The sequence below is a fragment of the Diceros bicornis genome, chromosome 2 (genome assembly GCF_020826845.1).
Source record: "Diceros bicornis minor isolate mBicDic1 chromosome 2, mDicBic1.mat.cur, whole genome shotgun sequence".
Taxonomy (NCBI): Eukaryota; Metazoa; Chordata; class Mammalia; order Perissodactyla; family Rhinocerotidae; genus Diceros; species Diceros bicornis.
Window position 1 is genome coordinate 81,701,080 of NC_080741.1, and position 60,948 is coordinate 81,762,027.

The window sequence follows — 60,948 nt, forward strand, 5'->3', positions numbered from 1 at the left end:
CAACCCATCACCACACACATGTACCGAATTATCCCTTTCACCCTCCTCCCTCCCCCCTTCCCCTCTGGTAACCACCAATCCAGTCTCTGTCCCTATGTGTTTGTTTATTGTTGTTATTATCTACTACTTAATGAAGGAAATCATACGGTATTTGACCTTCTCCCTCTGACTTATTTCACTTTGCATAATACCCTCAGTGTCCATCCATGTTGTCACAAATGGCTGGATTTCATCGTTTCTCATGGCTGAGTAGTATTCCATTGTGTATATGTACCACAGCTTCTTTATCCATTCGTCCCTTGATGGGCACTTAGGTTGCTTCCAAGTCTTGGCTATTATGAATAACGCTGCAATGAACACAGGGGTGCATGTACCTTTGCAAATTGGTGTTTTCAAGTTCTTTGGATAAATACCCAACAGTGGAATAGCTGGAAAAAGAAGAACAAACAAAGCCCAAAATCAGTAGAAGAAGGGAAATACTATTATTTGTCTTTAAAGCAGTCTCTTTTTTACTTAAAAAATATTTAGAAGGGAAATTTTATGTCACTATTGGGAAATGGAAAACGGTATTAGTTGCCATAAACAGAAAGCAATTGTACAAATAAGATACACGGGAAAATGAAATCACAGGGGTCCAGTCTAGCTTGAGGTCATTACCGACCAAGGCCGTGAGCCGGAGGCCTGGCCCCTTTGCTAAACGGGGAGCCGTGTTAAAGCCGCCCTGGCACCACAGAGGCTTGCTGCTTGCCATAATCAGAAGGATTCAAAAAAACTGAAAAAGGAATAACTCTTGTGATGTGATTCGATGTTATTTAAATCCAAGTCCTTTTTCCACTAAAAGTACCTCCCTTCAGGAAACGTGTAGAGTGCATAATATAATTCAGAGACCCCCTAGAGACCCCTAAATCAGAGCAGCAGCACAGGGTCTGATGGATGATTACGTTTCTTTTATGTAGTTGCTTCCTTTGAGATTTGTATACATGGATAATAACATTTTAGGAGCTACTATAATATTCTTCAATCTTCCATCTTATGAAAGAAAATTGTATACATTGTTACCTGTACATTTTTCCCATGGTACACAAAAAAAGGTTTGTCATCCTTTAGTTTAAAGTGTATCCCTAAAACAGTCTTTTTTTCCTGAATTGACCCTTGTGCAAAAAAAAGGACTAGAGATCGAGTCCAGCGCTGTTACTTTTCTAGTAGGATGTTCATGTCCTCATACTCTTGGTTGGGGAAGCCTAGTCTTTACTGCTGAATATCCCCTGGCAGCTAAGTATGTTGGGTCCATACCGGGAGCTTATTTACTAAATGTGTGTTGATGACCAGGGGTTTATGATTCCGTGCGAATCGGTGATTTTTAGCTTCACCGGGGGAAAGAACTATCATTTATTAAGTGCCTGTCTTCAGCAACGCAGTGCCAAGTGCTTTGTATACACTTACCAAATATCCATTTGATGCAAAGCACTGCACAAACTGGTTTGTCCTAAGTGTCTCATTTAAATCCCCATAATTGTGTGTGTTTTTTGTGTGATGACAATAATCACTCAGCATTATCATCAGCACAGATCCCTGCTGCCACTTTACCCAACACTTCATTATGAAATTATGCAAACTTACAGAAAAGTGGAAAGAGGTTTTTACAGTGCACGTCCATGTGCCCACCATCTAGATTGTTCTCTTAACATACGGCTGCACTGGCTTTTCTCGTCTCTTTCTGCCCAGCACTCTCTCTGTCCATTAATGCATGTTGTTTATGATGCGTTTATGGCGGCTTTTTACGTTTACAGATGAGGACACTGCAGCCCAGGGAGAGCCTGTGAGAGCACAGTGGCTGAGCACAAAGGCTTTTGAGCCAAGCTGCCTGGGTTTCAGTCTACACTCCACCACTTACTATCTGTGTGACCTGAGACAAGTCTCTTCCCTCTGTGTGCCTCAGTTTCTTTATCTGTAAAAGGGGTTGATAATAGTATCTGCCTCATAATGTCATTAAGATTGCACGAGTTGACACAGCACATAGTGAAGTGATCAGTAAGTGTTAGCTGTTATTAAGTGACAAGGTCAGGGTCACTTAGTGGTGGATGCAGGATTTGAATTTGATCCCAGAGGTGGGTGGCAAATCAGGTCCCTTTCACAGTGGGTTGTCTCTGTCTCTGTCTTTCTCTCTCAAGACAATTCTTCTGCCTTCTGCGTGTGTTTGACACAGGGTTCAGGACATCACATCAGTAAAACCGGGACCAGGAGCTTGTGAGCTTCAGCTGTGGGTGTGGTGTCAGCATCACTTCTAACTCCCGCCTGACATGGGGTCAGGGCTGCAGATGACACCTGAGCAATATTGATGTGGAGTCATTAGCAGCCTCTTACACAGAGGACAGCAGGACTGGGGTTTTATGATGTCATAATCACAGCAGTAGAAATGCTTGTCTTGGTGCCTCTGGCTATGGCTACTACTTCACTTGTATAACTGAGGCCCGGTGAGGTGATATGAACTGTCGTCTATCACACGGGTAGTAAATGGTGTTATGAGAGGTTCGGGGATTCGATCGGAGACGTAAAAGACACTTTCCACTCCAAACAAATGGACCGAAGGTATATTTTATTATATAGAGGATAGTAAAGGTGACAGTCTGCAAACAGATCCAAATAGGTCAAATATTAAGAGGGAAAAACATCAGCCCGACTGGAAAGGGAAAACACCCACATCGGCTGAAGAGAAATGACACAAATCAACCGGAAAGAGAAACACCAGGTTGACCGGAAAGAGAACACATCAAATCAATTATTTCATATCAAATCAATTACTTCACATCAAATCAATTACTCACAACATCCACGCCCCACTGCCGGGAGAGCCCTGTCAATCGACGCGGCTGGGCAAGGATCACACGTCCTGGGCAAGGTGTCCCTTCCACAGGTGGAACTCTCACTAGGGCTCAGTTTCCAGCAGTTTTTATACCATCAGTAATTTTCAGAGTAAGCAATTACAGAGTTTGCAGAGCAAGCATTTAGTGTTTCCATGCACAAAATGGTTATCAGTGGCGTACGTGCACTGAGCCCCCCTGGCTAACGTCCCAGCCCAGTAGTTGTGTACGTGCATTGTTCTCTTTGGTTATCGTCCCAGCCCGGCACAGATGGCCAGTCCATGCCGTGCTACGACGCTCCAAGAGCCTTGAAATGTTACAACTTGCAACTCTCTCTGTGGGGGAAGGGCCAGTTCCCACCACACAGAAAGCAGCTTGGTATTTCTGTTTGTGCTGGTGGCTATAGGTCAATGGAGCGGCCAAACATGGCTGTACTCATGTCAAGACAAATGGTCAAACCAAGATTCAAACCCAAGTCTTTCTGACCCTCAATCCAGTGCTCTTTTCACTTCTGCTTGTTTTCCATGGTTGAAAAATGCCACATCACTGGTGGTCTTTGTCCGACAGCTGGAGAGGGTCTCCCTTGCAGGAGACAGGCTGGTAGAGCCAGCACCAAATGTGGGCTTTGCTTGTTGGTCACGAGGGCGCGAGGAAGAGAGGAAGGGCGCTTTCCTTGCTCACGGCTGGTGGGTTGTTGCTCTGTGGGCAGTCCACCAAGAAGACTGGCAGGCTTTCCTGGAACTTGCTCACGAGGTGCTCAGATGTGCTTCCCTCCCCCAGGCCACAGTGGGGACCCTGCCCTCCCGTGGCCAGCCGTGCCTGTGGAGCAACCCAGAGTTCTGGGTTTGGAGCAGGTCGTCTGCTTGGGATGGCACTGCTGACTAGGGGAGCTTCAGATGACTCAGCCCACCTACACGGCAGCTCGGGAGTGCCTGTGCCTTCCAGAGAGAGCTGTGGAAGGTCCGAGGGCCAGCGTTTCAGGACTCCCTCTCCCAGCCCGGGGTCCTTACAGAGCTGTATGTTGCTGGAATGCAGCTCGAATTATGTGCTTGAGAGTTTGTGGGTTGGCCACATTATACGGCACGCGGATGAGGATAAGGAGTGCCCAAGTCCAGGTAATGGAATATTTTGGCTAACTGATCATGCCCATTTGAGAAATGAGTAATTCTGAGGCGGGAACTGTGCTGAGTGAAGCATGGAAGGAGAGAGGTGGACCAGATGCCGTTGCTGGCCTCGAGGGGGCTGACAGTCAGGAGTGGGAAGAGGACTTAGAGCCAAGTCCCTGAAACGCAAGATAGAAAATACTCAGGACCCAAAAGGGAGGAGTCCAGAGGAGGGTGGGAAGGCTTCATGGACACAGTGGCATTGGAGTGGACATTGAAGGAAAAGCAGGATTTCGACATACGGAGGTAGGAGAAGGGTGTGAGAACGTGCCGAGAAACATGGGCCTGTGGTTTTCAGCACGTAAAACTGCAATGAAAATGATCTGATCTTGGTTGAGGAGGTGCCTTGTGTCTTTATTCTGGAAAACAGTTCACATCATCTGCAGACGTGGAGAGCACAGGGAGGAGATCAGGGTGAAAGGCTGAAGGACTCAACTCAACGCCGTCACTTTCTGATTTCCAGCCCTCGCAGTAGAACGTTGCACCAGCTCAGCTACTTCGCTCGCTCACTCTGCCAGCATTTGTTCAGCATCTACTCAACCAGCTACTCTTCCAGGTACTAGAAGGGTGAAGGTTCCTGCCCTTGAGGTGTTTTCAGTCTGGCTGGAGAGACAGACTAATGAGGTCATTAGAACCTGATGTGATAGGGCCGGCCCTGTGGCTTAGCAGTGCAGTGCGAGCGCTCTGCTACTGGGGGCCCGGGTTCGGATCCCGGGCGGGCACTGACGCACCGCTTCTCCGGCCATGCTGAGGCCTTGTCCCACATACAGCAACTAGAAGGATGTGCAGCTATGACATACAAGTATCTACTGGGGCTTTTGGGGGAAAAATAAATAAATAAAATTATTTTTTTAAAAAAAATAAGAAGAACCTGGTGTGATAAAGGCTGTGTCAGAGGTCCCTCCAGACAGCTCTGGGGGAGCCTTCACTGTCTGGGAGGCACTTGAGGGGGTATTGCCAGAGGAACAGGAGTTCATGATGGAGACAGTCCAGGAGGAGCACGAGCCTGTGCACAAGGCCGAGGGTAAGCAAAGACCGTGAGGTGTTCAGCTCTGTGGACACGTCTGTGAGATGCATTTGGGAAGGCAGCTTAGGCCAGCCCAGATGCTGTGTATATGGGCTTGATGAGTTAGCATGGTAGCCCTGGGCGGGGGGGGGGGGGGGGGGGGGGGACACACGACCAGGGTGGGGGTGGGGCGGGACGTTGGCGCAGGCACTGGTTAGCGGGGTGGGGAGGGGAGGGGATGGAGAGATGGGAAGCAGGGGGATTAGTCAGGAGGCCATTGCAGTGGTTCCCTCCAGAGAAAATGAAGACCAGGCAGGGCTGTGGCAGCGGGAAGGGGGGAGTGGAGTTCTGTCGCCATAACGTACACAGCAACCCAGCTCTCCAGGGCCGATTAACTCCAGGGCTACCTTGGGTCTTCCTTTGCTTTTCTCATCTCTTTCTTTTATTTATCTGTTACAGTCTGTCTGGTCCCAAATAAAAGATTTGAGTTGGTTTCCCATTAAAGACACCAAGTCCTTAAGATAAAAGTTAAAGGGCACAAGCCAAGCAGTCAGGTTGAGGAGGAGATCCTACGGCAGTGCAGACCAAGGGCAGCCACTGCAGTGCAAGTTCTGAAATCCAGCACGAAGTCTAGCGTCAGGCCCTCCCTCCCCCTCCTCAGCCCCCAGAACCCCAGCAGCCTGAGAATGCAGTCGCGATTTCGCCGAAGTGCTTCTCCGAGAGAGGGAAACCTGGCTTATCTTTCGCAGCCGCAGGCAGTGCTGCAGCAGCAGATGTAGCGTCATTGTAAAACCAAGGTGGTCTGCAGCCCAGCCCCAAATCCTTGGGGGGCCACATGGCAGAGTTGCAGCTAAGCCTCCTGCTGACGAATTCCACTGGTGCTGAGAGCTGCGTGGCTGGATTTTGGCACATCCCAGCCGTGGTATTCATTGGTATCTTTATATCTGCCTGTAAGCCGGGAGCCTTCCTCTTATTATTATGTTATTGACAAATGAACTCATGCAGAGCTTTCATTCACTGTAAGGACCTAAAAATACCATAAAAATTATTATAATCTCAAAACCATCACATTCCTAATGCATGCGGCTGTGCATCTTGTCGAAATTGACTGATGACTATATTCAGTTTTTAGTTTTCTGACTTAAAATAAGACCATCTGCAGCTGTTTCTTTTACCAATAATTTTTAGTTAAATGCAATAAAATTTACCGGGTAGGACCCTAATAAGAAAATCGTGTTAGGAACACACTTACTGTAACATTTACTAGCGTGATATTGAGGCCCCCAACTATTTTTTTCCTTGCAGAGCTGTAATATCGATGAAATCCTCATTAAGTGTTAATCAAAATGTAGTGTTAGCTTCATAAAATGGGGATTTCCCCCGTGGAAGGTGTGAGAACACTTCTCACTAACAGGAGAGTCTCGGTGCCCATGCTCTGTGGTGAGATGGCAGCAGCAGGTCTCCTGGACCAGCTGAGCTGGGGAGAGCACATCTTTGTTCCTGCCTGCATTTGGATGGCTGATGCACTGGGGCCTCACTCTTCTCTCCCTGTGGGTTGGGGATGAGCATATCACACACAGGATGCAGCTGCAGAGAAAAGTCGTCCCTGTGTTTTGTGCCTTCCTTCAGTAAATGTGTATGACATCCCTGCTGTGCACTGGGTGCTGCTCTGAGCCTCGCATGAGGTGGTGAGCAGACAGATAAAGAGTCCCCGCTCTGGCAGAGTTGGTATTCTACTGGAGGGAAAAACAACTAAGCAAACTAATAAGGAAAAGAGATAATCACAGATAGTGAGATCATTCTTTTGTGATGAGATTATCGTTTTGTGAAAAAAAAGAAAGAGAAATGTGATAGAAAGTGGCTGGTGGAAGGCACATTTTAGACCGGTTGTTCAGGGAAGGCTTCTCTGGGGAGGTGACATTTGAGTGAAACCTGAATGATGATCAGACGTCATCAGGGGGAAGGGCTTTCCAGGCAGAGGGAACAGCAGGGACCAAGGCCCTGTGGCTGGAGGCCCTTGTGGAGTTGGTGGAGAGGCCAGGAGGCCGGCATGGCTGGAGGACAGAACGCAGCGAGAGAGCGATGGGGTGGGATGGGCAGAGGCCCTCATGAAAGATTTGGCTTTTACTTTCATGAGACCCCTCGGGTGGGACGTGTTAGGGTCCAAAATGTTGGAATTATCTGAAATCTTCAGACCATTTCACAGGACTTGTATGTGTAGGGTCAGGTCAGCAAATCGTTTGAAAATGCGGCAGAGAGTGTTTGCTGTTCCACGTGGCTCTGGGAGTGTAAAGAGAGGTGAAGTTAGGTCTGGGCTCTGCCCCTGGCTGGGTGATTTTTGAGCGTCTGGGACTCAGGTCTCTCTCCCACGGTGACTGCTCTGAACTGGCCTGGAACCACCAGTTCCGAGTTCCCCATGTGAGTGCTCTTTACAGAAGATGGTGGTGGTCCAGGGAACCGGAAGGAGACTGGCCCAGCCACACCAGAGGGAGGGTGGGAGGTGGTAAGGCTGGGGAGTTTCTTGAAAAGGAATGTGCTGCATTTGGACTTATACTCTCCATGTGAATTAGTCTGTGAGTCATAGGGAGCTACTGAAGGTTTTAGAGCAAGAGAGTGACATAATCAGCTAGTGCTATAGCACAATTATTGTCAGCTGTGTGGGGTAGCATGGAGAAAGAGAAGCCACCACAGTAAGATGTCTAAATGTCAGGAAATCAAGGCCTGACAGTTGGACCTAACTTCTTCAGCCTCTGCGGTGTGATGGCCCCCCAGCCACAGCTACTGCACGGTTGCTCAGAGCAGAATAAACCAGAACTCTGGCTAGTCTGGAACTCCCCAGCCGAGAGTTTCTCAGGGTGGTTGATGGCATGTAGAGGGCACAGATGACAGACCAGAGAAGCAGCGTGGCATGAGAGGAAGAGAGAATGAGCTCAGGTCCCGGCTCTGCCCCTTACTGTGTCATCTGATCTGAGCCTCAGTTTCCCCACCTGTGCAAGTGGTGCGATAGTCCCTTCATCACTGAGCTTTCATGAGGAGTCAGAGACAGTGTGTGTACAGGGCTCTGTCAGGGGTTAGTAAATAGCACTGTCGGCTTGTACTTGGCTGCTGGGAGCTGAGGCAAACATCCGCTGCCGTGCACCGTAGCTGCATTGTGTGTTCGCTGTATGCTGGGCGCTGTCTTAGACCTTTATGTATATTAACTTGGTTAATCTGAAAAACCACCCTGCCGCATAGACACTGTTTTTTCTGTTTACCCTTAGCAGACGAGGAAACTAAGGTACCAAGAAGTTAAGTAAAGGGCCCAAGGTCACACACATAGTCAGCAGCAGAGCCAGAATTTTAAGCTGGGCAGTTTCCAGCACCCGTGCTCTCAGCTGTGCTGTGAGGTTCTTTCTCACTTGATGTGCATCACTTCATTTAATTTGCTGAATGTCCCTTTGGGAGTACTAATCCAGTTTTACTTTTTTAATAGAAGAGGAAACTGACGTTCAGAGTGGTGACATGACTTGTAAGCCAGTAAACGATGGAGCTCGGACCGGAAGGAAGGTATCTCTAGGTATGAGTTCTTCCCTTTTTCTCGTTCATCCTCCTTTGAGAACTTCCTAACTGAAATGGACTCTCCAGGTGTTAAAGGTGAGGACACAAAATGGTGTAGGAATCTTCAGAATGGAAATGTCCTTATTAATGGCATTTGGAATGGACAGCTTGTGATGACTGTCTACTTGCTCAGGTCCACATGACCAGCGGATGATGTAAAAACTATATATAGAGAGAACAACACACACTATTGCGGTAACAATCAAAGAGGTGATATTATGCAGGAGGTTAACGCTTCCATAGATCGCCAGGCTAGGTTCAGGAAGGGCCCTTGGGTAATTGATCATCCGTGCTCCTGATACTCCGGGTCAACAGGACAAAGAACTCATAATAATTTCTGAGTGATGAATTAAGGCTTTTCATCTGGCTCCTTGAGAATGCCCCAAGACTGTCCAGTCTCCAAGAGGTGAAGGCAGCCCCTGAGCCGTGTGTCGGGGATGCTGAGCGTGCAGCTGAAAATTGCGGTGTTTCCCCGTCTTGGAGAGGCCTGTGTCTCTGGCTGTTTTCCTGCAAGACGCATGTCTCGGTTGAGATTGTTTTTCGGGGTGATGTGGCTGGTCTGTATGTAAACAGACCCATTATCTATGTGCAGGGGGTTGATCTGGAGCCATGGATAGAGCCCATGGGAAGTTTCCCCAGGTCAAGGCATGACCCAGGAATTTGAAATTTCAGGCTTGCTTGCATGATGTTAGTTAAGAAAACAAGACACACACACAAAATTCTGCCTTACAGAATCTGCTCAGAGACCTTAAGTTCTCCTGTACTCTGTTGTGACGAGACTGTCTCACACCGAGAGATGTGACAGCAGGGATGTCCTGTGAGGTTCTGAGCTCTCCATCATGGTCAGCAATTAAGCACAAGTGGAAAGGATACCAGAATCTCTCATAAGGCTGTTGTGACTTGCACAGGCCAGGAAATCTGAGCTCTTGGGGCTATTTCTGGCTGGGCACAAAGAGTCCCAAGGAAGTAGGTGGGCTGCTGTAGATGTTGTCTCAGCAGCCTGTGAAAGGTGTCCAGGCCCCAAGGCTGGAGAGGCCTCAGAAGACCATAGGAAGACTCAGCGTCAGCTCTGAGACCAGTTCCGGAAGGCGCCTCCTGATACAGGGGAACATGTTTTTCCTGCCCAATCCCACTGCATCTGACCCTCAGAAGTGCTGAAATGCTGGAAGGCTCACCTGCTGAAAAGGCAGCGCCTGGAAAGGTAGTAGCCCCTGGCCTCTGACCTGCCGTGGGAGAGGGTTGAAGTCCTCCTTCTGGAGTCAGGTGCCTGGCCATACTGAAGCAAACAGGAAGATTGGTCATTCGGTGCTCCTTGGGGCTCCAGCACACACTTAATCTCAGTGGTTTCCAGACTTTCTGTTGCAGCAGGATCCTTTTTCAAATGAGCTCTTACTCAGAACCCCAACATAGAAGGCAGGGGTTTGTTATTATGATTCTCTTTTATAATTTCAGAATTTTAATACATCATAGGAAGTCAGTTAACGAGATTGTCATGAGGAATAGAAATCTTGGAAATTGGGAGTTGTGGATTTTAGTGCTCTTGTCCAAAGTGCTATGTTATGGGGATTGAGGGCATGTTTTTTAGAGCAGATGACTGGGTTCAAATCCCAGCCCTGCTGGTTATTAGCTCTGTGTCCTTGGGTAAATTACTTAACCTCTCTGTGCCTTAGCTGCCTCATCTGTGAAAGCAGGGAAGATGGCACTACCTAGCTCAAGAGGTTGTTATGAGGTTTGAACGAGTTAACACTTGCAAAGGATGTAGCTGGAGCCTGGTGCAGTTTAAGTGCTCAATACACGTTAACTATTATTGTTAATACTGTAGCAGTGTCTGTGTCCGTGCAATTCAAAACAGACATTTGTGAATCCTCTCCCACAGGAGCCTAGGGTTTCTGAGGAATGCGGTTTGAAAACCCCCACCTCATCTGATATAATCTGGCAGGCTTCTTTTAACAAGTGCTGTCTGTCAGGTGTACGTATTTATAAGTCTTTTTCACCAGTGAGTTAATCAGTGGTTTACAGAACACTGTGCCAGACACAGTAGTGGAGGTGGAGAAATGGTGGTTTCTGCCCATCTTTCAAAAACAGGCCTTTTGTTCTGTTGAGGGGGAGAAGGTGTGACAGGTTAAGAAGCAGTTTAGGGGTAGGTGACTGTTGGATCATAAACTCCTGGATTATAATAACCTTCTCACCGTCTATTTTATAAGAATGGAAATGACATTAAGGATGTGAATGGGGAAGGGAAGCAACACTCAGCAGGTTTGGGTGTCTGCCAGTATTTTATATGTGTGTGTGCCTTCCACTACTTTATAAATCTTATCTCATTGATTATCAGCCCCATTTTACAGGTGAGAAAACGGGGGCTCCAAGGGACCCTGTTGCAGAGGCGGTGCATAGACAGGGTCTGAGAGCCTGGAGCACAGAGCCAGGACCCTCAGGGCAGGCGCAGGGAGGTGGGTCTCAGCTGCATTGAGCAGCGCTTGCTCCCGGCAGGAGCTGCCCCGCCTGGGGAGGTGTGACTCATCCCCACTGCGGGTGTGTGTAGAGAGGCCCGGTGAACTCTGCCAGAGAGGCCGTCTGGAGGTTCCTTCTGTGAGTCAGAAAGGTTGACCAGAAAACTCAGGAAGTCGTGAAACCTGATGTGACACCCACATGCTGGTGCACTGCACTTTACAGTTTACAGAGTTTTTCATGCCTTTTAGCTCCATTGATTCTCCTAACAACCACCGTTTGGAGGAGTCAAGATACTGATTAAAAGCAAAATTTAGGCAAAGACAGACCTGAAGGAGGATAGGAGGTAGGTAGGCAGAGTTATTTTCCGTGTGGGGCCTTGGGTAAGCCATTTTCCTGGAATGTTTCTCAGTTTACTCGACTGTAAAATGGGGATAATAGATAGTGACAGGTATCTAATGGTTAAGAGTAACTCATGCCAAGTGCCTGGTGCAGGGCTGGGTGTGAATGAAGTAGGTTTTTAGTGAATGTGATTGTGGCTGTTATTGTGATCGTACCTAGTATGAAGAAGGGAACTGAGGAAGGGCAGGAGGAGAAGCGCCCTGTAGGACAGAGGGTTTGGACGAGACCAGGGAGGGTGTCATGGAGAGCAGTGAAGGAACTGGGGTGAAGTGTCGTCCAGGATCACCTAGCCGGCGAGTGGCAGAGTTGGACTGAGAACTCGGGGGTGTCTGCTGCGAAGCCGCATGCTGGGTGTTCCGTGAGGAATGGAGGTGAGCGAAGCTGGGTCCCTGGGACTGACCCGGGACAGGGTGGGCTGGTCCTGGGCCCCACCTGGAGCTGCTCTGGGTGACATAGAAGAAAGGAGGGTGACATCATGCAGCTAGGGATTGTTCTGGGCCTGCGCTCCCCTCCTGGAAGCTCCTTGTAGATGCTACATCTGGTTTCCAGGGAGGTCCCTGGTCCAAACCCAAGTTTCCTGGCCGGCATGAGGGCCAGAGGTCAAGGCTGGGTTCAGAGGCGTGGAGTGAGGCAGTGGCTTAGCGGGGACCAGGGTTTAGGCAGCTGCTCAGCCTCTGGGATGAGGAGCTTCCCACCCCATCCTCTCCCTCAAACCCAGTCTCCGACTCCAGGAGGCCCTGAGGTCTCCATCCAAGGCCAGCAGCAGCACTATAGTGAAGAGACGTTTGTGCGTCGCAGGATCTGCCCGACTTTTGGTCTCTCCTTGACCCTCCCCTGTGCCCAGTGTTGGGGAGGGAGGTTTAAGGTACCACCGAGCCTGTCCGAACTCCCTCATTTTACAGAGGAGGAAACTGCAGCCCAAAGAGAGGCCTTGGTTCCTCCATTCTTCCTTCCACTAGATAAGCTGCCGCCCTCGTCACTGCCTATGGTGATCATGGAGAGGAGGCAGTGAGGGCAAAGGAGGAAGGGCATGACACCCTTCCTCCCATGGGGGAATTTCAGACACTGTATTAAATGCTTGGAAAAATATTGTGGAACAGAAGGGCTTCTTTGTGTTCCTCAGACCCCAGCAGGTTGGCACCACCTCGCTGACCTCCCCACCTCAGGGTTGACCACTTTCTCCTGGTTCATCTGTGTAGAACCTGCCCACCTGTGTTGTTTACGTAACCGTCTCTCTTCCCTCACTGTGAGCCCCTCCAGGGCGTCACCTCCTACAACTCGTCCCTGTGTCCCTGGCACTTGGCATAGGGCTGGGTACCCAGATGATGCTCCAAGTTTGCTAAAGTTTGTTAAATAAGTGGATGCATTCTGAGGCTGAAGCTCACTGTGTTCTCTCAGAGGGGCACACTGCACCCAAACAGGACTTTCTGTGGATTCTCCCCAGGCCTCATCAGTGCTCTGGGTGTTTCTCCTGAAAACAGGAGAAACAAGGCAGGTTGACAGTTGGCCTGGGGACTCAGACATGAAATGCCTGATCGCACAGTTAGTTACTTAAATTCAACTGTGCTGAGTGCTCCAGAGAAGTGTAGGCAGTTCTAAGAGCTTCTAGCAGGTGCCCTGACCTATCTGTGGCTGGAGAAGACTTCTGAGCAAATGACACTTGGGCTTGGCCCTGAAATATGATGAAGAATTAATTACCTTGATAGAGAGAGGGAGTTGATAGAGGGAGAGGGTCAGGAAGGACCCTGTGAGAAAGGTACAGTCCTCTTCCCATTTTACAGATGAGGAAACTGAGGCTCAGAGCGGGAATGTGGCTTGCCTAAGGCCACCCAGGTGTCAAGAGGGGAAGCAGGGGTTTGCATGCAGGTCTGCCTGACTGTAGAGCCCACCCCTTTCTCCTGCTGGCTCTGCCCTGGACAAGGCAGGAAGCCCAAGCTGGCCGTGATGACGTCACAGCGTGCTGGGCCCAAGCCCTCACCTCTCACTGGGAAGGCTGGACCCCACACACTCACTGTTCTACTCCCTCACTGCACCCAGGGGCTCACCCACTCCCAGCTCCGTCCGTTTCTCATTTGCCCTGCATCTCATGTCTCTTGGCATCACCTGTGTGACCCAGGCCTCTGTTTCCTCAGTACAATGAGGGGATCAGGCTCCTGACAGTCTGAGATTTTACTACATACAAGTCGGACCTTGGAAAACGTTTCTGAGCATCCCGTCTAGAAAGACATACTCAAGTCAATTTAAGGAGCGTTTAACAGATGTCTACCACGTGCCAGCCCCTGTAGGACGGGAGCTGGGGATCACAGGCATGGCTCAGAGTTAAGTCCTCGGAGGGAAGGCCGATCCGTAAATGGCTAGTGGATGTGATTGTAAGTACAACAGGAAAATGAACAGTATTCTGGCAGCGCAGGAGGAGCAGCCAAGTGTGTTGAAGAAGAGGTTTCCTTGAGGAGTTTGCAGGGTTCAAGTTGGACATTTGTGCTGGGCTCAAAGGGCGAGTCAGACTTGGCCAGGTGAAGAAGTGTGGGAAGGGCATTCCAAATGGAAGGGACGGCGTGCGCAAAGACACGGTTGTGAAGGGCCTGGGGTCTACAGAGACTGAGGACAGGTGCAGGGAGGCTGATGGCTGGACCGGATGTGGCAGGGAGTGACTGAAAGTGAGATTTACAGCCTCCAGCCTGAGATTCTGAAGTGCAGAGGGCAGAGCAGAGGCTGAGAGCGCATGTCAGCAGTGGGGAACCGCCTGAGGCTCTCCCTGCCTTGCAGCCTTCCTCGGACCATTGAAGACTGTCCCCTGCGCTTTCCAGCCTCACTCCCCATCCCCACAGTGGGAGAAAGGGAAGGTGTGGAGGTAACAATCTCTTTGGAGCTGGGGTCTTGCCTGCCTCCCACTTACCCCTGGAGAGGTGAGTCTTCAGCTCACGGGGGCTTCGTTCTCAAGTGGCTTCTACTGGAGAAGGCCCTGGTGACAGGCATAAATTAGTTTCCTTTGAATAGACCAATTAGAGATAATCGCTGGAGGAAGAAAATGTGTTTAGATGGCTTTGGCCCAAGGACTAGCCTTCTTTGTGGCTTTTCGGAATCCTGGTCTCCCAGTCAGCATCTGTCCTGTCCCGTCTCTCTCTTTGGCCTGAGGAGCAGCTGGGTTTTATATAAATCAAGTCCAGCCCTGTGTGGACTCTCCTCCTCCCACAGAGATGGAGGCAGGCTGGGAACCACTTGTGGGCTCTTTGTGAATCACTGTGTCTAAAGTGATTGATTATGGTCATTCACAGAGGTGTCCACTGTGTTCCACAGTTTGGTTTTGGGCTTAGAGCCCTGAGTCTCCCTTTGAGAACAAGAACTGGCCTAGAACATGTGGGCTCTTTGGCTCTCTACCTCTTCCTGTGTGACCTTTCTGCTGTGTTCTGCTTTCTGGGCCTCAGTTTCCCCATTTGCAAAAATCAGGGAAGTGATTTCTGAGGGCTGTTCAGAGTCTGAGATGACATCTTGGTTTTCTGTTGCTGCCATAACAGTTTACCACACATTTATTGCCTTAAAACAACATCCGTTTTTTATTTCACCATTCTGTAAGTCAGAAGTCCAGTGGGCTGGGCTGGTGCTCTGCTTAGGGTCTCAAGGCCAAAGCTAAGGTGATGGGCTGGCCTGGGCTCTTCCTGGAGGCTGCGGGAGAGAACCCACTTCCAGGCACATTCAGGTTGTTGGCCAACTTCAGCTCCATGTAGGACTGAGGTCCCTGCTTCCCTGCTGGCTGTCCGCCGGGGACTGGTCTGTGCCCCTGGGGCTGCCTGCACTCTTTCTCGTGCTTTCGTGTGGCCTTCTCCAGCAACAGTGGGTTGAGTCTCTCCCACACTTTGAATCTCTGACTCCAGCCACAGAAAGTTTTCTGTTTTAAGGACCTGTGTGATCAGATGGGCCCACCCAGATAATCCAGAATAATCTCCTTATTATAAAGTCTGTAATCTTCAATATATCTGCAAAGTCTCTTTTGCCATGTAATGCAAGATATCCATGGGTCCCAGGATTAGGGTGTGGGCATTTCTGAGGGCCATTATTCTGCCTATGACAGTGCACCCTCTGACCCCCAGAGATTCATGTTTGTCCCAAATGCAGAAATTTACTCCACCCCGAGGTCCCCCAAGATCTTATCCCGTGACAGCACCAGCTCCCCGAGTCTCATCTGAATCTCCTCAGCCCACGAGTCCCAGATCTCCTCATCTCAGTCCTCTAGGCGGGTGTGAGCGAGGCTCTGGGTATCACCCATCCTGGGGCATCACTCCTCTCCCTCTGTGAACCTGGAAAACTAGAGGAACACGTTACCTGTTCCCAAAATACAGTGATGGTGTCACTGCCAAATAGGGGTCCTCTGCTCGCTGCAAAGACAAGCCAATAGTCCAGAGGCAAGGTGGTAGGAGAGAAGGGGTCTTTTATTATTATTACAGCTTGCTAGCAAGGGGGAAGATGGCGGACTAGTGTCCGTAAAGAACCATCATAAAACTACAAACTTTTGAAACAGTTATATAGGGCAAATGGGCTGAAAGGGGGGATTTCGGAATGTTGTTGTGGTTGTAGTCCTTGAGACGCCGGATCATCCCTTTTTCTTGTCCCCGGCAACGGATACCAGCATAGGGGCTCCTTTCTGAAGGTCATTACATTCCTGGGAAAACTTGAACAAAAAGTTACTGTCTTATCACAGTAAGGAGGTTTATGTGTAAGCTGAGGCTGGGAAAGTAGCAGAGCATGCATGTTGCTCACAAGCAGGTGTGGACGTATCCAGGCTACGTGTAAACTAAAGCATTGCAGACTCAACAAAGGGGTGCCTTGTGGATCAGGGTTATTTATAGCTCCAACATGATTCCCTTCTACAAGATGGCTTCCCTTATGCTAACCTGTGACTACATATCTATCATAGCTACTGAAGCAGAACTAACAATTCCCCCCTGTCAAATGCACCCCCGGCATAATCATATGCTGGCATAGGGAACAGGGCCATCGTGTCCAGTCTGGCTACTTCCTGCTGAAGTGGCGCGGTGTGAGGGGACCATGGCATGGAAGAGATTTACTCTCTTTTTAAAACGAGCCGGAGGGTGCTGGAGGGGGACCTGCCGTGCTATTGATTTGGAAGCCTTGGTGGTTAAGGTGGATATACATTTTATTTCACTTTTAACGGCCATGTATATTAGTAAACCTGTTAATGTTAATGTTAGGCCGCCTTTTATGATTCCCACAAGAATGGACTGAATTCCTGCCGGTACCCAGGAAAAAAAGTTAGAAAACCAGTCACCTGACAGGAGAGGGGTTTGCTGATTTAATGTCGTCTGCATCGAAGCGACTTGTTCTCTTATTTTATTAATACTGGTTTCTACTTGGGAGGATGTATTGATATAAGTGCAGCAGGTGGTGTTAGCCGCCAGACATACACCTCCTTGTTCTGCAAAGGTGTAATCCAGAGCTATTCTGTTATCCAAGACTACTTGGCCTAAAGAGGCAAGAGAGGTCTGTAAATTAGTAAGCGAGTTAGCAGTTTCACTAGCTATCATTTCAAGAGTACGAGATAAGTTTTGAAGGACATGTTGGTGGGCTGCAACTCCCCACCAAGGTAACAGGCTGTACCCAAAGAAATGAGCATCCCCATCGGGAATTCCACCAGGCAAATCTTGGCTGACTCTAGGGAGCAGTTTTAGGGGAGTTATCCAATGTTTTGTTTCTTCGTTGGAATATAAATTGAAGAGTATTATTAAGGTGCCCAATAAACATTGCCCTGAGTCTATAGGACGCCGCAGGCAGTTGTGTGCCCAAGGTATTCCATTATGACTATAAATGGATATATATCCTTCAGGGGGACAATACATGTGGTCAGTATCTATGTTGATAGCCAGTGTCGTCTTTTCCACCCAGTTGTGGCCCGGAAAATTTGAGTCTGTAGGTTCTCCAGGGGTGATTTGGACTATAGAAGAGGAAAGTTTCGTATCTACAAGCTGGGCACCTATGCCAGATTTAATCATGATGTCTGGGTTGCCCTTCTGAAACTTTATACAGAAATAAAACCCAGCATCCAGGGAGGTGACATTGTCAATACAGATTGAAAAGTCCAAATTATTTTTTTTAGTGGTGTCTGCGACATTTATGACCTGAGGGAAAGGGCGCCCATTAAAATGGAAAAATAGCTCACGGCCCATTTCAGTGTCTCTAAACGAGTTAACAGGGCCCACCGGGGAAGTAGAGGTTAAGGCACAATATAGAGTAACATTGTTGCCACGTATCACGGGGAGCATCCTCTTTTGTTGAATTATCTGGGGAGCCTTAGTGTCTGATACCCGAGTTCATGGGTGAGCGCTTTTATTTGAAAATAACAGCAAGGAATTTTTTTAATTCTTGTGGACCAAATCCATATGCAGGGATTTCAATCGGGGAAGTTGTACATATGGGCAATGTATTGTTTTCTGGAGAGGGCATAACATACTTGTGTTGTTTTTTTTTTTAAGGGTATAGGGAGGCAGGGAAGAGCCCCCTGCCTTCCAGTGGAGAATTGGGCTATTCTAACCCGGTATATCACCCTTTTGGTTATAGCCCTCTTGGGTCCAGCCTGGAGGAACCTGGGAATAATTATCTATGGGGTGGACCAATGGATCCCCATTTTCAAAGACAGAAGAGGGCTTGGCATGACAAATCCAGCAGTTAGTGGCATTGGTAGAGGATGCAATAGCCTGAGCGATACGGAACAAAGCATTGTTTTTCCAGGCTACACGGATAGCAAGGAGAGAAAGCAAATGTAAAAAGCTAAGGTTTTTTCTTGAATACATATTTTAACTCCTTAAGGGGCTCCACTTGCCAAGTATCCCTTTGGTTACAAGGTGTACTTTCCTATAAGGGTGGAGCCGCCTTTATCCGAGAGTGATGTACCCATGGCTTTATTCCAGCGAGCTTGACAGGTGAGTGTGTGGTCAGCAGTATGTCAAAGGGGCCCGTCCATCTAGCAGCCAGTTGATTCTCAGGTCCTTGTTCCCTCCAGGTCATCAGCAGTACGTGGTCACCGGGACGGAAAGGATGGAGGGGCACATCAGACGGGTAAGCTGACCTGTTAGAGGCAAACTCATGGACAGAAGTTAGTATGGCACTTAAAGATTTGACATAAGCTGCAAGTGCAACATCCTTTAGAGCCTGAGGTGATCCGCCTGAGAAAGAAGAAACCTGAAAAGGACGGCCATATAGAATTTCAAAAGTGCTCAATTGAAGCCTACTTCTGGGGGCTACTCTAATCCGCAGCAGGGCAATAGGCAGCGCTTTGTCCCAGGTGAGATGAGTTTATTGACAGATTTTGGCAATGTTGTTTTTTAGATTATGATTCATCTTTTCTGTTTTTCCCGTGGATTGGGGTCTCCAAGCTGAATGTAGTGTCCATTTGAGTGTCCCAAGTGTCCCACCTTGGGGACCTGCTGAGTGACCTGAGAAACGAAAGCAAGTCCATTGTCACTCTGTAAGCTATTAGGCAGGCCGAATCTGGGAATGATCTCCGTAAATAGAGCTCTGACGACCTCGGTGGCCTTCGCCGACTGGATGGGTAAAGCCTCTACCCACGCAGAAAAGGCATCCACAAATACCAGTAAATAGCGGTAATTTCCAGCGGCGCCGGGCATTTGAGTGAAGTCCGTCTGCCAGTCTTCCGTCGGCCATTCTCCTTTGTGTTGGACTCCCAATTGTGGAGGCCCCAGAGCAGTTTGGGGATTATTTTTTGCACAAATCATGCAATTCCTAGTTACTTGTTGCACAGTCTTTTTTAAATTAGGTCCCACAATACATTTCTGAACCCATTGTAAAGTATTTCTCTCCCATAATGGGTGCTCTCATGTCCTCGTTCTAGGAGTGGGTAGAGGAGAGTCTCAGGCATGAGAATTATCCCTTGGTCGTTAATTTTCCAGCCTGTCTGTGGGTCTGAGGTAAAATCCCAGTCTTTTGCCCGTTCTAAGTCCCTTTCTGAGTAAGTTGGCTGAAATTCAGACAAGTTTGAGAGAGTAAAGAGCCAATTATGACAGAGCCTTTTGTTCTCGCTGCTTTCTTGGCTGTTTGATCGGCCAGCCAGTTTCCTCCGGCAATAGAGGCCTCGCCCTTTTGGTGACCAGTGCAGTGTGTTATGGCCACTTGTGAGGGCTCATTAATTGTCTCTAATAACTGTAATATTTTTAAGGCATGTTTTTTTGTTTTTTTTTTTTTTGTCAGCAGCTAGGAGTCCCCTTTCTTTCCAAATTGCCCCGTGGGCATGGACCACTGAGAATGCATACCGTGAATCTGTGTAAATATTTACCTTTTTTCCCCGGGATAGGTGTAAGGCTTGGGTCATGGCTATGATTTCTGTCCTTTGAGTTGAGGTTCCTGGAGGTAGGGCTCTGGCCTCTAAGGTCTCATGCAGCTTCACAACTGCGTATCTGGCGTCTCTTACCTCCGTCCATGAAGCTGCTGCCGTCTGTGAACAGTTCCAGTTCAGGGTCCTCAAACAGTTGGTCCCTTAGGTCTGGCCAGCAGGAATAAACCATTTCTGTAACTTGTGAACAGTTATGATTTGTTGTCTGTGAAGTTTCGTTGGGGAGCAAGGTGGCTGGATTCAGAGTTGATGAGACTTGTAACCTAACATTTGGGTTATCTAGCAGGATGGCCTGATATGTGCCCATTCTGCCTGAGGTGAGCTAGTATCCTCCCTTCTGTTTCAGTAAGGTGAGGACATGGTGGGGGACATAGACAGTGGTGGGTTGGCCCAGAGTGAATTTTTTAGCTTCTTGTAAGATGTCACAAGTAGCAGCCACTGCTCTGAGCCAGGGAGGCCAGCCCTTCACCACTGGATCTAATTGTTTGGAGAAACAGGCCACAGGTCTTGGAAGAGTCCCTAACTGTTGGGTTAGCACCCCTAGCTTATACCCATTCTCTCACGTACATAAAGACGAACAGGCTTTTCCAGGTCCAGCAGTCCTACAGCCAGGGCTGTTACCAGTTTGGTTTTGATGGTGTCAAATGCCAGTTGACATTCTTCAGTCCAGTCCAGAGGTTCTGAGTCTCAGCCTTTTAAGGCCTCATATAGAGGTTTTACTATAAGTCCATAATTAGGGATCCATATCCGACAGAAACCGGCCATCCCCAGAAACCCTCGCAACTGCCGGCGGGTCTTGGGAGGGCCCAGGCAGGCGACTGCCTTTTTTCCATCCAGCAGTAACGCTCTTTGCCCATTGGAAATAATGAACCTGAGATAAGTAACTTTTTGTTTGTAGATTTGGGCTTTCTTTTGGGAGACTTTATATCCGCATTTAGCCAGGTGATTTAGAGTTTTGATGGTATGTTTTTTTTTTCTTTTTTTTTCTTTTGTGAGGAAGATCAGCCCTGAGCTAACATACATGCTAATCCTCCTCTTTTTGCTGAGGAAGACTGGCTCTGAGCTAACATCTATTGCCAATCCTCCTCCTTCCCCCCGCCCCCAAAGCCCCAGTAGATAGTTGTATGTCATAGTTGCACATCCTTCTAGTTGCTGTATGTGGGACGCGGCCTCAGCAAGGCCAGAGAAGCGGTGCATCGGTGCGCGCCCAGGATCCGAACCCAGGCCGCCAGTAGCAGAGCGCGCGCACTTAACCACTAAGCCATGGTGCCGGCCCCTTGATGGTATTTGTTAAGCATAGTTCATAAGTGGGGCTCGCTACGAGCAGGTCATCCACATATTGTAACAGTAGCCCATCCTTTAGTTTTAGACGACTTAAGTCTCTAGCCAAGGTTTCTCCAAACAAAGTGGGGGAATTTTTAAACCCCTGGGGGAGTACAGTCCAACAATATTGCTGTTTTGTCTGAGTGTCTGCATTGTGCCATTCAAAAGCAAACAGTTGTTGGGCTTCCTTAGCCAACGGCACACAGAAAAGTCCATCTTTTAAGTCCAAAACTGAAAACCAACCATGTTCTCCTGGTATATCTGTCAGTATAGTATAGGGGCTAGGTACCACGGGGTGCAAGTCCTGAACCACGTCATTTATAGCGCGGAGGTCTTGGACAAAGCAGTACTCATTGGAGTTAGCTTTTTTCACTGGGAGAATAGGTGTGTTACATGGAGACCGACAGGGCCTAATTAGCCCTGCCTCCAGAAATTTTTTTAAAAAAATTGTATGCCTCTTTGGGCTTCTTGTTTGAGCAGACACTGTTTTAAAAGAGGCTTGACCGTCTTTTCCTTCAACGGTATTTGTATTGGCTGGGCATTTTTTGCTTTACCCGGGGTCCCATCTGCCCATACATTGGGCCTTACCTCCTCGTAGATTTCAGGCGGCACTAATTCTGGCTCTGATTCTGAGATTCCCAGCAAGGCCATCTGTAATCTTAGGGATTGTTCCGGAGGGACGTGTATGTCTAGCTGTCCCGGAGCAAAGGTTACCTGTGTGTTTAATTTGCAGAGAAGATCCCGGCCCAAAAGTGGGATGGGGCATTCCGGCATGTACAGGAAACTATGTTTTAGAATTCGGTCTCCCACTTGCGAGTCTAATGGCTGTAAAAATGGCTGATCTTGGACTTTGCCAGAAACCCCAATTACTTGAGTAGACCTGGTTGATTTTTTTGTCAGTTTTGTATTTAAAACAGAGTAGGTGGCACCGATGTCCACTAGGAAATCAGTCAGTTTTTCCTCCATTGATACTTGTACCCGGGGCTCCTGTGGGGAAATATGGATAGGTTGTCTTAGGTTCAAAGGAGCCCCAGACCCGTCAATCTGCATCAGAGCAAGGGTGCCTTTCCACCATCAGGGGGGCTTTTCCCTTGGTTTCCTCAGCCGGGGGGAAGGTTCTGTTTTTCTTAGGGCATTCTCTTCTCCACTGCCCTTCCTCCTTACAGGAGGCACATTGGTTTTTCCCCAGGGGGCGCTTACCGTCTTCCTGTTGTTCAGGTTCCTTCTTCCGGTAGCCTATGTTCTTGCCGCTTAAGGCAGCGGCCAGGAGGGTGGCACTCCATCTGGCATCCTCTTGTTTAGTTGGGCGTTCTTGGCTATTATAGACCTCGAAAGCAATATCTACACGCTGAGAAGGGTTCATTCCCAAAGCCCCATCCAACTTCTGTAATTTTTTCTTAATGTCTGGGGCACTTGGTGCTATGAAAGTCATGTTAACCATCCTGAGGTTTTCAGGGGCCTCAGGATCAGCGTCGGTGTAACGCCTGTAGGCCTGGTAAACTCTTTCCAGAAATTCAGAGGGGTCTTCATTAGGTTTTTGTTGGAGTCCCTGAATCTTATTTAGACTCTTCTCTTTGGGGACCCCCATTCTCGAGGCCCACCAGGATACATCGTTTATAATGTTCCAGCCTGGCCCGACCTCCAGCTTCATTAGGGTTTCAATCTGGGTCCACTAACGGGACAGCCACACTAGATTCCCAGGTGTTACTGGGGTCTTCTGTATGGAGTCTAGCAGCTACCTCCCTAGCTTTGTCTAATATCAGTCTCCTTTCATCCCTGGTTAGCAGCATGCTTGTCAGAATGTGAATGTCTGCCTTGACGGATGATAGGTGGCAAAAATAGAAGAGGGCAAATCAGTCATCCGCTGGGGGTCCTCCCAGTAGGGTGGGTTGTTATTTTTCCAGTTAAACAGATGAGAGGTGGAGAAGGGGTTATGCATCCATGTGGAGCCTGCGGGTTGTCCTTCAGCATTAACTTCTATTGGATATTGCCGTAAGGGAAATTGCCCAGCTCCGGGAGCAGCCCCCTGGCCAAATTGTGTTCCCTGTCTGGTCCGGGAGGGTGAAACCCAGCCGACTCACCCTGTGTCCTTTTCAGCATTTCCCCCACAAGCTGCTGGAGCTCAGCTCCCATGCCGAAAAGTGCCTCTGGGGGCTGAGGTACAGGAGGGCAGCGGCAGCCGCTTGTGCTGCTGTGGGAGGGTTGAGGTTTTGAATGATTGCCATGTCCTCCTCGTTCTCCGGAGTTTCCTGTAAAACGGATCCCTTTCTCCCTTTTATTCTTTGTACCATGAGGAAATCTTTTCCCTCCCTCTTTTTATCCTGATATAACAGCATAAAGGCCTGGACATATGGGATCTTATCATCTTTACCAGCTCGCTTACAAAACATATCTAGTTGCAAGATAGTGTAACCATTCAGTGAGCCGTTAATTGGGCAGCTCTCACCTGATCCTAGGGAGTATTGTATCCAGGCAGTGTTACAATAAAAAATCATCTTTTTCTTAAGTCATTGGTTCATAGCTATAATCAGACCAGTTATCCAAAATCTGCCCCAAGGGGCTTTTCCCGGGAACTGATGGTGCACTTCCCATTATTATTGCACAAAGTTGACGCGTCCTACACGTACACACAGACACAGAAACACAAACGAACCCCAGAAAAAAACCAGACACCAGTGAACTAGTTCCCAGATTTCAGGTAAAGTCCCACAACTGTTCCCACTCCAAGCACGCCCAGATGGCCTTACTGTAAGTGGCAAGATCCCAGATGGAGGGGAAGGAAGTTCTTGGGCGTCCCCAAGGCGACTTACCGAATTCCTGATGGAGCCCTGTGGACTCCTCAGAGGTAGGCGTTTCTCTCTTGACCACAGTCAGCGTAAGGAGGCAGCCGGTGTTGGTACAGGAAAGCAGGAAAAGCAAGTCCCCGAGACAAAAAGCCTCGGCAGCTGCTAGGGACTTAGCTGTCAGATTGCCCGTCCAAGGCTGACTAGCCACGAGCAGGAGTTGTAGTCCCATCTGGGTCACCAAACTTGTCACTGCCAAATAGGGGTCCTCTACTCGCCATGGAGACAAGCCAACAGTCTAGAGGCAAGGTGGTAGGAGGGAAGGGATCTTTTATTACAGCTTGCCAGCAAGGGGGAAGATGGCGGACTAGTGTCCTAAAGAACCATCTTAAAACTACTAAAATTGTGAAGCAGTTATATGGAGCAACGGGCTGAAAGAGGCGGGTCTAGGAATCTGACCATCTGGTGTTGCCGTCCTTGAGGCGCCGGATCATCCCTTCCTCTTGTCACTGGTGATGGATGCCAGCATAGGGCTCCTTTCTGGAGGTCACCACATTCCTGGGAAAACTTAAAGAACAAAGTTACTGCCTTATTGCAATAGGGAGGTCTATGTGCAAGCCGAGGCTGGGAAAGTAGCAGAGCATGCATATTGCTCACAGGCCGGTGTGGACGTATCCAGGCTACGTGCAAACTAAAGCACTGCAGACTCAACAAAGGGGTGCCTTGTGGATCAGGGTTATATTTATAGCTCCAGCACAGTTCCCCTCTACAAGATAGCTTCCCTTATGCTAATGTATGCTCACCTTTGCTGTTTAGGCAGTGCTAACAACCTGGCAGGGGGCCTGGTGGAGCAGAAGCTCCTAATGGGGAACTTCAGGGGGTGCACAGCTTGTTCAAACCACGGGTGTCTATGCCCCAAACCCGGGGGACTCTGATTCAGAGTGACCTGGCAGGGCCTCGGGGTCTGCCCCTGGCGAGCTGATCGTGATGCACAGCAGAGTGGAGGCCTTCCTCTGAGGGCATCAGAATCCCCTGGGAAGCTTGGGGCTTCACGGCAAAACAAAAGAAAAAAAAAAGGTCTGACAACAAGTATTTTTTTTATTTATTTTTTTTAATTTTATTTATTTATTTTTTCCCCCAAAGTCCCAGCAGATAGTTGTAGGTCATAGCTGCACATCTTTCTAGTTGCTGTATGTGGGATGCGGCCTCAGCATGGCTGGAGAAGCAGTGCGCCGGTGCGTGCCCGGGATCGAACCTGGGCCGCCAGCAGCGGAGCGCGTGCACTTAACTGCTAAGCCATGGGGCTGGCCCACAACAAGTATTGATGAGGATGGGGAGCAAGTGGGACTCGCACATACTGCTTGTGGCAGTGTAAAATGTACAACTACTTTTGGAAAGGAGTTTGGCAGTATCTATTAAAATCTCAAAATATGCATATTCTAAAACATACCTCACTGAAACTGTTAAAAATACGCATACCTTACAGCCCAGCAAGTCCACTTGAAGATACATACGCCACAGAAATGTGTGCACCTGGCTCCCAGAAGACACGTCCAAGAATATTCACAGCAGCATTTTCCATAAGAGTCAAAAACTAGAAACAACCTGGAAGTCCATCAACAGGACGAAGAGATGAATAAAAATTGTGGCACATTTGTGCAATAGAATACTACACAGCAGTAAAAAAAGAATGTACTGCTGTGACACACAACACAATGGATGGATCTCAAAAACTTGGTATGAAGTGAAAAAAGCTGGACAGAGAAGAGCACACCCTAGAAGATTCCATTTATATGAAATTCAAGAACAGGAGAAAATCACCTTTATTGTGTAGTGATATAGTCAAGCTGGTAACACCACAAAGAAAACCAAGAGACTAATCATCCAAAAAGTCAGGATGGTGGCTACCTCTGGGTGGAGGAGGGAGGGGACACAATTTGAGATGAATCTGCAGGGAACTTCTAAGGACTGCAATGTTCTGTTTCTTAACCAGGGTGGTTACAAGGGTGCTCGCTTTTCATTATTCTTTACACTACACTTCTGTGTCATACCCATGTGTACATTTTATGATTTTAAATAAAAGGGACAAGCACTCCCAGCAATGCTGATTCCTCAGGTTTGGGTTGGGGCCTGGGGATGAGCATTTTAAACATGTTCCCCCACCCCCGCCAGAGACTCTGATTCCCAAGGTCCTGGGGCCACACCAGGGTCCAAGACATCTGCTGAGCACACATCTGGGTGAGGAACCGTGAAAGCCAGCTCCCCGTTGGCAGGCCCCGCCCTTCAAAGCAGGCTGGGCCACGGCTGCTTCAAGTGGTGAGAAGCAGCCAAGGGAAGAGCCGCGAGGGCCACCCGCGCAGTGGCCGGCCCACAGTAGGTCCTGTCGATGCTGCGGCCCTGAAGAACGGCCCTGTGGGCTGCCTGCTTTATAAGGAGTGGTCCTGGGCTGAAGGAGGGAATTTCTGATGCTACTCAGAAAGGGGGGGTGGGGTGGGGTCACCAGTAACTGAAATCCCAATGCACAGGGGCTGGCAGCCTGTTGTGCCCACCGGGGAGGCCTGGTCGGGCCGACAGCCCCTTAAGGAAAACAGAAAGGTTGGGGAGGAAGCAATTAAGGGGCTGTCATAGGGAGGCAGCTAGCATCTGCTCGGGCATCTGCTGAGGCTGTGCTGTCTCCCCAGAGCCCAGGTGGGGGGGTGGAGACTGGGGAACCTCCAGGCCCGTCCTCTGTGTGAGAAGCCAGAGAGCTTCCCTGCGTGCATGCAGCATTTCCTTATCAGCTGGGACGGCTGGAACCCACCCTGGTCACCACAGGTGATTTGTTGATCGCCCGCTAAGTGCCAGGCCCCAGGGCAGTGCTGGGCATGGAAGGACAGCAGATCCAGCCATCGCTGTGGGGCTCACAGCCATGGAGCTCAGGGCAGCACCGAAAGAGACAGAGAGAGAGAAAGCACCCAGAGGCTTTCCTGGAGGGAAGCTGCTTAGGGCGAGGTCTGTAGGATGAGTGGAAATTAACCAGACAGGCCCCCCCTCCCCAGGCAGAGAGAACAGCAGGGGCAAGAGCCCTGAGGTGGGAGTAAGAGTGAAGACCCCCGAGTGCTCCCACACAGGGGGCGAGGCTCCAGGGCTTTCCTGTATTATCTATCTCAGTTCATCCTCATGACAACACTGACGTGCGTGCTGTTATTCCCATTTTACAGATGGAGAAACGGCCACAGAGAGTTTAAGTAACCTGTACAAGACCACACAGCTCATAAGTAGTGGAGACTGAATGTGAACTCACTGTGCTACACTGCCTCTCACTCAGCCTGTTTTCCCCCAAGAATGGAAAGGAGGCCAGTGTGGCCGGAGCCCAGAGAGTGTAGAGGACAGCAGTGAGAGACGGGGGTGGGGCAGCAGCGCCGGGCCATGCAGGAGGACGCTAAATTTGACCCTGGCAGCAGTCGGGGGCCGCTAAAGGTAGGAGGATGTGATGGTATCAGATACACGTTTCAAAGGTGCCGTCCAGTCAGCGGACGGCTGAATAGTCCAGCAGCGCTGCACCATCAACAAACAACCCTCGGGCCGGCCCCATGGCTTAGCGGTTAGGTGCGCGCACTCCGCTGCTGGTGGCCCGGGTTCGGATCCCGGGCGCGCACTGACGCACCGCTTCTCTGGCCATGCTGAGGCAGCGTCCCACATACTGCAGCTGGAGGGATGTGCAGCTATGACATGCAACTATCTACTGGGGCTTTGGGGGAGGGGAAATAAATAAAATGAAAAAAAAAAAAAAACAAACACCCCTCGCCGTTCAGCGTTCACTGAGCACCTCACGGCGCCACGATCTTTTCTCCAGACGGTGTGGTCCATTCTGACCCCCGGTCAGACGGCAGGGACATCTCAAGTACAAACACACGCATTTTACCAATTTTGGTGAAGGTGAGGAAGCACTCTCCGGCACAAGCTCCAAAGACCCCATTCAAACCTTTGATTAATGCTCCACAAAGCGCAGTTAAACCACTCCCATGTTCCTGTATTTCCATTTTTGCTTTATTGAGGTCATTTCATTGAGATCCTCTTTCCTCATTAAAATTTATAATGATTTCACTCATCAATCAGTTTCTCTGCCTACAGCACATACTACATTGTAGACAACTTGGCCCCCGGGGTTTTCCCATTCTGGCCATGATTTCTGCCAACTCCAATTCTCTTGAGTCTGATTTTTGCAGTTTCATGTTGGCATGGAGATTTGACTCTTCTGTCAGTTTTTAGATCAGTAACTCTTTTGACTACACAGTTTTAGCCGATGTCAGTTTTGTTTTGTGTTATTTCTACTAGTGATGTTCACGATGGATTGGATCAGAGGTAAATGGTCTGTGTTTCTTTCTTAGGAAATCCATGAGAAATTGAAACATGTTTGTGAGTCAGAAAAAGAAAAGGAGACTGAGGAGACTGAGGATAGACAGAGAGCTCCAGAGACAGACATGATCCTAGAGGCTGAGAGGGAGAGACAGAAAGACACAGAGACAGAGAGATACAGATGGGGGAACGACCCGGGAAATGGCCATCTAGTTCCTGACGGCTCTGCAGAGTCAAATGGCAGCATCCAAACTAGTGGGCTACCTTGCCTGCTTCCTCTCCAGTCTCAGCCCAGACTTTGCCACCTCCAGGCCATTGCCCCCACCTGAAGACCCTTCCCTTCTTGACACTCAGCTCAGGGTTTGCTCATTGCATCGGTCAGGACAGCTTTATCAAAATAAAAGGTCACTCAGATTGTGTCCTGGCAGACAGGACCTCTGGGCAGACGCTGACCAGCGAACAACACTCCAGGCCCAGGCAAAACCAGCCCCAGCCCTTGGTCTGGAGCCAGGGAAGTCCCAGCAAAAGGAGGACGGCCAACCGACATGGCAGAGGGAGGGTGGGCGCTGGGGCCTGCCTGGGTTTGTGTCCTGGCTCTGTCTCCTCTTGATTCCTCTCGCAGATCTCCGCTGCCTCATCTGAGAACCTGGATCAGCCCCCAGCTTGCAGGTGCCCGTGAGGCTGGGGGCCTTGTGTGAAGCACCTGCCAGGCTCCTCTGCGTGAACACCATCTCTGGCCCCCACCCCACTGGGCAGGCTAAGGAAGGTGCAGGCCTCTCAGCTCTGGCCCCATCCTCAGCGGGGGCCTGTGGGGTGAAGATGGAGCTTGGGGCCCCTCCTGGCTCAGCCTTCCCGCTGGTGAGGGGCCCTCTGCAGGGCAGACCTGGACTCCGAGGTGGGGGCGGGGGCTGGTTCTGGGTGCTGTTCTCTTGCCTGCCGTATCCAATCCCTCACGAGGAGCTGCGTGGAGGCCCGTGTTTAAAAAGCCTCTGAGGCTGAGTCAGCAGGAAGGAGAGTGGCGATCAATTAGCAATATCCGCCATGGCCGCGGGTTGGGGCTGTCTTGTGATTTCTGCATCTTTACTTGCAGCAGCGCAGAGACCGAGAGCACAGAGATCTGGCTTGGGTCTCAGCTACACCACGACCCGCTGGTGACCTTGGGCAAGTCACGGTACCTCTGAGCCTCGGTTCTTCACCTGGGAAATGGGGATAATATTATGATTTATCTCACAGGATTGTTCCGATGATTAAGTGAAGTTCTGACCGGGGAACCAGGCAAAGAAAGGGTTACTGAGGATGTGGTCAACAACTAACATGGTCTGTCAGATGTTTTTCAGACAGGAAGAAACTGTGTGTCCTGTTATGCAGAAATTGATGTCCCCTTTGTGCAGATGTTGCCATCTTGCAGAGAAACTCCCACGTTTTCAGCAAGACCCCTGCAAAATGTTCCGGCTCCACGTGTCCTAAAGTTACCTCATCTCATTAGCATCCTAAATTCCCCTCCTCTAGGAGGGTCCAAGCAGCCATTTTCAGATCATTCCATGTATCTAATAGCATGTGTACCTGCTACCCATGCCCCCTGAAGGAGCACAGTTGTTACAAATAAACCTGTTGTCCTCCACTCTCCTGTGGATAAAGTCTTTCCACACTGCTCGGGGGGACCCTGCTTTGGGAGATATCCCGGGTGTTCTCCATTGCTTGTGCAAACAATAAACCTGTTTCGTCACCTACTTCTGCCCTGGTTGTGCTTTTCCGCTCTGCACTCACCAAGAGATGAACCCACTGATTTCAGTCTCAAAATGGTGTATACGTAGGTACTAATAAAAACTTATGAATGAACGTGGTTTTTTCTTTATTTATCAGGTGAGTCAACAGGGAGGTAAAAGAGCTCCGGGCTGGACTGTTTTCACGCTGGGTGACCCAGGTCAGCTGCTTTCTCTCTCTGATCCTCCATTCCATCATTCATAAAATGGGCCTGTTTCCTATACAAAGTTGAGCACACAACCCAGTAATCCAACTCCTAGGTGTTTAGCCAAGAGAAACGGAAACAGGTGTTCACACAAACACTTGTATGTGAGTGTTCACAGCAGCTGTAGTCACCGCAGCCCCAACTAGAAACCTCCCAAATGCCCACGAACAAGAGACTGGATGAAGACACGCCCTGGATACACTCAGCAAGAAAAAGAACTGACACACACACCAGCGTGGCTGGACCTCAAAACAGGCTGAACGTGCTACACGAGCCAGAGACCAAGACGATACACTGTATGATCCCATCTATACGAAACTCTAAAAAAGACAAGACAAATCGAATAGCTATTGACAATAGATATTGGCTGGTGGGAAGGGGAGGGCAGCAGGACCTATTTGGGAGGGGCACAAACTTTTGGGGGTGATGGGGATGTTCTCATTATACGTGGATTGTGGTGGTGGTTACATGGGTGTACACATTTGTCAAAATGGCATTTTATTCTGTGTTATACCTCAATAAAGGTCATTTTTATAAAAAACCCACGTGCCTGAGACAACCTTCTTGCAAACTTGCCAGGTTTGGTCTTTGATCAGATATCGCACACCACTGGACACGCGGGGACTTTGTGAAACTGGAAAGTACGTTACAGGTGGGGGGGATTGTGGTTGTTTCTATGGGTGGTACCGGACACAGGAGTCCAGCAGTGCAGGTTCTGCTGGGATGCCCCCGTGAGGGTGAGAAGGCCACGGCTCCAGGTCAGGCTGACCTGGGCTGGGATCCAGCCTCCCACCTTCACCAACCTGCTCTGCAACCTGGGGCAAAGTAGTCACCCTCCCTGAGCCTCAGTTTCCAGAATATTCCTCTCAGTCAAGGTCAGCAGAGCTCCTGGCTCTGGGATGAAACACTAGGCATGCAATTGACCCTCGTCAAGTGTGGCTTTCCCCAGTATCCCACCGACCGGGAGACCAGTGCAGTGAGGGCAGCGGCTCCTGGGGCTCAGAGCTCCATGCTGGTGAGGGGCCTGAACCCCGTGCTCCTCGACGCCATTCCTGGGGGCCCTCGGGGCTGTGCTCAGTGCCAGGCCGGGCAGTGGGGTGGGCCTGCCCAGTGCATGCAGGACAGTCTCCTCTGTCACTAATCACCGTGATTCTCCCATCAGTGTCACGGCAGTCCCCCCTTTTTCCAGCACAGCAACTGATGGCTAAATCACCTCATGTCAGGGCACTCGGAGAGCTGCTGGCCCCACCAGGGGACTTCACGCTGGATGCAGAAGCTGTCTGCCCTCCCAGCCTGGGGGACCCTGTGGGCAGGGGCTGGGTCTGGCCACCCCTGCACCCCAGCATCCTGAGCAGATGCTGAGCCAACACTCATTATGAACAGTGAGTGGAAACCATGCCCAGGCCCTGGTGGCCCCAAAACATTCTCCTCCCCTTTCCCTCTGCTGAGGTGGCAGAGCAGGAGTGAAAAGTGGGGTTAATGACAATACCTACCTCATAAGGTTGTTATGAAAATTAAAAAGTTAACACATAAAGCGCTTAGACCCTGCGTAACTGTTAGCTGCTCTTATCATCATTATTGTCAACCTCACACGCACTCATTGCTCAAGTCCCCGCCCCGATGTCCCTCTTCAGCACTGCCCCCCCCACTTCCTCAGAGGCTGCCACGGGTACAGAGCCCTCCGCGCATTTCAAACCACTGTCTCTTCCGTTTTCTTTCATTAGATCCACACAGCATCCCTTCGGGGCAGAATTATTTTCTGATTTTCCTGAAGAGGAAACTGAGGCCCAGATGGGTCAAGCACGTCACACGGGAATCACTTACAGAGTCAAGAAAGATCTCAGATTCCCACCTCCGGCACGGTGCACTCTGTGTGACAGCCATCCAGCCACCGGCCCTCACCCTAGGTGGCTGTTGTGCATGGCCCTGGGGGCGTCATAGCCGCAGAATAAGCTGAACACGGGGGAAGCATGGCCCTGCTGAGTAACTGGGCACTGCCCTCATTGTGCCGGTCACCATCCCGTGAGTCACCCCACTCCACTGCTGGCAAAGCCCTATCCCATCTGTCATCTCTGGATCCTCACTGTAACTCTGCTGAGGCTATGAATGCTCCCATTTTACAGAGAAGAAAAGTGAGGCTCAGAAAGGCAAAGTCATTCACACATGGTCAACATCCTGGGAGCAGCTGTGTGGGGGTTGGGAGGCAGCCCCGTGTGGCCTGGAATAGAGGTCTGTTTAGGGAATGGAATGGGGTGGGGACAGCACGCCAGCCAGGGAGAAGCTGTTCAGCTCAATGGGGAGCCCTTGCACACCAAGTGCTCTGGCCAAGTCACATCCTCTCTGAGCCTCAACATCCTGTCACGAGGCCATCGTGAGGGAAGGAGGTGAACAGGGTCAGCCCAGGGCCAAGCCCACAGTAGATGCCCAACAAAGGCTGGTTCCTCCCCTTCCTTTCTCTGTTTCATTCACCACTCACTTAGTGAGCACCTACTGTATGCCAGCCTCGTGCTGGGCACTGCAAACCCCCACATGGATTGGATGGGGTTCCTGCCCCATGGAGCTCTGCGTCTAGGGAGGAGACAGATGAGCAAACACGTGGTTACACTCCCAACAGAGAAGAGCTAGGCCAGGAAGGTGGTGGGAGAGGCTCATTCTGCCATGCTGTGGGGAGGGGGCAGCAGGAAGCTGCCTTTTGGCTGGCCTGGGGGTCGGAACGAGAGGAAACGGTAACACGCTGGGTGAAGAAGAGGGTGGGAGAGAGGCACTGCAGGCCTCCAGAGGCGCAGCCTGAGCCAAGGCTCTGAGGTGACAGAACAGGTCTGTGTGTGGTGAAGGAGGGAAGAAAGGTTACTGCAGCCAGATGGCAATGATGTCCAGGGGCCCCCAACCCCAAAGGGAGTGTTGCTCGACCCTCACAGTCTTTGTTGGAATTGGGGTTTAACATTTTAAAGTTGGGAGGTAGTATGTAAAACTCTGGATTTTTAGCTTCTCTAGAAAAATCAGACAATCCAGTGGGCTGAGCCAGGGCCCTTATAAAGCCTACATTCTCTGGTTCAACTTTGTCCGTCATTCCCTTCATCCACAAATGTTTATCGAGCTACTGCTGTGTGCCAGGCAGTGTGCTATTGACTGGGGAGACAATGGAGCACAATCAGACACAGTCCTGGCGCTCGTGGCATGCCCAGACTAGTGGGAGAGGGGCAATGAACACGCACATGACATAAGGTCAGGCAGTGCAAAGTGCTGGGGAGAAAAAGAGAGTTACAGGGCTAAAGGGCTGCTATTTTAGATGGGACAGTCAGGGAAGGCCTGTCTGAGGAGGAGACAGTTGCACAGATCTAATGAAGTGAGTGAACCATGTACATATAAGGTGGAAGATCAAACCAGCAACAGCAAGTGCAAAGGCCCTGGAGCCTCCTTCATTCACCTTTTGGGTCACTTGTCTGGCCCCTTGAGGCATTTAATTGTGATACCCCTACTGTAAGGAACGGAGCACAATGGGTAATGTATAAACAGAGGAAAACCACCCTAGATGTGTGTTTCAAATAAAACACCTCTGACCAGTGGTGAGGGAGACATGGGAAATAGGGAGATGGGTGGAAGGCATAGTATGATTTTTTCCCACTGGAAAAAATGATCAGGATGACAAGGAAGAGGCAGAGAAGGCTTGTCGTACATGGCACATTAAAACTTGAGCCCAGGACAGAGAAGCCAAGAGTGGGAGCAGGGACATCCTCATTTCCTTCCTCACCAGCTGTGTCATCTGCCAAGCCCTGCTAGGTGGGAGGCAGGAGTGGGGGAAGAAAGACTGAGAATGTGCAATCTTCCGCAGCCCTGGAGCTGTTCGTTGTTGTTGTTCTGTTTTTGTTTTTTCCTGAGTCCACCTGGGCTGCTGCTGTAGAAAGTCAACTGCAAAGGAAACATGTTGATGGGGTTTTTGTTCGTTTCCCCATCCTCTTTCTAAGCAAAATTAAAGTGTAGATTCCTTGTCCTTTTACCCAAAAAGTAGAAGAAAAAGGGATGTTATTGTTTTAAAAAAGGAAAGAGGAGAAGGAAACATCTACAATCTTCTACCAATCTTCTCGGCTGGGGGTGGGGGGCAAGTCTGCATAGTGACATCACCGTCCACGTCGCAGGACATAACTGCCACCACTCGGAGCTTTATTTGCATTTTTGGAGGTACAGGGAAGGTACAGGGAGCCATTCAAAATCAGCGCCAGTGTTGACATTACAGTTATTAAGACCAAACAAAAGATCCTTTCCCAAGGCCGGCTGGTTCTTCCTAAATTTATCTGGGCTCCCCCCCCACCTGATTTAAGGCAATGAGCAGGTGTTCCATAGCAGGAAACACATTAGCTCCGATGCTGCCATTTGTTCAAGACGTGCACACGCAGACGCTGGCAACCACACACACACACGCATACGCACAGGACTCGGGGCAACCACACATACACACAGGACTCAGGGCAACCACACACACAGACATGCACAGGACTCGGGGCAACCACACACACACACATACACACAGGACTCGGGGCAACCACACACACACACACACACACACACACACACAGGACTCGGGGCAACCACACACACACGCACAGGACTCAGGGCGACCACACACACACACACACACACACACACACACACACACACACACAGGACTCGGGCAGCAAACATTCGCAGCTCCCCTTCCAGCACTTGTCATGCCCGCATGGACAACTATTTGTAACCTCTGCCTGCAGTTCTGACAGAGAGATGAACAGAAGGAGTGAGTAGCCAATCAGATCTTGCTCCATCGTCTTCCCGCTGTCTCCTAGGTAACCGGCACAGGGACATATCAGCTAGCTGGGAACCACGGGGACGGACGGACGGACGGACACACACACACACACACACACACGCTCCCCTCACAGTCCATAACTGCAGAGACGCTGGATGTGCCTTTCAGAACCCTGAACAGCTCCCCAAAGCGGCATTCAACGACTTTGATTCCTGCCTGTCCAGCAGGCTCAGCTCCTACTGCTTTCTCACCTCCGCTCCTTTACTCATGCCGTTCCTCTGCCTGGCACGCCTCTCCTCACTGCCTTCTCCTGGCTCTTCTTCAGAGCCAGCGCAAGTCCTTGGTCAAGACTTCCAACAGCTCCCGTCACAGAATAAAGTCCACACTCCTTCCCCCACGGTGATCTGGGCTTTCATGATCTGGCTCCCCCAGCCTCACTGCTCATCACTCTCCATCTCCCTCATTCTTCTCTCTCTGCCTCCAACAAGTGAACCCAGTCCTCCCCACACTACCCTTTGCAGACCAGGGCTCTTCTTGGTACTTGCTGTTCCCTCTGCCTGCACAGCTCTTCCTTCTGCTCTTGGCATGGCTGAGACTTCTTGCTCTTTAGTCTTGGCTCAAAAGTCACCTCCTCATAGAGGCCTTCCCTGACCACCTTCGACTACTCAATCTGAAGAAGTCCCCTCCCCTGGGACTCGCCACTACATTGTCCTGCATTCCTGTGTCAATGACTCTGAAACTATCCCATACCTATTTACTTATTTACTTGTTCTCTGTCTCCCCGCTAGAATGTAAAGTGTGTTACAGCAGGGTCGCTGTCTTGCTCAAGGCCTCATCCCCGGCCCCCAGAACAGGGCCCAATAAATATTTGTTGAATGAATAAAAAGTCATTTCCTCCTCACTGCTTCTGTATCGCCCCATCTCTCTAATAAGAGGGTTGCACGTGATGACTTCTATTAACCCTCCTGGCTAATATTCCCAGAGTCCATTAGAGAGCAGAAAGGACTGGCATAAGGAGGAAAATTAATCAGGCCACACCATGGGAAGAATCTGCCAGTGGAAATCTGCACTTCTCCACTAGGTCACAGCGCCCTCCTCCTCTGGGCAGCCTCCCTGATAGGAATTTGCTGCTGCTTTCAGCTTCATGTTCACCATCACTGGGCACCTTGCACTTTTGCTATCTGAGGGACTGGGGGCAACTCGAAGCTGAAGATGGGCTTTTGTTTCTCTGATCCTGCACAGAGACCAGCAAGAGCCTGGGGGCTGAGGGAGGGGTCTTCTAGAGGCCTTTACTGCAGTGAATAGAAGAAAATATGTTGCCGTTTACAGGACCACAAATGTCAAAGTGGAGATTCATTAGAACACAAGTCACACACACACACACACACACACACACACACACACACACCTCAAAAGCATCATGAAGCTGGAATCACAGAGTTCCCCATCCCAGTGGCTGCATGTGTCTCTCTTCAAGGGACATGACTATGTACTACTTTAGGTTCTAAAAACTGTGCAGAGGGCTGGCCCCGTGGCTTAGCGGTTAAGTGCGTGCGCTCCACTACCGGCGGCCCGGGTTCGGATCCCGGGCGCGCACCGACGCACCGCTTGTCCGGCCATGCTGAGGCCACGTCCCACATACAGCAACTAGAAGGATGTGCAGCTATGACATACAACTATCTACTGGGGCTTTGGGGGGAAAATGAATAAATAAAATTATTAAAAACTGTGCAGAGCGATCAGGACACATGTGCTGTGTAAGTATGTGGTGAGCATAACCACCCTTTTGGCCAATCTCAATGGGCAAGGCCAGGTGGTAGACTCAAGTAGCCACATGGGAGACACACCCAGTTGGATCCCCACACCCTGGGCGTGGACAGCGTCAAGCTGAGGCTCTCCAGAAATCCCCCCGAGTCCTGAGATCTCCACTGACCAATGCGCCAGATCATTCCCCAAATCTGAAGTTAAAGCAGATGTAAAGATCAGGAAAGGAAGAGCAGGGTGAGTATTTCTCGAGCATCTACTATGTGGTGTAATTTTAAGGCCCTGGGCTAGGATATGTTCACACTGACTCGTCAAGAGCACCCTGCAAGGTTACCCTTCCCACTTTCAGGATGAAAAACACTGAAGCTCAGAAGAATTAAGTTGCGTGCCCAAGGTCACACAGCTGGCAAGCGGAGGAGCCTAAGTTGGGGACATGAGTCTGGTCTCCAAGCCCATTCTTCCCTCCCCAGGGCCTTAAAATTACACCACAGAATGAGCAGACAAGCTGGTCTTGTTAAAAATGTCCCTCCTGCTGGCCGAAGCTCTTCTCTGAAGATGCCAGCCTATGGCCCTGCCTCTGCATCTCTCCCTGTCACTCTCAGGCTTGGCTGACCTCCCACTAGGAGCCTCTCGCCAAGCTGGACCCACATCTCAGAGGCTCTCATCTGAGGCCCAGCCACAGGAACCGATTTTCCTGTGGCCCAGAGAAGGCCAGGGGTTCTGTCTTTTTAAAATAGTAATTTCCTGCCAGCACAGGTGGATGCACCAGCCACCCTCTGATTTAGCGCTGAGCTCAAGGATCAATCTCAAGTAAGATTTTCTGAGGAAAACTCAAATGCTGGGTACTTCCTGGCACCGAGGGACGGAGAAGTGGCCTAATGTCTCATAGATGTCACACTTGAGCCTCGTGCACACCCACAAGCATCTCAAATGCACCACCCATGTGCCTCCACGCACCCCTCGCACACACGCCACCCACATGCCTCACCCATCATGCACACACGGCGGGGGGGAGGCTCAGGAGCAAGAGAGCCACACCCTCCCTTCTCAGGACATCACAGTCCCTACTTCTGAGCCCACTCTGGGCTGTGTTCTGTGCCAGGGCCAAGACCGCATTTCATCCTCCCTAGGGACCCTGCAGGACAGGTGTCAGGGCCCCCCTTACAGATACAGAAAATGAGACTCGAGAGAGGGAATGACTTGTCCAAGATCACAGAGCATGCCTGTGGCTGAGCTGCCCCATCTTCTGAAGGGCCAAGCTCAGACTGAAGGATGGTGGTGGGCACCCAGCTCTGCATGATGTCCTTCTTAATTACTCTGCTCCTTGGGGGCAGCTCCACTGAATAGGGGCACCCCTCCAAGATCCCCTCCTTGTTGGCAGCCCTATCCATCTGCCTCCTCCCTGAACCCCAGGGAAGGAAACCTCGGTGCCCTCTGTGCCCTAAAGCTGCACCATGAGCACCTACTCATGTAGGTAGGGGGGAGGAGAAGTGGAGGGTCAGCTGGGCAGAGCTGTGGGCCTGCCACGGTCTTGCGGCACGAGCTAAAGCAAGACCTTCCACAGGCTCTGCTTCCAGGCCCTGAGAACCTAGGACTGCAGTGGGGCAGGGGTGACAGACATGACTTAGTGCTGGGGACAGGCCAGGAGGGCCAGGGACGAGCTCTCATTGTCCCCCACCTTTTCCCCTCCCCCATGCCCCACAAAGGAGCCTGTGGCCTGGGCTGGAACTGATCTTTTCCCATGAACTGGACCAGGCGCAACCTGCGGAGCAGACAGGAAGGAGGTAGGTGGGCCTGGACACCACCAAAATCTTGCCGGTCACATAGACCTAGGTTCGCATCCCAGCTTTACCACCTACAGGCTGTGTGACCTTGGGCAAGAGGCTTCCTCTCTCTGAGGCTCAGTGTCCTCACCTGTGAAGTGGAAAGACTACAGCGCCCTCCTGAGGGGATGGCTGTGAAGGCGAAAGCCAGAGGCAGATGGGAGGCGACAGGGCACACAGTACCGACGCCCACAGGTCCGCCATTATGCCCCCCTGAGTGAGCAGGGGGTGGGCAGCTGCCACTCCCACCTCACTCTGCCCCCGACTCACAGTTCCGGCAATTCTTAATTAGCACCCAATCCGAACTTTCCTCAGCAGTGGCAGGACCCGGCTGCGGGCCCTTCTTCCTCCTCCCTTGGCTACCAGCGGTTCAGACAACAGGTACGGACGTGGAGCAGCCCTGGAGGCGCCCAGGCGGAGAGGGCCGCGCCGCAGCGCTGCGGCAGGGCTGGGCCGGCCTGGGCCGGGCCGGGGGCAGTGTGGCCAAGTGCACCCCCACCCCGCACCCCCTCCCGCCTCCAGCCTCTTTGCAACTTTGAGGAACGGCAGACTCGGGTCGGCGCGGGGGTACTGCTAGGCGTGCAAAGGAAAGCTGGGTCCCGGCGACCGCAGCCTTGGGATCCCCAGGCCCCCGCCGTGAGCGCCCGCACATGCAGGCCCCGGGCAAACGCGCCCGGAGCGAGGAGGCACGTGGTGGCCGGCCGGCCCGGGCTCGCTCCAGTCCCTTGCGGTCGCGCGCCCTGTGGAGCCCCCTGCAGCTTCCCCGGCCAGGCTGCGCGCCGCACCGCGTGTCCTGCGGTGACCCCTGCAAGCTCCCCGCCTCGGGGGCGCCCCCTCCCGCGCCTCAGTTGCGGCCGCCCGCCCCTCGCTTCCCGCGGGGACCCTCACCAGGCGCCCCGGCGTGTGCGCCCCCGGCCAGCCGAGCGCCAGGTCCGCCCTCCGCGCCCCGCGCCGCGCCGGTGCTCACTCACCGGCCTGGGCAGCGGCCGCGTCCTACCTTCGTCCGGCAGCCGCGGCAGGAGAGCGCGAGGTTCCTCCGCCAGCCCCGCAGCCCGGCGGCCGCCCCCGCCCCCGCCCCCGCCCGGCAGGCAGGCGCAGCGCAGCGCAGCGCAGCGCCGAGCAGGGCCGCGGGCCCGGGGCGGGGGCGGGCGCGGGCGCGGAGGTGGGGGCTGCGGGGGACCCCAAAGGACCCGAGCAGTGTCGCTCCTGCCGCTGACCTCCAACGGCCCCTTCATACCCCACCTCCAAGCTCCCCCACCCCAGTGCTCTCCAACTCACATCTTAACACTAATCACCACGAATTCGTCGATAATTGAATGAGTGAAACAATTAATGTGTAAATAAATGGGTGAATAAGTGAGTGGATGAATCGGTGAATGAGTGAACAAACAGGTGTATGGATGAGTGAGAAAATGAGTGACTGAATGAATGGACAGCGAATGAATTAGTGACTTGATGAATGAGTAAATTAATGAGTCGGTAAATGGGTGAAGGAATGTGTAAATAAGTAACTAAGTGAATAAACGAATGAATGAATCAATCAATGAATGAGTGAGTGCCCCCGGCCTCAGCCTGTAAGAGGCAATGGACCCTCCAGAGAAGCCCTCACCTCTGCCCTGGGAGGGAGGCCTTCCGGTTGCATCTTGCAGAGGAGGGAAAGGAGGCTCAGAGAGGGCAGGAGATATCCCAGGACACACAGCAAGGGCTGGAGGCCGGTGGGGAGGAGGTCTGTCTGTCTGCAGGCTTTGTCCACTGCACCCAATCACAGTTCTCCTGCACCTGCCTGGCAGCCATTGAGCTCACCAGGGCTCAGAGGCTCTGAGGAAGAACAGCTGGGGGAAGGGGCACCAGGGTCCTATTTGCTTCCTTCATAGGAATGAGGGAGGAAGATCCAGAGGCATGGTGTGCAATCAGACAAAGGAGTACTACACAGTTGTGAAAAAGGAGGAGAGGGTGCTTTGAAAGGGCAAAATGAAGAACAGTGTTGATAATATGTGCAGAGGAAAGAAGGGAAGGCTCTATTTTCATATTTGCTCAAGTGTGTGGGAAATTATCTCCAGTGGAAACGTTGGCCCCTCTGGGAGAGGAATCATGTGGTCGGGGAAGGTGGGGGAGACTTACTTTTCATTGAACCCTTTTTGTGCCTCTTGAAATTTTGAACCCTGGAAATACATTACCTGTCCAAAACGTAAGTTAAAATTTTTAAATAAATAAATGTTTACAATATTAAAAAGCATTTATACCTCAGAAAAGGCTGCCTCCCCCTGCCCAACCAAGTCAGCCTGTTTGCCCGGGGCCCTCCCTCCCCCTCCAGCTCAGAGGGAGAAGGTCTTGCTAGTCCACAGCAGAGTTAAGTCTGAACGTGGCAGTCGGTGCAGAGCACGCTCTACCTTCTGTGAGTGTTGGGAGGAAAGGAAGTGGCCTCTGCTTGGGTCCTGGATTTGTCAGTTTTTAGCTGTGTGTACTTGGGCCAATCACCTATTATCTCTCTGAGCCTCAGATTCCCCCCTGCAAACCAGAGATCATCATAACGTCCTAACAGGGTCCAGTAGAGCTGGAGGCAGGGACTTGTATTCGAAAAGGGAGCTCTGTGATGGAGTCCCAGGCAGCTTGGTCCCATCAATGAAGCCACCTAAACTCTGGCCTTCAGAGGTACCCCTTTTGTAAGGTAAGGGTGGTCTTTCTATGTGATCTTAGATCCTCAATACTTCTGCAAGGTTGGTATAATTAGCCCTATTTTACAAAGGAGGACACTGGGGCTCAGAGAGGTTAAGTGTCTTTCCCAAGGTCACACAGCCAGAAGTTGGCAGAACTGGCATTCAAACCCAGATCTGCCCAGCTCCAAGCCCCCAGACAGTGCTGCCCACGCAGTCCATCTGATATACTTATCACCCATCCTAAGACCCTCAGATGGGTCACATCCCAGCCCCGTATTACTCCTGAATTATTAATCATTTCAGTAAGCAGGGCGCAGGCCGAGGGGGCTGGGGCGAGGGAGGGGCGGATCAGCAGAGTGCTGACTCCAGAACTCGTCATAACGGCTGTGAACTTCTGACAAGGAAGTGAGTCTCCGCTGGCAGCAGAATTGTGAGTACTCCTCTCTGCACCCAGACTGATGGCCTCACAGCCAGGATGTCCGCTCAGAGGATGGCAGGGCTGGGATCGCTGACGGGAGAGGCCAGGGTACCAGTGCCGACGTCAGGAGGCAGTTAGGAGGGCAGGGCACAGGCCCAGTCGCCTCCTGTGGCAGGAGAGGAGGGGAGTGACAGCAGAAGAAGGGACAGCATAAGTGAGGTGTTCCGGTTCCCTGTTGCTATTGCTGCATGTCGGCCCACTCTAACCTTCAGTGGCACAAGACAGCCGTTTTATGATGGTCATGGATTCTATGGGTCACGAGCTGGGGCAGGGCAGAGGGCATGGCTCAGCTCCACGACATCTGGGCCTCAGCTGGGAAGACTCGAAGGCTGGGGGCTGGGATCATCCGGATGCTTCTTCACTCCCTGGGGCCTGAGCTGGAATGACTCCAAGGCTGGGCTCAGCTGAGGCTGCTGCCTCAAGTGCCTACCGACGGCCTCTCCATGTGGCCCGGGCTTCCTCACAGCGTGGCGGCCTCAAGGCAGTTGACCGTCTTAGGTGGGGCTCAGAGCGAGTGTGCCAGCGCCCAAGGCGGAAGCCACATCCCCTTCCGGGACCCAGCCTCGGAAACCACAGAGCATCACCTCCTGCCATCCTCCGCAGTCACAAGGCTCCCAAATTCCAGGGAGGTGGCGCAGGCTCCACCTGTTGTGGGAGGAAGGCCGAAGAATTGGCCAGTGTTTCTGAAACCCACGGAAGGGGGAAATGTCTCAGGAAAGAAGAGGAGGACGAGTACTAGAGGAAGTCCTGTTACCTGGAGGAGACGTCAGAGAAAAAGCGACAGGGCTGCGGGAGAGTCAGAGAAGACAGCGTTTACCAGGAGTGATGACAGGAAGTAGTAGTCACAGGAGGAGGAGGGCGTTCGGAGAGTAAGGTTGAGAAGAGGAAAAGGAATAGCAGTAGCGAGAGAGTCGAGAGAGTGAGGAGAAAGAGACTAGCTGAACAGGAAGAACCGCAGCGGGAACGGGAGGGGTGGCCCAGGAGAGGCCGCTGCTTGGTGGGGAGAGTGGAGGGAGAAGGTGTGCAAACGCTTGGGGGAGTCACACAGGAGATAGGACCAAGGTGGGGACAAGTGAGTCACCCGGCAATGTAACAGGACAAGGGGGCAGCGTGGCAGTCACGGGAGAAGCAATCGGAGGAATAGATGGAGGAGGAGGAGCAGCGATGGGGGAGCAGCGAATGAATGAAGGAGGGCGGGAGCAGGAGTAACAGCAGGGGGAGCACAGAGCGGTTTAGGACCCGGAGGACTCCGGAGCCAGGTGCCGGCTGCACTCAGTGTCTGAACTGTGCCTCGGTTGTCTTATCTGTAAAGCGGGGTGGTGATGCCAATCACACTTCCCTGATAAGCTTGTAGTGAGGGTTAATGAGTTAATGCTCATTACAAGTTAATGCGTGTAAAGCACTGAGCGCCTGGCTCGTAGCAGGGCCTCTGTAAGCGTTAGCTGCCTTTCCTAGTGTATTAATCCCGCAGAAATGGGAGAGGTACTCTGAGCACCAGTAGCTGCAGGGGCCCGTCAGACAAGCAGGGCCAGCTGACCCGAGGGTCTGCCCGCTCCTCAAGGACCCCACCTGCCCATCTAGCACACTTGGGTCCTGCTGGCCCCCACCCCGCAGCCTCTGAGCAGGTCGCTGCGCAGGAGGCGGGATGAGACTGAGCCCTGCCACTGGCAGGAACCGAGAACCGAAGTAGGGACAGAACTCAGCCAGGGTTACTCTGTGAGGTGACAGGACCCGTGTCCCACCGGGCTTCCAGGCCCCCCTGCTGGGGCTCTCTGGGGAGAAGGGGCACAGGTTTGGCTCCAGGTGCTGGGGGCTGTTGCACTAGAACCTTCTTAACTCTGGACTCTGACTGCACTTCCTGGGAACCTGCCAGCCTTTGGGGTAGGGGGGCAAGTACAACCCGGTCTGGTGAGGCAGGGGCCTGAGCACACCACTGGGGTGCAGGAAGGAACTATTGTTACTTGCCTTTCTTTTCATTATCTAAAAAATAAAGAAAGTAAGTTTTACTGGTATTTAATATATGGATTGACCACAGTACATATATTTAACGTATAAGTGTGTACACCCTGTGGGGGGATGTGCTCCCAGATTGTTTTATCAATAGGGGCATGAGACCACAAAAGTTCAGAGAACCCTGTGCGAAGGTCACCACTCCCGAGCAAGCCAGCCGCCTGACGGAGCCTACTGCAGCCAGCACCAACAGCTCGGCAATTACAGCAGGACCCCAGCAGGGCTCGAAACAGCCTTCGTGTTCTGGTCTGAGCTCCTCACACTTTGCCTCCTTTTCAAGCTCTCCATCGTCCTGAGCTTTGTTTCACCCCTTCCCTGATTACTGCTATCAAACAGTCTGTATTCCACATTTCTGTATGTTCTTCCCCTCCAAGAAAATAACCCAAACATTTCTCACTGGACTGCCTGGAAATGGCACTGAGCACTGGAAAGACCAGAGTTCAAATCCCACTGGGTTGAGACCCCAGCCGCACCGTTTCGCTCATTCCCTCAGTGGGTGTGGTTGGGCACCTACTACGTGCGAGGCCCTGCACTCCATGCACAGGGACATCAGTCCCTTGGACAAAGTCCTTGTTCTTACTCAGCTTACGTCCTAAGGAAACGGCTTATTTGCTGCGTGACCTCAGGCAGGTCACTGTCCTTCTCTGAGTCTCAGTTCACCCACCTGTGAAGTGGGGCTCACAACCCCCAACCTTGCAGTGTAGCTGTGATGAAAGGAGGTAAGGGGCCTGGGGTGTTCGATGGAAAGCATCCCAGGTGCATAGAGCTGGAAGACATCTCAGTCCGACCACCTTAGTCTGCAGCATGGACAAATGCAGATGAGAAGAGGGCGTGTCCGGTATTTTCTCCGTAAGCATCTTTGCCGTAGACATCTTCGCTGCAAGTATTGTCACCACAAACATTTTTGCTGCATAACTAATTGGCTGTAAGGCAATTTTGCTGTAAAAGATAATACCACAAAAAATAAAAGACAGACATGAAAAAGGACATAATGAAACATGAGAAATGAATAACAAAATTAAAAAGTCTTTATTGCAAAATACAAAATATTTGAATACGTTTAAAATGTGTGTAGATTCATGGCAATACTGCACACATAACTGATTTTCTTTTGTGGGTTGTACCTAAGCACTTGTCTCCGAAGTCTTTCGTTCATAGTATTGTACTTTTTTTTTCTGCTTGTCAGTCTCCTTGTTCAGCATCCATCGCACTTTTTCTTTTTCACTAAGATTTCTTCCGTCTTTGAGAGGGTATCACTTTCTAGATAAGAGGTGCACATTTATAACTGAGCTGTGTACTGTGCTGTGAAAAGCCTTCCACACTGTTGTTTATTCTCAACCTATTGTCACATGTTCGCTGACAGACGTTCCAAAGTTCTATGGGAAACACGGAGCTGAGATTTATATGGTATAAAAACGGGAGAACTGCCTCAGTAGAGAAATGAAACCAGTTCAACTGTCAACCAGTTGAAACCAAACTGGTCAACCAGTTCTTTTATCTTTTATGGCAAAATTGCCTCACCACCAGCTAGTTATGCTGCAAAAATGTTTGGCAAAGATGTCTACAGCAGAACACTTATGGCGAAAGTACCTAGAACTGAGAGAGGGGCCCTGACTTGTCCAAGGTCACTCAGTGAGGAGGGAAGTGGGGCCCAGGGGTCCTCTCCAGTCCTTCTGCTCTTGAGTCGGGGGTTTCTGCATGGAACGGCCAGGGCTGAGGAGGCCCATCATATTCTGGTGTGGAAAGAAAGCCCTGTGACCCCAGAGTCTGCCTTCATGCTCACGCCAGCCGGCAAAGCTGGAAGCCAACTTCTCCCCTCTCGCTCCACCACCAAGTGGTCCCCAGGGGACACGCACCCCAGCTCCCTTTGAGGAACAGCAGCGTCTAGCGTCTGGGCTGGAAGAATGGCTTGGGAGCCCCAGGCAGCCCAGCATTCGAGTCATGTGGAAATGACTGTTCTTTAAACATCAGTTCAGCCACAGGCACTCAGGGAAAAGGCCCAGCGCAGCATGGGTAAGGGTGAGGCAGAGCATGCAGGGGGCCAGTGTTTCTTTCCTCATCCCCTGCAGCTCAGCTCAGGCCACAAACCTGCACGTCTCACTCAGCAAAACAAAAGCCTGACCCCCGCCCCGCCTTCCGTTAGAAGACCAGTTAGTGGGCGTGCTCTCAGAGGTCTCGCCCTTGCTTCAGCCACAGGGGCTCGCCAGAGGATGATTTCTTTCAGCCCACAGAGGACTCTGCTCCAGAGAGTCCGGAGAGTACCCATCTTGGTACCCTTGCAGGCATGTTTTGCGCCCTAAGATTGGGGCACCAGGAAACTGCCTTGCTTCCCTTAATCGAGGTCAGTGTCCATGGGGTTGGGCTAAACATCTCCAAGAAATATCTTTAAATAAGCAGATTCCTTACTTGAGAAGTGTCCAGAAATGACTGAAACCATCTGTGTTCGCCCCTTCATGTTTGCACATTTGTTACTGTTTTTTAAACTGATCATGGTCTCTTCTTCAAAAACCAGGAGAAAGGAGGATACTAATAGCCCCATTTCATATGCAGTGTGTGTCTCAGAAGGCTGCACAGGCATCCAGGACTTGAGGGACTGAGATCCTAGACAGAAGGGCAGCTTGTTGAGATGAGCCCAACCTTTTCCCCTTGGGTGGTTTGCTGATTCTCGGCATGGGGTGAGAGGCGGAGAAGCCATACGAACTCTAAGCAGTCTCCTGAGGCCGACAAGTCAATATTGAAGTTCAGGGCTACCAGAGCCACCATGACTTGAAGATCCTGAAGAGAAGGGAGGCACAGAGAAGTAAGCCTGACCCTCAGCACCAGTTCTCCCCTCGGGCATTCACCAGTTCCTAGCCTAGCAGAGAGCGACTGAAGGGCAGAGTGCAGTGTCCTTCCATCTCACAGAACTCAGGAGACAAAATAGGAGTTCAGAGCCCATCATGGAGAAGAAGCCCTAGGAATCACCCCAGGCTTTTGGTTGGGACCACTGAGAGTGATAGCCCAGGAGTAAGGGGGGCACCACAGGAGGACCAAGACTTACAAAAATTGCAACCCTAGACTTGAGTCAGGGCAGCTGCTGATTAGAATAAGGTGATGTGCCCTGACTCTAGCTCTGGGGGAAGGTAACGTCATGAAGACTGCCCTCAATTTTTTCATGCACAATATCTGACATTCAATTAATTTTTTTTTTTACCTGACACATCAATAAACAGAACCAAAATGAACAAAAAAAAACAAAAAGAAATAGAACCAAAGGTGACCCAGACATTAGTGTTATCTAAGGTCTTTAATGTTAGACCTTAAAATAACTGTGATTGATATGTTCAAGGAAATGTGACAAATGTGGAATTTCACCAGAGAGCTGGAATCTATAAGAAATAACCAATTGGAAATTCAAGAATGGAAAAATACAATCACTAAAATCAAGAACTCAATAGATGGGTTTACAGATGATTGTGCATATCTGAAGAGAAAATTTGTGGATTGGAAGATTGGTCAGTAGAAAATATGCAGAAAAACATCTCCAATATAAACAAAAACAATGGAAAACACAGGAAAGAGACAGTGAGAAGGTCTAGCATACATGGAACGAGAGTCCCAGAAGGGAGGAGAACTGGAGTGGGACAGAAGCAATAGTTCTGATAACGACTGAGGAAGTTCCAAAACTGATAAAAAGATATCCAAGCACAGTTCCAATAAATGCTACAAACTCTAAGGAGGATAAACATAGGGAAAATCACACCTAAGCCCATAAGACTAAAATTGCTAAGGGGCCGGCCCGATGGCATAGTGGTTAACTGTGTGTGCTCTGCTTTGGTGGCATGGGGTTCACCGGTTTAGATCCTGGGCGTGGGCCTGCACACCGCTGATCAGGCCATGCTGAGGCCGCGTCCCACATACAGCAACTAGAAGGATGTACAACTATGACATACACTGTCTACTGGGGCTTTGGGGAAAAAAAAAAGGAAAAAAGGAGGAATATTGGCAATAGATGTTAGCTCAGGGCCCATCTTCCTCGAAAAAATAAAATAACTTAAAAGCAGTCAGAGGAAAAAAGACATTACTTTCAAAGGAACAACAGTAATACTGACAGCTAACTTCTTAATAGAAACTTTGGAAGGTGGAAGACAATGGATGGCATATTTAAAGTCCTGAAAGAAAACCATTGCCAACCTAAAGATCTGTACGTAGAGAAAACATCCTTCAAAAATGAAGGTGAAATAAAGACAGTTACAGACAACTGAGAGAAATGTTACCAACAGAACACACTAAAAGAAATTCTACAGGGAGTTCTCCAAGCAGAAGGTAAATAATCCCAGATGTAAATATGGACATGCAAAGGAATGAAGGGTAAGAGTAAATTGAAATGAAACTTGACTGTACAAAAACCTAGAATAACATCTTCTGGGGTTTAAAATATATGTAGCATTGGGGCCGCGCAAGCAGTTAAGTGCATGCGCTCTGCTGCGGTGGCCTGGGGTTCGCCGGTTCGAATCCCGAGAGCGCACTGACACACCGCTTGGCAAGCCGTGCTGTGGTGGCGTCCCATATAAAGTGGAGGAAGATGGGCACGGATGTTAGCCCAGGGCCAGTCTTCCTCAGCAAAAAAAGAGGAGGACTGGCAGATGTTAGCACAGGACTGATCTCCTCACAAAAATATATATATATGTAGCATTAACATGTATGACAACAATGAGAGAAACATAAATGGAGTCAAAATGGTAAGGTCCTCGCATTGTCCATAATGTAATAAAAGTAGTAACTTACATTGGACTCTAATGAGTCAAAGATGCATGTTGTAATATTGAGGGTAACCACTAAATTAGTTATCAAAGAACATATAATTAACAAGCGAACAAAGGAAGAAGTGAAATAATAAAATTACTTCTTGATTAATCTAAGATAAGGAAAGAAAAGAGGAAACAAAACATAAAACAGGTGGTACAGATGGAAAACAAATAGTAAGATTGTAAATATAAAATGCAATCAATTTGATACATATTTTGAAAGTACTTACTAAGTGCAGGGACTGTGCTCAATGCAAATACACAAAACTAAATCACAGTTCCTTCCATCATACAATTTAGTGGGGATTTTAAGGAAAGGGAGAAATCTTGTCATATCCTGCTGAAATTCAAATGAGGCTTCATGAAGGAGGTGGTACTTGAGCTGGGCCTTTAGGAACGGGAAAGCTTTTCACAGGAAATAGAGCAGGCCTGCTAGGAGGACATGGGTACCATGGGGAAATGGCCAGTGGTGCAAGGGACACTGGGAATCAGAAAAGCAGAATGTCTGTACATGTGAATCATGGGAGAGAAAGTAATAAAGACCTGTTGGGCTGGAGGAAGATTCTACCTTCAACGCTAGCCCAAGGAGTAAGGACCATATTTCCAATCATGAAGACAAGTATCTAAAAGGAGTCATACAGTTCATCTAGTCAACTCTCCCATTTTACAGATGAGGAAACCGAGACTTGTAAGCAAAAAGAAACTTGACCAAATATCTGGGCACCCCACGGCCAGTCAAGTTGACGTACGAAATTAACCAGCACACCATGTTAGCCATGGGCACTTCTCCCTGGCATGCTCAGGGAGCATGCTGCCTAGGCCTAGAACACACAGTGTGCAAGCAGGCCACAAACTCGGGGGAACACATCATGGACCTTTTGAGGAGAGGAACTAGCATTTATTTACCAAGCCTCTGGCAAGTTTGTGCCAGGCTCGGCACCATGACTGAGTATGATCTCACTCACTGCTCAGATGACCCTCCAATGAAGGTCTGTGCGTTTTCCTCTGTGGAGGAGGGAACAGAGTCTCAGAGAGGGTCAGTAGGGCGGAGCCGGAGCTCCAACTTTGTCTAACTCCAAAGCTCACCTTCTTTGCGCAGCATCAGCCGGGCTTACAAACGACCAAACCCAAATGCACCAGTTACAGCAACTCTACTTCCCAGATCAAACAGACCCCTAAGTGTGCGACAGCTCCAGTGTGACATGAGTTCATTTCTCACTCGTGCGAAGTCCAGCCCTTCACGCAGTGATTCGGGGACCAAGTTTCCTCTATGTTGTGACTCCACCATTTCCACGCGGTCATACACATTAAGCTGATGGAAAGGGAAACAGGAGGCGGGAATGTTCGAGAGGGCTTAAGGGTCCAGACCTGGAAGAGGCTTATTTTACAAAAAAGATATATCTATAGAAAAGATGCAATGTCTCATATTAGGTTCCCTGGAGGCAAAGCCTTTGATGGGGCCTCTTGTGCAAGTGTTTATTGAGGGGGAGCTCAGGAGTAGCTGGTAAGGGAGGGAGGGAAGCAGGATGAGGCAGGGAAGAAACCGAGCAAGGATGTGGTTCAGGAAAAGTCTAGCCTCAGCCTGACCCCACGAGCTGCTCTGGAGCATGAACCACACTTGGAGGGCTGTTCCATCATCCCACGGGAAGAGTGCGGCGACCCAGATGTCCCCCAGGGAGGCTCCCATTGGCTGAAAGGTGTTCTCCGGAGAAAGGAGCAGCTGTGAGCTGCTGGCAGCAACACTCACAGAAGCTGGCAGGTGGGTGCCCATTTTGGGAATGGGGATCTGGGTGGGGCACTAACAGTGTCTACAACAGGAGAGAAAGAAAACACTTCCTACAGGAGAGGGCACTGGACCAGGGTCGGGAAATATAAGTCGGAGTTTTCCAAGAGTGAGGAACTAAAACTATTGATCTGATACCTACTATGAGCCCAGCACCTCCCCACATCTGAGCTTGTTTTGTCCCCAGGACAGCTGTTGATGATCAGACAGTCACTGCCTGGACTGCGACCTCTTGAGGGCAAGTTCTGGGTCCCTGTCACTTTCAGTCAGTGCCCCTTTCTCTAGCTCCATGCTGTGTGCCAGGCCCGCAGGTGCCAGAATCTCTCAGACAAGGTCCCTGCCCCCTAGGTGCTGGGGGACCAGTGAGGGACACAGACAGGTAGGTGAATGGGTCACCACAGACAAGACTGGCAGAGAAATGCCCCAGGAATGTTCCTGGCCCTGTGCTCATGCAGAAGAAGTGCTAAGTGTTTGCTGAATGAAAGAGAAGAATGTCCTTCCCAGTGCTCCCCAGATCCCCAAGCTCGGTCCCTGGCACAGAGTAAGGCGCTCAATAGAAATTTGTGGAACGAATGTCCCTGGGGCTGGATTTGGGCTCAGAAATTACTGTGCTTTCTGGTCACTCATCCACTCTGGCTAAGCTGGGTGCTGAGCTGGAGACCGTGTCTACACAGACTCCAAGGCCACCATCCTGTCCATGGGACACTCCAGTGGACAGGCCTAATGCCAGACCCCAGCTGTTCTCCTCTCCATCCCACCCTCTCCCTAGTGTCCTTGCAGGAAGAGGATATTAGAGCCTTGAGTGCTGGAATGAGAAAAGCTTACTTTAGTCCTTCATCCACTACAACCACTGTCTTTGTCAGCTAGGCCACCATAACAAAATGCCACAGGCTGGATGGCTTAAACAATGGAGATTTATTTTCTCACAGTTCTGGAGACTGGAAGTCCAAGATCAAGGTGCCACCAGGTCAGTGTTTGGTGACTGCTCTCTCCTTAGGTTGCAGGTGGCTGCCTTATTACTGCATGCCCACACAGCCTTTCCTGTGTGCTCACGTGGAGAGACAGCACTCTGGTGTCTCTTCCTCTTCTTATAAGGGCACTAATCCCACGTGACCTCATCTAACCCTAATTCAAGTGGTTGTAAATATGTGGATTTGTTTCTGGACTCTTTATTCTGTTCCATTGATGTATGTGTCTGTCTTAATTACTGTAGCTTTATAATAAGTCTTGATATCTGGAGAGTGAAGTCTTCCAGGTTTGTTGTTCTTCAAGACTGTCTGGACTATTCTAAGTCCTTTGTATTATCATATAGATTTCAGAATTAGATGATCAATTTCCACCAAAAAAAAAAAAAAAAGAGAGAGGAAGAAAAGAAATACACTTTAAATCTCTCCATTTATTTCTTTTTGTGTGTGTGTATGAGGAAGATCAGCCCTGAGCTAACATCCGATGCCGATCCTCCTCTTTTTTTGCCAAGGAAGATCGGCCCTGAGCTAACATCCGTGCCCATCCTCCTCTACTTTACTGGGATGCCACCACAGCATGGTGTGACAAGCGGGGCATCGGTGCCCACCCAGGATCTGAACCCGTGAACCTCAGGCTGCCGAAGCGGAGCATGTGCACTTAACCACTTGCGTCACTGGGCCGGACCCCATTTATTTCATTTTTAATTACTGTCAGCAGTGTTCTGTAATTTTCAGTGTAGAGGTCTTACACGTCTTTCTTAGATTGCCCCTAGCTATTTTATTATAAAGGATACCAGCTCTTTTAGGTAATATAGGAATATGTTTATCCAAAATATAGGTATATATAATAATATATCCAAATTATAGGTATATAGAGAGGATGCTTATCAGTGACAGGCTGGCCTACTCAGATCTGGGGGGAAAAACTGCCTTCAGAGACCTTAATGGTAAGATGACACTTAACAGATCAAACCAGAAATATGAAAAGTCACCTTGAAGAGAGTAAATGCCTCCTAACGTACGAAGACCTTAAAGAGTGAATATCTTAATATATCTGAAGAGAGAATGTGTCAAGGAGAGTCACAGAGGTAAAAATTGTCACTGCCCATCCAAATCATGTCTGGGAAAGTGCACCTTGTCAGGAGGGACCACAGCACGTGGCACGCAGGACAGGGATGGATGGATGTATCAGTCTGGCTGAGGCGAATGCCTTGTCCTGGTTTTGTGTTCACTGAACACTCTCATCGCTTGTCTTCTCACATAACCTGCTTCCAAGAGGAGAATGTACTGGTGAAGTGGCTGCAAGGATCAGCTCACTCAACAATTAGGTTTCTCATTATAAATAAATGGGTACTCTGTCTTCTCTCCTGATCTCCTAGGAGATTCAAGACAAATCAGCATCTCAGGGCCCTACCTGGCCTTAGACACTGCTGAGATCACACTTCTTAACTTGCATGGCTGAGGACTAGACTCCATAGTGAATTTGCCAAAATTAATGCCACTTAGTGAAGCATGTTGGTGACCCTCGGAGTTATTAAGTGTCCTGTCACAGCCATACAGAAATGTAAACACATTATGGACTTCATTGAATGACTGGAGATTTGAATTAGTTATAAAAAAACATAGCTGTGTAACAAAATTTCAGCTAAATAGCTTTCATTCACTAATATTTATTACACCTCTTCCATATGCTATGCTCTTTTTTAGTCTCTAGAGATACAGAAAAACAAAATCCCTGCCTCCGTGGAGCTTACATTTTAGTGGGGGGATAGACAATAAACACGTAGACATATTAAATGATGTCAAGTGTGAGCAGAGAAAAGGAACAGAGCGCGATGTCATAGAGGACGATCTGGGGAGGACTCTCGGAGGAGGTGATAATTGAGCTGAGCCATGGATGAAGCGAGAGTGAGCCATGTGGATATGTGTGGGCCAAATATTCCAGGCAAAGGCCCCAAAACAGAGAGTACTTGGCAATGATGAGTGAAGTGAGGGGGGCAGTGAGGTCATGAGGCGTCACACTGAATCGGGCCTCGAAGGCCCAGGTCAAGACTTTGCCTTTCACTCCGTGTGGGATGGAAAGGCTTTGGAGGGCTTTCAGCATATCTGGCTTCTGTTTTAACAAGATTCCCCTGTTGATATGCTGAGAGTAGTCACAGAAAGGAGCAGGCCAAGTGACAAAGCAACAGCAGCAATCCAGGTAGGCAACGGTGATGTCTTGTGCCAGAATGGTAACGGTGGAGGGGTGAGAAGCAGACGGACTTGGGATATGTTTTGGAATTTGGGCCAATATGTTGCACCAATGAACTGAATATGGGTGTAAGAGAAAAAGAAAAGAGTCAAGGATGCCTCCAATGTTTTGGGCCTGAGAAACTGGAAGGATGGCGTTGCCAACACCTGAGATGGGAAGATTAGGGAGCAGCAGGTAGAGGGGAGGGAGGAGAGTGATCAGGAATTGGATTGGCCATGCTGAAGTTTGACGTGCCTATCAGACATTCATGTGGAGGGAAGAGAGTGTTTCAAGGGGGAAATGACAGAATGTGTCAGCTGATCGGAGAGGCCGAGTAAGATGAGGCCTGAGAACTGACAATTGGATTTGGAAATGTCGAGGTCATTGCTAACCCTGCCATAAAATGGACCAGAGTATTGGGACCACGGCTGGAGGAGGATGCGGAGGTCTAGGAAGGTTTTTGCCTTTTACTTGGTTTTTGTCTTATTTTGTTTTGAATGGAAGCTAGTACATCAAGTTTGAAGCTAAAGGTGACGATCCAGGAGAGAGGGGAAAATTAAGCTGCAAGAGAGAAGGGAGAATCATAGGAGCAGAACAGGATTATGTGATAAGGGATGGGATCCAGGGAACAGCTGGGAGTTGAACTTAGGTGGGAGTACAGACTGTTCCCCTCTGTCACAGAAGGGAAGGCAGAGGTAGGTTTGCAGCGGGAGGATGCAGAAGTTCTCTTTTGATTGCTTGGGTTTTCTGGGTGAACTAAGAAGTGAGGTCACAAAATGTAACCATCACAAAGGCATGAAAAGATAACTATTATAAAGACTAATGACTTCGAACTGTTGAAAATGTATTCTCTTTATTTACTTAGTATTTTCAATTAAAATAAAGGGTCAACAATAGTGCAGTGAAGCAAAAGAAAAAACAGGTAAATTGGACTTCATCAAAATTAAAAGCTTTTGTGCCCGATACTGTCCCTAGAGGACACTATCAAGAGAGGAAAACACAAGCCACAGAATGGGAGAAAATACTTGCAAATCATATATCTGATAACGGTCTTATATCCAGAATATGTAAAGAACACTTACAACTCAATAACAAAAAGACAAACAACCCAAATAAAAAGTGAGCAAAGGACTTGAATATAGATTTCTCCAAAGAAGATATACAAATGGCCAGCAAGCACATGAAAAGATGCTTAGTCACAATGTGATACCACTTCACACCCACTAGCATCACCATTAAACACACACACACAGAAAATAACAAGTGTTGGTAAGGATGCAGAGGAATTGGAATCCTCATACACTGCTGATGAGAATGTAAAACAATGCAGCCACTGTGGAAAACAGTGTGGCCATTCCCAGTAAGTTAAACCTAGAATTACCATCTGACAGCATTTCCCCTCCTGGGCATCTATCCAAAAGGACTGACAACAGGGGTTCAAACAAGAACTTGTATATGAATGTTCAGAGCAGCTCTATTCACAATAGCCAAAAGACGGAAACAACCCAAATGTCCATCAACAAATGAATGATTAAATAAGATATGGTCTAGCCATACAATGGAATATTATTCAGCCATAAAAAGGTAGGATGTACTGACACATGCTACAACGTGAATGAACCTTGAAAACATGCTAAGTAAAAGAAGCTAGACACAAAAGGCCACATATTGTATGATTTCACTTGTATAAAATATTCAGAATTGACAAGTCCATAGAGACAGAAAGCAGATTAGTGGTTGCTAGGAGCCTGGGGGGAGGGGATAACTGCTTAACGGGTACAGGGTTTCCATTTAGGGGGATGAGAAAGTTCTGGAGCTAGATAGAGGTGATGCGTGGACAACATCATGAATGTACTTAGTGCCAGTGAATGGGTACATTTTAAAATGGCTGCAATGGTAAATTTATGTTGTGTGTATTTTGCCACAATAAAAAAAATAGTGCAGTTATATTCAGATTACATTATTTAAAGGGATGAAATATATATGCCATTAAAATAAACCTAAACTAATTTCTCAGTCAGTGTAATTCTGGGAATTGTGGGATTTTTAGAGCTGGTAAAGACCATAGAGATTGATTACTTATGCCTAGATTGTAACGTTAGTTTGTTGACAATATTCAGTAACTTTCTAATTATCACAAATATTAGAATTATTCATCCTGTTACAAGACTTTTTCTACCAAGAGGTTTACAATTCTCCCTTACTCATTGGTTGGCATACTGACCCTGGACTCAAAAATCAACCTTGCGGAATCCAATCATGTCTGACTTAAAGCATAAACTGTTCTACTTTCTTTCCATTTCTAACACCATTGGCATTGGGGCCATAACAAATCGCATAAATTCATTAGCTGACATGTTAGAATAATTTATTGTCTGATTTTCTTCATGCTATAAATTAAATTAATATAAACGTTAGCATGCGGAATATTTAGACTAAGAATGAAACATTAAATCAATATTTGTCCCATGAGCTGTGCACAGATACCTTATCAACTTACCTTTCAAATGAAGTCGTTTTAATGAAGTAGTGACTCATTGCCATAGAGCTTTTTATGATGATTCTACTTAATGAAATATTTGTTTGTAGGAAGAAAAAAAAAATTTTTCAAAAAACCAAAAAGACATTTTTAAAGCAATTTTTCAGATTACAACGTTAAACTCATCTCTAGCTCTGTAAAGGTATATGACAGGAGATCTTTAAAGTTTCACTGCATTTCAAGATTGTTCTTGAAGAGATACTTAGCCTATAATTGACGGAAAGAAAAAAAGACAAGTCAACAATTTAGAAGATACTATGAGATATTTATTAGTCATAGACTTGTACTATTAATGTTTACAATTTAAAAATAAAAGTACATAAATCTTTTACTTTCAAATGAGTAATAAAAATCTTCTTATAAACTGTGAAGGTATTAGAGGCTATTTCCCAGAAACCAGACACACAATTTTTCTACCTCAACTTGCTTTCCACTTAAATTCAGGCATTTTTTATTTTCAAATTGATATTTAAAAAAAACAAAACTAAACTAAAACCTCTTACCAGAAAATCAGTGGGATCATCCGATCTGACCTTACAACACTCAATGAGACCCTGTGTAAGCGTTGGCATAACAAAGGTCATTAAATAGTTCCTCGGGGGAATAGACTGGGCCTCTAGTAATTCTCTTCTCTTTTCGCTTCCTCTAGTCGTTTACTCTACAAATAGGACATTTGGGGGTGGGGTAAACAGACAGAAAGGGGAGAACACTTTCACACAACTCACTCCAGAGTGCATCAGAACCAGATACTGCTCTAAATGTTCACCACGTTATGATAAAGATGACATTTCCACTCAGCAGAGAAAAGATGTAAATGGTGTTATAACAACTGCCTCGTCATTTAGAAAATAATAAACTGGATTCCTACCTCACTACTTTTTTTTTTTTTAATTTTATTTATTTATTTCCCCAAAGCCCCAGTAGATAGTTGTACGTCATCGTTGCACATCCTTCTAGTTGCTGTATGTGGGACGCGGCCTCAGCATGGCCAGAGAAGCGGTGCGTTGGTGCACACCCGGGATCCGAACCCAGGCCGCCAGTAGCAGAGCGCGCACTCAACCGCCAAGCCATGGGGCCGGCCCCCTACCTCACTTCTTAAACCAAAATAATTTCTAGCTGCCCAGATGAAGCAAAGTAAAAGAAAGCAAGCTAGAACTGCTAATAGAAAGGCTAGAAGGTATTGGTCTGGTGGACATGTGTTATTCTTTGCTTAGCATACAGCTCCCCTCTCTCAGGAATAATAATTCCAGGTTTCCTTTGAGAAATCTCCCTTCTCAGCCTGGTGGTTTAGGTGGGACTTAAGGCCGTCAGTCCAGCCCACCTCCTGGCCATGGACATTAGTTAAGGATGGGCTCATCAAGCAGATCCTAAGGATGATGCCAACAAGGAAGGCAGAGCAGAGAGAGGGATCCCAGGTCCCTGGTGATTGATTGATTGATTGATTTTTGTGTGTGTGAGGAAGATCAGCCCTGAGCTAACATCCATGCTAATCCTCCTCTTTTTGCTGAGGAAGACCGGCTCTGAGCTAACATCTATTGCCAGTCTTCCTCCTTTTTTTCCCCAAAGCCCCAGTAGATAGTTGTATGTCATAGTTGCACATTCTTCTAGTTGCTGTATGTGGGACGCGGCCTCAGCATGGCCGGAGAAGCGGTGCGTCGGTGCACGCCCGGGATCCGAACCTGGCTGCCAGTAGTGGAGTGCGGGCACCTAACCCCTAAGCCATGGGGCCGGCCCATCTAAGCCATTTTGAGTTTGCTTTTCTATCACTGCAAGATAAAGAGTCCTAACTGATATTATTTGTTTGAAAAGATGTCTTTCCCAGCAAGACAGCAAACCCAGAAATTAAAATGGGAAAGAGATTGATGGATTTGACGACATGCAAGCACAAAACGCTTTTATGGCCAGGAAAAAACACCATAAATAATGTTAAAAGATAAATGATGAGTTGAGAAAAACTATTTGCAACATATTATAAAAAGCTAGCATATTATGAGAGTGCACACTATTTGCCAGGCACTGGCTGCATATTTTTATATATATTAACTCTTTAATCACCATAGCAACTCTATGAAGTAGGTACTATCATCATCCTCATTTTACAGATGCAGAAACTGAGACGGAGAGTAACATGCACAGGGCCACATACCTGCAAAGAGAGTGCAGCGGGACTGGGACTCTAGCAACATAGCCTGGGAGACTCTTGTCTCCTGGGGTCATGCCTGTTTCTCTTACACGACCTTATTAGGAGCTGTTCTTGCAAAATGATAAGAAAAAGACACATAGCCCAAACAGGGGCAGAGAAAATACGCAACATGAGAAGAACTATAAATGCCTACCTAACATAGGAAAAGTTGTTCAATTACTGATCAGAGAAGTGAACACTAAAACTGTGAGATGGGTTTTTGTTTCTCAGATGGGTGTGTGTGAGCAAAATGGAGAAAGCAGGGTTGGAGGAGGTGTGGGGAAACACACTGTTGGTATGTGAACTGGTTTATCCTTGCTGGAGGGCAGGGTAGAAACATGTATCAAAAGTTGAGCCATGTATAGTCTGACCTAGCAAACCTTACGAATTCATGCTAAGAAGACAATCATGCACCCAAAGATGTGTGCATAAGGACTTCCTCCCTTCCCTCCTTCCTTCCCCCCTCCCTCTCTTTCCTCCTTCCTTCCACAAATATTTGTTAAGTGCCTGTCATGCGCTAGGCACTGTTGTAGGCATTGGAAATATAGTAGAGAACAACATACACAAAAATCCTTGTCCTCATGTAATTTAAATTCTGTGCAGCGAAAAGACAATAAATGAGATAGATATACAAAATACATAGTACCTTAGATAGAATAAGTGCAAAGAGGGAAATTAAGAAGTATAAAAGGGGATATGACATGTTGTAAGGAAGCGCACGGCTTGAAGTTTTAAACGTGGTGTCCAGGAAAGGCCTCATCAGAAAGATGACTTGTACTAAACACTTGAAGCAAATAAGGAACTTAGTTAACACAGATAGTTCAAAGAAGGGCACTGGGGCATTATTTAAAATTGGGAAATATTGGAAGCAGTCAGGTCACAAAGGACCTTGGTGGCCACAATTAGGAGTTTGACCTTTCTGTAACAGTGATGGACAACTTGTGAAGAGTTGAAACAGAGAATGGCCACAGCGGATCTGTAATTTAGAAGGATCGCCTGGCAGCTGCATGGGCACAGATTGGAGATGGACGGTGGCGGAGTTGGGGAGACCAGCGAGAAGGCACCACATAATTCTGGCAAGAAACAATGACCCTGATCAGGAGAAGTGGAGAGCTGTGGGTGCATGTGAGCGCTATTTTAGGAAGCAAATAAGTAAGACTCAGGAATCGGGGGAATGAGGAGGGCGGAATGAAGCTGACCACCCAGGTCAGATGGGTAAGTGGAGGAAAATCAAGTGAAATCACAAGGTCGACATGAAGCGAATGCTACACCGTCACAGGGACATGTGTTATTACTACTACTGGCAATGGCTGGTTATTATTATCGTTATTATTTATACTAAGCAAAAGACCATGGGCAGCTTTTAAAAAATAATACATATGACAAAACAAACTTGTTTGGGGTATTTCCGTGACATTTCTCTATTAGCAGGATGGGAAGTGCAACTGGCCTAAACAGCTTTGCAGGCCCCCCCTGCAGATTCACATGCACACACACATGCACACTCACCCACTCCTCCCAGCGAGCAGTCTTCTCTGCTATCTCCATGGCTTCCTTGTGCTCATGTTCTGCTTCCTCCATAGCCTCCCGGGCCAGGCTTTCCTTGGCCGCCCGCCGCTACTCTTCTGCCTTTTCATCTGTTAAAACATCGTTTCGAGCCTTCCCAATCTCTTTGATGAGCTGTTTGGTAGCAAGTCTGTTCTGAGCATCTTCAAGTTTTCCTACATCTTTAAACCAGGAGAGAGCAAGAAGATCAACACAAGCTCACATTCTCGGCCTGCCTGCCACTGAGAAAATTCTTTACTAATACAAATTTGTGATGGTGAATTGTGTAAATTACCACATTGGGGTTTCCTTTTCTAGCTGCCAGCACAGTTCAGAGTTTCTCGTCTTGCTGGCCAACATCAGACCAGTGTCCCGGAGGCCGGGGAGGAAGACTGGGCTCAGGTCTCTGAGTCCTGACAGTCACTGCTGATTTAAGCGGATGAGTTGGGGAACGGGCCTCCTCAAAAGGAATGAGTTCTTCATCCCTGGAAGCATCTAAACAGAGACTGTGACACTTCTATGGGGGTTTCCACAGAAGGAAGGCCTGCCCTCGTTGGAGGCCAGGCAGGCTCACCTCCAGGTTTCTGTTGTTTTCCGCTTCGGAGAATCAAGGATTCTGGGATACGTTTTCAATTCATAAAAAAATTAACCATTTCAGTTAGCCTACATGAATAGGAAAAAGTCCAAACTCCAGAATATCTGACTAATGTTAATATCAAGACCAAAAAAAGAAGAAAAAAGGGCGTGTTGTTAACAATGAGTTTCCCCACAAAGTTTCTGAGTGATGTAGTAGATCCTACATCACTGTCTTGGGTTTGCATAGAAGGGTGTACAGTGGATGCATTTTGGTACCGAGTGCCTCCAGACTTTCCTCTGGGTAAGCTCTCATCCTGGCCAGTGCACAGCCCCACTGTGCTCCCCTCCCCCACCCCCATGTTTGTACTGTTTAACCTTGACCTAGACTAAGGGCACCACCTGGTTCTAACATTGGAAGAGGGGAAGACCAGGGCTAATGTATCAGTTGGTGGGTGGAAGCAAACCCACAAAAAAGCAAAAAAACCCCAAGACAAAACAAAAAAGCCTCACATCTGCCACCTCCCTGTTGCCTGAGCTCTCACATATAAATGTATTTCTCCTTGATTCTTCTAGTAGA

The 60,948-nt window shown here is 49.2% G+C and overlaps 1 protein-coding gene and 3 long non-coding RNA genes across 7 annotated transcripts; 1 reads left to right on the plus strand and 3 right to left on the minus strand.

Moving 5' to 3' along the window:
• Positions 1-8,143: 8,143 nt before the first annotated feature.
• Positions 8,144-27,677, plus strand: LOC131419103 (uncharacterized). Its single transcript, XR_009223142.1, has 4 exons — positions 8,144-8,586; positions 18,332-18,409; positions 18,490-18,545; positions 27,143-27,677. It is a non-coding gene; the product is annotated as an uncharacterized LOC131419103 (long non-coding RNA).
• On the minus strand, positions 15,887-39,655 carry LOC131419089 (endogenous retrovirus group FC1 Env polyprotein-like). 4 transcript variants are annotated; one of them, XM_058563857.1, is made up of 3 exons: positions 39,591-39,655; positions 23,970-24,509; positions 15,887-18,569 (listed from the first exon to the last, which is right to left on the minus strand). In XM_058563857.1, the coding sequence occupies exon 3, from the start codon at positions 17,750-17,752 to the stop codon at positions 16,442-16,444; it is 1,311 nt and encodes a 436-aa protein (XP_058419840.1). In that variant the 5' UTR covers positions 17,753-18,569; positions 23,970-24,509; positions 39,591-39,655; the 3' UTR covers positions 15,887-16,441. The 4 variants fall into 4 exon arrangements, with proteins under 4 accessions (XP_058419840.1, XP_058419850.1, XP_058419869.1 ...); XM_058563867.1 differs by lacking the exon at positions 39,591-39,655 and adding an exon at positions 25,422-26,400; XM_058563886.1 differs by lacking the exon at positions 39,591-39,655 and having other exon boundaries at positions 23,970-24,240; positions 24,402-25,010.
• A 3,931-nt stretch (positions 39,656-43,586) lies between these two features.
• On the minus strand, positions 43,587-60,689 carry LOC131419109 (uncharacterized). Its single transcript, XR_009223143.1, has 6 exons — positions 60,091-60,689; positions 59,760-59,977; positions 56,572-56,726; positions 56,030-56,275; positions 44,429-44,703; positions 43,587-43,734 (listed from the first exon to the last, which is right to left on the minus strand). It is a non-coding gene; the product is annotated as an uncharacterized LOC131419109 (long non-coding RNA).
• On the minus strand, positions 44,746-53,045 carry LOC131419111 (uncharacterized). Its single transcript, XR_009223144.1, has 3 exons — positions 52,434-53,045; positions 46,402-46,539; positions 44,746-45,497 (listed from the first exon to the last, which is right to left on the minus strand). It is a non-coding gene; the product is annotated as an uncharacterized LOC131419111 (long non-coding RNA).
• Positions 60,690-60,948: the final 259 nt, after the last annotated feature.

Excerpts from the sequence above, each read along its gene's own strand:
- LOC131419089 (XM_058563857.1), bottom strand. The coding sequence starts at position 17,752 with ATGCTCCCCGTGATACGTGGCAACAATGTTACTCTATATTGTGCCTTA.